General features: G+C 39.4%; 2 protein-coding genes across 2 annotated transcripts; one reads left to right on the top strand and one right to left on the bottom strand.

Moving 5' to 3' along the window:
- Positions 1 to 29,882: 29,882 nt before the first annotated feature.
- Positions 29,883 to 48,847, top strand: IGFBP3 (insulin like growth factor binding protein 3). The gene is made up of 4 exons (XM_041472219.1): positions 29,883 to 30,864; positions 35,276 to 35,502; positions 38,733 to 38,852; positions 45,911 to 48,847. The coding sequence occupies exons 1-4, from the start codon at positions 30,438 to 30,440 to the stop codon at positions 46,034 to 46,036; spliced, it is 900 nt and encodes a 299-aa protein (XP_041328153.1). The 5' UTR covers positions 29,883 to 30,437; the 3' UTR covers positions 46,037 to 48,847.
- Positions 48,848 to 56,640: 7,793 nt separating this feature from the next.
- Positions 56,641 to 62,799, bottom strand: IGFBP1 (insulin like growth factor binding protein 1). The gene is made up of 4 exons (XM_041472218.1): positions 62,246 to 62,799; positions 60,409 to 60,587; positions 58,675 to 58,803; positions 56,641 to 57,538 (listed from the first exon to the last, which is right to left on the bottom strand). Exons 1-4 carry the CDS (start codon positions 62,643 to 62,645, stop codon positions 57,407 to 57,409), a joined length of 840 nt encoding a protein of 279 aa, XP_041328152.1. The 5' UTR covers positions 62,646 to 62,799; the 3' UTR covers positions 56,641 to 57,406.
- Between the last annotated feature and the right edge of the window lie 9,290 nt (positions 62,800 to 72,089).

The following is a 72,089-nucleotide window of genomic DNA, read 5'->3' as shown; positions in this document are numbered from 1 at the left end:
GTTGTCACAGCTACATTATAGATAGGTTTCCTCCTTATTCTTTTTACTACCAAAACCATACTGACAACCTGTTGGTCTAATGCTTAAATATTCATCTGAGGGAACTCTTTACTTCATAGAGTAATGTTGCAAAGCACATCTGCTTTGGCTCTCAAGGGAAAGGCATGTCACCATGATCACAGTTATGTCCAATCCTACAGTACCTGCTTTTGCTGAAGAATCAAAATAAGCTGCTGTCCAACAGAACAGTCTTGTACAGATTGCAGTAAAAGAAAATAAAATATGAAATGATGCAGGGCTAAACTGACTCCCATGCAAAGTCATATGCCTAAAATTCAAGGACCCACAACATGAGACAGGTTAGAAAACTGATATATTAAAAACTCTCCAGATAATAATTTTAACGTTTGCCTTAGGATTTGGGACATTTAGGATTTTACTTCTTTCTGTTCTTCTTCATTATCCATACAGAATGTATAACTTACAAAAACAGAGGTCATGAGTATCACATAAAAGATAGATCTGGGATGTGGAAATTCTAAAAAGTCATGAACATGCTATGATCACAAACTTTGAATGTGATGGCTAATTAATTTCTCTGTTACTGAATTAATATAATGGTTCTAGCTGGAATAGTGTTAATCTTCTTCATAAGAGCCCATGTGGTGCTGTTTTGGCTTTGTGTCTAAACCAACATAACATACCAGTGTTTTGTCTATTGCTGAGCAGCCCTTGCACAGTGTCAAAGGATTTTTTTTTTCATGCTCTGCATGCACAAGTGAGTAGGGCAAGAGATAGTCAAGAAGCTGGGAGGGGATACAGCCAACAGCGGACAAAAAATGGCTAATGGCATATTCCATACCATTCAAAATGGTGAGGGCCTGGATGCTTAGCTGCTGACTGAAGTCAATGAGCTAATATGATTTCATACTGAACTTTATTTTGGAAAGCAATGTGTACCTTATAAAAGACCTTTTTCTAAAAGATAACACAGGACTCAAGCAAGTAAATCAAATCACTTTGGGTTATATATGACTATCACTTTGTGTTATATTTAACAAAACTTTTTAAGTTTACAGTAGGGAGAAGTTTTGAGAATCTGGCTACAAATTGGTAGATTTACTAGGAAGAACAGCTTATGGTTTTTAGTAGAATCAGAAGTACATGAACACCACTGCTAACCAGAGACAGACTTACAAGTAAGGAGAAAATGATTGTTAGGAATGGGCTACAGACCTACTAAAATAAATGAAAACCTCAGACAGGATGTTCAAAGGACAAATAGAATTGGACCACAAAGAGAATGATAAAATAAGAGGGCTCTAATTTGTTAGGAAAAAAATTAGTTAGTTTAACTAAGATTTACCTTGGAAGGAAAACACAAACACTAATGATGTACTCATCTGCTATACAAGAGAGGGACAAGATAAAAAAGACAGGCTGAGAAGAGAAGGATGATTAAAGGTGAAAAAGGCTAAATTGGTGATTAAAGGTGAAAAAGGCTAATAAATTTACATACTAAATTGATACTTTAGTTCTCAGTAGAAATTAAGATCATGAGGGTAATAACAGGGTATCTAATCAGGAATGAAAGGAGGAATGGTATTTCCATTACCATATTCAAAGTAACAGCAAAGTTTGGGCTGCAGACTGTGTGAAAGAAATGAAGAAGGAGTCAGAGGGCAAATGGGACCAGCTAAAACACTAGAAAAATTAAACATGAAAATGCAAGTTCAGTAGCAGACATTTTTAATGATTTTATCAGTTTGGAAATACATGGTGGAAAGATAGAGAACCTGGCCTTGGACTAGAGATAGCATATCTAATTACAGAAAGTTTTTTGGGGATGAATTGGTGAAGTGATCTAGGTGGCTGCATTCCCATCAGTTTGGTCACTCCAACAGGAGCCCTTAGCATGTGTTTTCAAAGTCAAAGAAAAAAAGCTGTGAAGGCCAATGGAAAGAGAGCTAAACTGTAATGGGGTTTTCTTTAACAGAGGTGCATACTAGGTTAGACTGACACAATTTACATTAATCAAGATAACTTTCTTGTAAGATAAATGTCATGTTTCCAAGAACAAAGATTACGGTAAACCATTCAGTACTTTACCACGCAGGAATTTACTGTTTAAGGAACTCAGGAAGGGTGTTAATATATTAACTGTAAGTTGGTAAATAAAACACTAAGCAGAAAGCTAAAATGTACAAATACTTAAAAGGAAGTCCCCAAGATGCAACTATCATCAGTAACATTTCTTACCCATCAGTCTTAGGGACTGATACTGCACAGTGTTGTCATTAGTGAGAGAACAAGGTGTGTGAGATTCTAGCTGACTGTTAAGATACTGCTTAAGATTAACTACACAGAAAGCCTGACCTCTGACACCTCTAAGATAGAGCCATAGCAATGGATTTGCATAGTACAAGTATTGCACTATTTGTGACAGGTATTTTACTGTTGACAAAAGCATTTCTTAAAAAGTAGATTTTTGTCAGCTAGAGGTGAAAGAGAAACAATATGAAACAGAATAAAATAGCCAACCAAAGGATGACAAGAAACTTGCCAGTGTGACACAGCAGTAGAAAGAGGAAAAAACAAGTCCTGCCTTCTACATTATGCAAGGCACCAGTATGAGCCAGGGTACAATATTTCACATAGTTCTAGTAATTTGTATTCACATCAATGTATCTTAAATTTAAATGGAAACAAAAAAGGGCTATTGGAATAATATGGATAATGAAGAATCCATGTTAAGGGAAGAATAGAAATCTGGAAAAGGACTATTTAAAATTAAAAAATGAATACATATATATGTAAATATGAGCGTAAAAGCTGGAATACTTGTAATCTTCTAATCACAAATGTTTTCTAAAAAAAACAGGGATGAAAAAAGAACTGTACTGGATCCAATAGGGGCTATAGAAACATGAAGAGCTCTGTATGACAGTAAAGGGTGAACTTAGACATAGAAATGAGTCAGCCAAGTCAGTATCTTCCTAGTAAGTTCCTGACACAATGGTACCATTACTTTCTTAAAAGCTCTGGTGCTCAGGGCACTTGGGCACCATGCCAAGATAATGGTTAAACTACATCTGGACCCATATTGGCTCACTATCAGTCAGTGCCAATACTTGCTGTGTACTTTCCTATTTCCAGAAGCGAGGTTAGGATAGTCAGAGAGAGCTTAGGTGCATCTATATGTGAGAGGGACATGCAAGAAATATAAAAGGGATCAACTTCGGTTGCAATGTCAATGCACAGTTGTGTTCAACAACTGTATAGACACAGACTGAAAGTGCTTTAATCTGAGGTGCTTCAATTCACCACTAGATTTGAAAACACTGTAAGCATATCAATTTCATATCCTTTTCTATTTATCTTCGCTTTCATGACCATCTTTGCATCCTGGTTATAACAATCCTTCCTTGGCCCTCCAGGAACATTTGGAACACAAAAGATGCACAGATTTTTTCTAGTCTGTCTCAGCTGTGTTCTCTCTGCCCACTTTGTGACCAGATAGTGCAAGAGGTCCTAGATTTTCCAGTTCCATCTTTCAGTGGAGGAAGAAATAGGCATGTTTGATCCTGTTCTTCATCCTGCCTTTGGGTTTGATAAATGTTGAAAGGATTCCTTCTGTGGCTGCTGCAGTGAAAAGTCACTGAAGACTTTTTTCTCATAGTACCTTGCTAAGTATTACAACTTGACTGTCTTTTGATTTACCTTTTTGCTATCCATTCTCCATGTTCTGTACAAATGTTTGTTCAAATTGTTTATTTTAAATGTTTAAGACTTGTAAGTCAAGCTCTTCAGGCATATATTAGGATTAAAGCAAGTGAAAAAGCAAAAGAGGAGCCTGGAAGATTTTGCCTTTAGTTTCAGAGCCTCTGGACACAACACCAAGACAATTGTTGCTTTTCTCTTTTTTTTAAATAAAAATAGTATTGTTTAATCACTTGTCAAGAGGAATGGACAGTTGCAAATACAGCATTAGTACTGGGATATTTCCAGATCAAACTGCAAAAGATGGTGCTGCCAACCTAAATATTCTGATATTTTCAAATAGAAGAGCAAAGGCAGAAAGCAGAAGCATCTAAGTCACCCTTGTGACTCTAGAGGGTAACAGGCAAAACAGTAGAAGCAACTTGCTTAAGAAGACAGGCTCCAGAAATGCAGAGCAAAGCCACCTCCATGCACTTTCCCTTCCCATCTTGGCAGCCAGCTGAAGGCCACACAAGGGGAGCAGGCGGTGTGGAGACCCTAATTTTAAGCTTGCACACTGTAAAGTTTTTCTCATCTGTGATTTCAATCACTGCTTCTGTGGGTTGGCATCGATATGCACAAGTTGTGCACATTTCCCTTTAACGGCAACTTTTTGTAAAGGCCAGGTAAAGAGGGGAAATTGACATTTATCTTCCTCTGAGTAGGCAAAGCTTTTTTTTTTTTTTTCTGATAGAAATTCCTCCCCTTTTCAAAGTATTTATGGTGTTCTAAGTATATTGGGGATATTATTACAGCATGAATGACATGCCTCACAATAACTTTTACCCCAGTCTCGAGGTAGACTTCCCATCAGACTAATGTAGTAATATTCAAACATAGTCTCTAAAAGTCTTGACATTTGCCATCACTTGTATCTTTCCACAGAGAATTGAAGCAGCTTTTCTCTTAAAACTGCAAAATCAATAAACTGGGTATGCAATTTTTTATGTAAAAATGGGAAGGAAAATGAAAAATCTCCTATCAGCTGAATATGGAGTTACAAATATGAAGTTACATTTCTTCTGTTAAAACACTTACCATTTACACTCAAACATTTCTATTGCCTACTGATTTTTTTTTTTGGAGAAGATATATAACATATGCCAACAACAAATTAGTATAAAACTATATTAATATGAATGAATGATCTTTGCTTACACAACTATGTAATCTAACACTATTTTTTATACACTGCTACTGAGGATCAAGTACACTATCACCAGGTCTTCAGTTTTTCTACTACAAATTATCTAAATCTTACCCCAAATTTTTTCTGCAGAATGACTTTAAGTGAACATATTATCCAACTAGTTTCAGTTGTCTTGAGAACCAATAGGCTGTTAGATTGATCTTTGTTAGATCAAAATAGATTTTTAACTATATAACTGAATTACCTTGATATTGTATTCAGCTGACTTTCTGGACTTACATATATTTCAGTTTCATCCAGCAAAGGAATAGAAATACAGTTTCACACCTTTTAGGTACCCTTATGCAAGTGTCCATCCTTATCTCAGTGTCATTCTCTTAATGATTTTAAGAGTATAAAAATGATTATTTTAATGATTAATTCTTCAGGATTAGGAGAAAGGGTTAATTGAAAGAAATATGTAATGCCAGAATTGGAATGACTGGAGGCAAAAGTATTAACAAATTTCAGAAATGTAGATTTCATTTAGGTAACTTCAGCAAATAAACTATTAGGAATTTAAAAATAAGGTTTCACAAAGTTATAATGCTAACCATGCTATATACCTAGTGAGCTGTTTCATTTATTTCCCTTGGAAAACAAAGATAGTGTTGTAAGCACTTATGACTAGTAAGTTTCATTTACATACATCCCTAAATTCTGAGTTATTGAATTGCAAAGGTTTTGGGGACTTGTAAGAACAGGAAATAGACTGTACAACCTACTGTTTCACAGATTAAGATGGGAGGGATATAATGCTTGGCATTCAATGTTTCTGGATAGGGAAAGTATGACTGTTACTCACAAAACACTGATTGTCAGGTTTAGCATTGTATGGACAGGTATTCACTGGATTCTCACCAGCATACGGGAGGCTAGGGAACAAAGGCAGAAAGTTCACATTCATGTTTGCAGAAAATTAATTTAAAAAGCATAGGATATCTGAAAGAGATTGATAAAAATTAACTAGGGACAGCTACACATTGTCTCTTGTTGCTTCACCCACCAAAAAGGCTATATATGGTCTACTTTCCATTTTAAACACAATAAACATTTGCAGAAGACAAAAGAAACACCTGTTCTTATCCTCCCAGTTTGACTCTAAATGTTTCCTAAGTTCATGTCCAAGTAACATATTTTTAAAAACCTTCTTAAGTTTATGTGTGGTTTACATTATCATTTGCAAAAAATATCACAACAGGCTATTTGCTTTATTTTGAAATTTCAAGACTTTTCTGTGGTTTCTCCACACCCTGTAAATTCTGTTTTCCTGTTCAGTGTTCCAAAGAAAACTGTTAGGAAGAAAGTTACCAATCACTAAGGTAAATTTCTATGCCAGCTCATTCCAATCATGTCAGCTGGTAGACCTATATCTAAAAATGGCAAATACTTGCTGATTGAAAATACAGTTTAACTAAAACATTCTTATTTGTGTAGATTAAGTTTAGGTGCGAAGTGGAAGTGTATACACCTGAAGAGAAACATATAAACTTATTCAGATTCCATTAACGTCCCTGTTCCCAGTTTTTCCTATCAGCTAGATTTCTGTAGCTCTCACCTTAGACTCTGCATTCTGAAAAAATGAAAGTTTTCAAGAAGAGTGAGCATGTGTATTTTCTGTCTTTTTTTCTCTTTCTGAGGAAGCAAAGGCAATGTGCCTCTTCATTTCATCTGTTAATATGGCACACATAAAATCAGGCACCTGTAATTTGAAGAGGCAACAGGAAACCCAGATGAAAATGTAGAGTGATCTTGGACTTCATGAGAGTGAAAGTTGCTACATTGCTATTTAAGAATTTGTAATCCACTTAGAGTGCAGGATCATCTTGCTCCTGAGGAAACTTACTCCATCAAGTGATTAAGTGGAGGGCTTAATTGCATATCTGGCATGTGATTATGACCCAAAATCAGTTTTTTTTACATACCTTTAGATTTGGACAATCCACAAGAAAAATTCACAAACTGCATATTTGCACCTTTACTTGCCTGAATATGTTCAAAATTCTGAATCTGAACATGAGATTCAGTTACCTACATAACTTAAATGCCCAACTTTCATATTTGTGAAGGACCAGGATGTAGGCACTTTTAAAAATGTGGCTTCTTTCTCAGGAGCTTAAATTTAAGTTTAAATATCCAACTTTGCAAATATTGCAATCTGATCTGTAGACATGTACACATATTCACACATGCTTATCAGGGAGAATGCTTTTGTTTAGGGTGTTCTTACTCTGCGGTGTTATATTATGTGAAAGTTACTTATTGGCTTGTCTAAACAAAGTTTGTGATAATTATACAGATCTTTTTCTGCTTTGAACAATCATGCTGCACTGAAGGCAGTATTGAAAGTGCAGCACAATAAAAATGAAAGGAGATTACTGTGTACAATCTTAACATAATACTTCAGTTTTACTGGTATAACTAAAATTCTTTAAGGTAATTCCAGTTCCTTAAGCATTTCAATTTCTGTTCTCTCTTCATTAGTGCAATATTATGGAGAGATGTCACCCATTTTGGCTCTTAGTTGTCACCTCCACTGTAAAGCTGAGCATGGTGAGCAGTTATTGTTGAAGAATAATCAAGGAACTGAATGTGGTAGCAGATGGCCAGCTCACTTCTGCTTCTTTGAAACGTCTCACTTAAGGCTGTAGGCACAGGATGCTATGGTGGTAGTGGAAGATGAGATTACTTCCAATAATTTCTCTCCAACTGCTTTTATAAGTGTTTTCAAGTAGTTCACTGATTCCTCAGTTCCTGGGGGAGGAACACATAAGTGTTCCTTAAAAAAATTTTTGCCAAAATAAGCCCGGTTAGTTCAAATAACCTGTATGTTATACATCTTTGCTCTGGCTCATGTTAACTAAGGTGAATTACTCTTAGTAAGTGTGGTTTCCCTACCAGATGTAAGAGTTAGTGTTTTCAGTAAAATGCAACTTACTACTGCATGTAGGAGCTATGTCCAGAAGGATATCTATTGAGAGCCAAAGTGTCAAAAAATGCCATTAGTTTAGTATTTAGAGATAAAAAGGCAAATGCTTACCACATTTACTGTTATAAATTAAATACTCTTGACAGAATTTGGGATCATATTTACTATATCTTTTTTCTCCGAGAAAAACACCTTTGAATCTATCCTCTCTAAATATGGCAGTTAAGTTAGTGGAGTCATTGCCATATGAAAGTAGTGCAAAATTAGAACACTGGTATGTAATCCCCCTTATTACTACAGGAATGTTTCAGCTACTGTTTAAAGACCTATTGGAGATCTAAAGCATTGCAATTTATTTTAAAAGTGCTTATAACAAGTGCCTTAGTATTATCTGCCAGTCTTCCAGTTGGATTGGAAATGTAACTAATCGAACTGAGTAAAGAGAATTCTTTTTTTGTGTGTTTTGATTGTAATCATTAAGTCTACAGTCTTCTGCCAGCTAAGGCATGGATAAAAATTAGATATTCTTGTTTCCCCTGTTCCATCCCTCAAAGAAATGTAAATATTCCTTCTTTTTCACTAAATTTAAATTCAACTCAAATTTCAAGTCAATTTCAAAGCCTTCACATAAAGAAGGCAGAATGTAAGTTGTATATAGAAATATATGCACTTATGCACCTTTCAATCAGATTATCTTGGTACATTCTCCTTTAATTTTTTTGGTGGTCTCCTTGAATACTCCTCTGCTTTGCATATCTCCTGGGCTGTAAGAGCTAGGATATATCAGTTATACTTTACCTGTTTTCACTTTTCCCCCTGACTTACTGTTATGAAATCAGTAAATTAGCTGCTGATTAGCAGCTAATTAGTTTTATTTAAAAAATTAGTTTTATTTAATATCTTGAAACGCATAAATCTCAGATGTGACTCAAAGGTGAATTAAACATCTTGCCTTCAAAATTATTAAAGGTGTTTTTATTTACTGTTTTCTGGAGTGACTGAATAGTGTTCTGGCTCATGAAAGTACAATCCATTGTTTCATTAACTGTAACAAATGAGAAGTGTTGCTTGCAGTTGACAGTCTTTAGTTTTGATGAAAGTGTAATGCAAGGGTTAAAGTTATGCTGGAATCAATTTACTCAGATTTAACAAAAGAAATAGGTAGGATATGCAGTACACCTTTAATGCATAGGCAGAAGAGTTCTGTGCAGGATTAGAAAGGAATTGTGTAACTACTTTGGTTCAGATGGTACTACAGTTAAGGAAGTGTGAAGGGAAAAAATTTTGACTGTCATAGAATAAAAGTTTAGATGAAGCAAAAAGGAATGCTGCTGACCATTACTAGACATGAAAAATAAAACAGGATTTTGTTTTCATAGACTATAAAGGTCAAGAGCTCATATGGAAAACATTTCTTGTTTTCAGAAGAAATCTGTCTCTAGTGTTGACTAGGAAGTTCACAGAGCTCACACAGAATCACAGAATGGTTGAAGTTGGAATGGACTTCTGGAGGTCATCTGGTCCAAGCAGGACCACCTAGAGCTGGTTGCCCAGGACCAAGTCCATGTGGCTTTTAAATATATCTAGGAACAGAGACTCCAAATTCTCCCTGAGCTGCCTGTGGCCATGCTCACAGTCAAAAAGTACTTCCTGATGTTCAGAGGGAACTTCTTGTGTTCCACTTTGTGCTCATTGCCTATGGTCCTGTCAGTGGGCACAACTGAGCCTGGTTCCTGTAAGCCTGGCTCTGACATCTTTGCACTCTCCCTTTCGGTATTTATATATATTAATAAAATTGTCTCTGAGCCTTCTTTTCTCCAGGCTGAATAGTCTCATCTCTTTCATCCTTTTCTTCATAGGAGAGATTCTTCAGTCCCTTAATCATATCTATGGTCCTTTACTGGAATCTCTGCATTCTGGAGTCCAGAACTGAACACAGTAATCCAGATGTAGTCTTACCAGTGCTCAGTAAAGGGGAAGGAGCACCTCCCTCAACATGCTGGCATTTCTTGGCCTAACGCAGATGAGGATACCATTAGCCTTCTTTGCCACAAGGGTACACCATTGGCTCATGTCCAATATAGTGTCCATCAGGACCCCTAAGTCCTTTTATGCCAATTCCTTTCCATCTGGGTGGCCCCCAGCACATACTGCTGTGAGGGGTTTTTTCTGCCAGATGCAGGACTTTGCACTTCCTATTGTTGAATTTCATGAGGTCAGCCCATCTCTCCAGCCTGTCAAGGTCCCTGCACATAGCAGCAAAACCCTCTGGTCTATCAGCTATTCCTCCCATTTTTGTGTCACCAGCAAACTTGCTGAGACTGTGCTCTGCCCCATCATACAGATCATTAATAAAGATGTTAAACAGGACTAGATCTGGTATAGATGTCTGAGGTACACTGTTAGTTACTGGCCTGCAACTCAGGCTCATGACACTAATTACCATGCTCAGGGCACAGCCATTCAGCTGGTTTCCAATCTACCTCACCATCTCCCTATCCAACCCCTACTTAACATGTGTTGTATAAGGATCTTATGGGAGACATTCAGCCAGAAGTCTTGCTGAATCCAGGTAAGAAACATCCACTGCTTTCCCCTCGCCTACAAGACCACTCATTTTAATGTAGAAGGTTGTCAGGTTGACCAAGCACAACTTTTCTTTGGTGAAGCCATACTGACTATTCCTGACAACTGTCTTGTCCTTCATGGGCCTGGAAACCGTTTCCAGGATTAGCTGTTCAATAACCGTTCCAAGGACAAAAGTAAGAGTGGCCTGCAGTTTCCTGGGTCTTCTTGCTTGCTCTTGAAGATAGGAGTGATATTTGCTGTTTTCCTTAGTGCTCAGAGTTACCACAATCAATCAAAGATTATTGAGTGGTCTCACAATGACAGCCAGCTCCCTCAGTGCTTGTAGGTGCATCCAATCATAATCCATGGGATTTTGTATGTCTTATTCTATTATCTGATGTGATACTCTTTCATTAAAAGTACATTTTCTTGCTCCACTCTTCTTTGTTCTCTGGGGCCTGGGATCACTGAAGATCGATCTTCTTAATAAAGATGGAGACGAAGAACACATGGAGTACCTGTGTAATCAGGACCTCTGTCCCATTCATCAATGTGCCTACATTTTCCCAAATCTTCATTTTGTCATCTATGTGCTTACACAATCCCTTCCCACTGCCTATGACATCCCTGGCCAGATTCAATCTCACTTTGGCTTTGACTTTCCTGGCCACATTTTTTATATGCTTAGACAACATCTCTGTATTATTCCCAGGCTACCTGCCCCTGCTTTCACCTTCTGAGGTTTTCCATAATATTTTTCTGTTTTGTTTTGTCAGGAGCATGTTGTTCATTGCTAGGATGGACTGCCATTGAACTTGGACAAGGAGACTCTTGACTATAAAGCAGCCTTCTTGGTCCCCTTCTCTCCCCAAGCCCTTATCCTGTAGGACTGTAGCAAGTAGATCCCTAAAGAGGCCAAATTCTGCTCTCTTGAAATCCAGCATTGGGATCTTGATTTTTTCCCAGTTTCCTTTTCTCAGGGTCTGATCTCCAATGTCTCATGGTCACTGCATTCAACACTCCTGTCAACCTTCACATCCACAAGGAACCTCACCTTTTCCATTAGTATGTCTGCCCATAGCAGATACCCACTACAATGACATTAATGCCAGTCTGTTTTTAAATCCTTACTCAGACGCTTTCACTTTGTTCAGCATCCATCTCCAGGAAAAGCTCTATGCTCTCCAGATGCTCTCTCACATGAAGGGAAATCTCCCCTTCCTCATCTTCCTGACCTCCAGGAAGTTTGCATTCTTCCACTGCAATAACTCAACTTCAGTCATGGGAGCCATCCTACCACATCTCCATGATCCCAAGAATATTAAGGTCCTGCTGCTGCACAGAGATCTAGAATTAATTTTGTTTATTACCCTTGCTATGTATATGTGCATAGATGCTTTAGAGAGGCACTCCAGCATGAGCAACATGAGGTGATTTCCCAGAAAGAATTTTAGGAACTTCCCCAAAATGGTGCCTTTTAGATACTTCCTTGCTTCTATGAAAGTGCTAGTGGCGGCCTTCTTTCTGCCCTGTTTTCCTGATTCTGTGATCTCTTTCTGTCACATCACTCCAAGTCCTTGCATATCTATCCAGTCCCTTCCATCACTTCCACTAGGGCTTCTGGTAATTTTCTTCCTTCACATCATTGCTCGTTTAAAGCCCTCCTTATCAGGCCAGCAAGCTGGGTGGCAAGGATGCCCAGAAAACAGCTTGAGAGCTGGCTGCTGGGCTGTGGCCACAGCTCTCATCACAGAGAGCAGCAGGCACAACTTTCCCAAGGATTTTTCCTGGTAAAGGCGGTGAGAAAGCTCAGAGAAGGGAATGAAAATAATTCTTATCTCTATTCACTGTGCCTGTTGTTTGGCACATGTGGAATGTGTTATGGAGATTGTTTACCAAGAGTGACATGTTAATTGGACACCGGTGATGGTGGTTTGGATTGACTGGCCAATTAGGTCAAAGTTGTGTAATGACTGTCAGAAAGGGTCACAGGGTTTTCTTGAGTATCTCTTTAGTATAGTATCTCTTTAATATAATATAGTATTAGTGTAATATAGTATAGCTTAATAAAGCAATTGTTCACCCTTCTGAAATCATTGGAGTCAGAGCACATTATTCCCTGGCTGGGGGTTATCTTACTATGATACTGGGCAGTTCTTTGTAGCTTTGAAATTGTTCTTTGACTGAAGAGTAAGAATATTGTTCACATGAAAGGGATGTGCATGGACTTCAAACAAAAGAAAACAATTTCTGCAAATACTGCAAAGGCTGTTACTTAAGCGTGCACATGTTAAAATATGAGACAGAATGTGAACATTTGTCAAATACAATCTATTAAAATAAAACAATGATATATCTAACTTCTGAAATATAAATATTAATATTTTTTGTGTCTTGCAAGTCTTTAATGTGTTTCAGTTTTTTTAATAAATATATTTCTATTATGAAATCTATTTGTTATTTTTCAGATCTTGTTCAGTTTCTTTCTCCACACCATAGCAGACAAGTATCCATGGTTATTATTTTATTGTTGCTACCTTGTTGTCAGCAGAAGCATTACAAAAAGTTTGAGAAGATGAAGGCCATCTGCATTCTGGTCCTGCCAGTGAGAAGTACAGTCAGGTCAGGGAGGCAGCAACATAAAAATTAGATGGGGACATTGTGCTAATCAAATAATGAAGTGAACTGCGCATCTACATAAAGCAGACGTCAGGCTCCATCTCAGTATCTCAGAGGAAGTTTGGGAACTCCAGTTACATTTAATAGTTGATGTAACTATTTCATTGAAATAATTTTTACATTATCTTTCACAAAGTGCTTTTGTAGCTAATGGCAAATAGAGCTCTGTGAGGACATTCCTCACCCATGCGTGTTAATTGTATTAAGCTCTAGCATAATTAAGAAATCTCCAGCACCTACCTTCAGAGCAATTTTTCAAAGGCAGAAATTAAATAATTAATAATTAAATTAATTAGAATATAATAATTAAAATTATTATATTCATTAAATAATAATTAAACTGTACAACAATTTTTCTAGATCCTGCATTAATGTCGTTCTCAGAAACCTGATTAAGAGTCCCAGACAAGTTTCCAGAACCCACTGTGCACAGTGTAATTGATCTCTTACAAGGATTTTGTTACTAGTTTTATTACTCCTATCCTGAAGAAAGACTGACTGCCTTCATGGGATAAATTTCAGGCTAGAAATACATTGACTCTCTGGACACAGAGGTTCCAGACTGTGAGATGGACTCAGACCTTCAGCTTTCTGTGGCCAGTCAAGTATATGTGACCATCATGCAATTCATTCCATGTACAGGTAAGTACTAACATATAGGACAGGTATTAATACTTTTAGGACTGCCAATCATTGTGTAGCAGTGCCTTGAAGAATAAAGTCCTCTTCAAACCTGCCCACAAAACTCAGCTTGTTTTTTAATCACCATTCAGATAGTTTAGTGGCCATAATTAAAGAAATAAAAGGTGCACATTGTTTAGTAGCCATAGAGAAATAAAAGGCGCATGTTTGATCCAGCCTGCAGGTGAACTCATGCTGCATCTGCACAGCACACTGGCCACAGAACCTTGTGCAGAAAGGCAGTATGTGGCCTTGCTCCTCTCTATCCTAGGGCACATTATAAATCATAGTACCTCCATTCAGAGCAAAAGACTTCCAGTAGTGTAAATGGAAGAATAACCTAAAAAACACATCCTGAAAAATCGCGTGGCTTGGCATGAAGATTGCACCACAGCTCAAAGTCTGGAAAGATGCAGCATGTTTCCTGAAGAAAGTTGCCCTTTCTGTGTCAGAACTCCGAATCAGAGTGACATAAGTTGTGCATGTAGGAAGCCATGCACTGTGTGCTCTTCTCTGGGCCTACTTAATGATTGGTCACTTCGGCGGAAGGGACTCCAGGTTTATGGGCAAACTGGAACAGTGGGAAGGGGCAAGGCAGGACCACAAGGGACGCCAGCGAGCACGGTGGGTGTTGGCCGCGGGCCGCTGGAGCCGCCGCCCTCTGTGCCCTCTGCCCAGGCCGGATGGTGACCGGACACTCCCCCGCTTCCCCGGCAACCTCCAGCATCCGGCCAGCAGAAGGAGAAGGAGAAGGAGAAGGAGAACGAGAAGGAGAAGGAGAAGGAGAAGGAGAAGGAGAAGGAGGAGAAGGGCGCGCTTGCCGCGGGCTGCCATTGCTTTCCGCCGCCCACCCGCAGCCGGGCAAGGGCACAGTGCCAGCGCTGCCCGTATCGGCGCAGCACAGCTCGGCACGACTGGTCCGGACAGGCACCCTCCCTGCCTGCGGTGCTGCTTCACTCATCTGCAGCCCTGCTGCGGCCTCCCCAAATGGGCCCTCTCCCTTGCACTCTCACTGCTGGGAGAGAAAGCACCTGGCACCTGGCAATACGGCTGCTTTTCTTTTCCTGAGAGTGATTTTCCCTCTTTAGGGAGAATGGATCTCTGAAAACTCCTACGTGGTACCAAAAGTGGAAAAGGTGCATGAATCCTCTGTTATCAGATAGTTACGGAGTCTTTCTTTGGGAGATGACTGGAAGAATAGCGTTTTGACAAATTAAATAAAACTCCTAAACCATGAAAATTTTCAAGTGAGTCCTCATTCTTCCACTGTCTCCACTTTCATATCATATTTCTCAATGTTACCAAAACATGTAATTCCCTATTTTAATCTCAATTTGAAGTTATTATATCAGGCACCCTACAAACTAAAGCTTGTATTGCAAAGAAATGAAACATCCTGATATACTCTCTTCCTAATTAATGTGTAGGAAACTCAGGCTCAAATTTTGGACACCAGGATGCAGCTGGGTACAAAATGTCTGCTCTGGTGTCTTCCTCTGAGACCAACTGCAGCTGAGGCTGCAGTGACAATATAGCACTCCTGACATTTCATGGTATCATTAGTGCGGTGGAGAAGATCTTCAAAAAAACCCCAAAAACCTCAAAGCAAATGCATTTGTATGTTTCTACATCTATGTGTAAAGATAAAGTCTCAGACAACTGAGGTCAGTGCAGGTCTCATAGCTTCTGTGAGTCCTGAGAGCTTGAGAGTATCTTTACTGGTGAGGACCAAAGGTCTGTCTGTGTGGTTTCTAAGACTAGCAATCGAGTTGATTCCCAGGAAAGAGTGAGAACAGAACAACCATATATGACACATTTCTGACTGTTCTAATCTCTGTCTGTTTTTAGCTCAGGGGATTTTCTCTAGCTCATGTGGTTTTGCTGTTCAGCAGCTCTCAGTAGACCTAACTTCCAAGGGTTTGTCCGATCTGTCCTCGAACTCGTGTAACCCTTTTGCATGCAGAAAAGTCTGTGTTTATACTATTAGACTAAACAGAGCCAGTTCACAAGTCCAAGCCTTGTCCTGGAGTTCTTGATACTGTCAAATTGTTAGTAAGGGCTGTGGCACAAGTTGATAGTTTCTCTGCCCAAAGACTACGTAGTCCAAAACATCAGCACACAGAACACTCACTGGTTTCCCTCCTCTCTGGGGTAGCAAGGCAAGTGGGACCACTGGGACCACTCCTGAAACTGTAATTTCAATGAGGCTCTGTGGTTACGTGGTGATCTGAAGGAGATATATTCAGCAGTTTGCATGTGGCTACTCTGCTGGAGGTTATAGGAAAGTTTAGCACTGCAGACGTAAATCTTGTCACACTAGTTAATCCCAGGGCCAGAGAATGGTTTCACTTTCTAGCACTAGTATAGCTAGAGACTGACAGCATCTTTTGGGCCACAAAAGTGCTTAGAAACTCTCTTGCCCTAGAGTCAGGAGCAGGATATTTTGTCTTGAAAGAGCACACGTATTACAAGCATCCCAGTTTTCACTATGTCCCAGAGACCACTTCTCTTGATTCTTTAAGGTAAGTAAGAATAATTTCTTAATCTTAGTAACAAGCCCTTCCTGTTAGGTAATGAAATGAAATTGTCAGGGGCTCTAGTGCAAGGAAGGAGTGAGGTATCCTGCTCAGCTTTGTTAGTGTTTCTCCTTGCTTCTACTTAGCTTCTCAGCCTCCAAGCCCCTTAACTTTACTCTTTCAGTCCTCTGTGTGGGTCCCCAAATAGGGTTGTCAATCACTCAGCTTTTTTGTTGCATTTTTTTATTGTTTTATTAACCGAATGTTAATAAAATACATAGGCCTACTTCATACCTTGGAGAGATTGAGACTATTGGTGGAGACTCTTACATTTACAAAAGAACAGAACCATCACAGCACTTGTGCTTGGGTGGTGCAGGAGGTATCCTGTAGAAACCCGATGGGATCCCGATGGCACAGGGCAAGTATCACATATGGTAGCATCTCTGCTTTACTAAATGGCTTTTTCTTTAACATGAGATCACATCAAGAATGAGAAAAAACCTCACTGTATGCATGCAGTGTTTGTTCAATGTTACAATATGCCAACAAAGATGCCTGTCAGTTTTTTGCTACATAGATGTTTCTTAACTAAAATCTGAACCTTGTTGAGCAGCAGCTCATACCCCATCTGGCTTCATGCTGCCATCAATTACTGTAGCTTTATGCCTGTCAGTGAAAGACTGTGCAAACAGAAATCAGACTATGACACTGTGCTAATGTAAGAAGACAGTATTTTTGTTTAATAAAAAAATTTCACACATTGTGGCCAATACACTTTTGTTAAAGAGAAACCCTGCTCTCATCACAGCCATGCTGACAGAAGGCAGCTTTTGTCAAATCAGGTTAAGTCTTTGAGAGATCTTGTGTAATTACACTAGCAAAAAAGATTCTGTTCTGGGTTGAGGCATTTTAAAAAATACATACATACATACATACATACATATATATATATATATATATACACCTACCTACCTATATTTATATATATAAACTGAAGGTGGAGTTTAACATTGCAGTCCCCCTGGGAACAAAACCTCTTTATGAAGTTCCTACCCCAGCACCTACAGCACAGTTTGCTTCCCCTCACAGCTGTGCTGTTGAAAGTGATGGCAGCCCACTATGTAAATAGTACATCTGCTTTGACTGAAGCTGAGTGCCTAGATAGTCCAATGCCCCCAGTCTAGTCGAGCAAGATAATTTCACTAAATCATTTTGTAGTGTGAATGAACAATTGCATCTGTGCTCCTGACCTACTGACAAACTGCTCTGCTCATATAGAAACAATGCCATGCTAAGAAATAGGTAAATTTTCATATAAGGAAGAAAACCATTGTACAACTGTACAAAAAATTTACCTTCTGATTAAGAGCTTGGAGGACTATTAAAATAGTGTACCACAGGCAACCTCTTTAATTTTTCTTCCTTCTGCAATTTGTAGAAAACCCATGGCAAAGATTGTCTCTTTTCTTATGTTTATATATGCACCCAACAAAACCAACCTTCCTGGTTCAATTTCAGAACTCACTGTTATTGTTACGGGAATAATTATGATGCCACTATTACAATATCGTGTACCTGGGATGATAAGATTGGGCTGAGCAAATTGCTCTCCTTTTAAATCTCTCTCTTGTTTACAAGGAAGTTATGACAGACTCTTGTTAAAATAGTCTTACATTTGAGATTGTGCAATTTGTAAATAAAAGATCCAAGGGTCCAAATTTTGGTGCAAGTATGAAAACAAAATGGTGCATAAATTCTGTCTGTGGAGTCAATTGTCTCTTTCTAATGATGTTGGTGGGCAGGAGCTCTGGAGCTTGTGGCAGCAGCAACAATAAAGCATAAAGAAGGTAGTTCTGCAAATGCCATTTTATTTATCCTATTTTAAAGAATCTATGGACAAGAAACACTGACAGTATCATCTTAATTACATTGATCACAAATAAGCTGGTCTAAACAGCAAGTGCTGACTTTTCACAGCTTTTTTTCTTTTTTTTTATTGTGTAGTAGTTTCAAACACAATGTAGGTAATGGAGGTTACTAACCAATTTCATCTGCACATTGAATTAGAGGTTCATGTGTTTTTTTCTTAACAAAATATTGTTATTGTCTCCAGAAATGTCACATGCAGTCATGTCCAAATTCCAATAGCCATCGTCAAATCCAAAATATATGAAACAAGTGGCCTTAATATTAAAGAATTTCTAAAGAATTCAATATTTTGCCAGCTATTTATAGGCTTAAGCAGCAGAGAGATTGTTTAAAATTGGACCTTAGTGGACCAACTCAGGGTGAGATTTGTTTAAATTTATGTAATGTGGCCATAAAATTGTCCACTCATCTCTATTTATGCCATATTCTTCTGTTGATACCCAGTCTAAAATAAATAACTTGCATGAATTACAGACCTGTGCCAATTTGATCAGAAGTCTTTCTAAATATCATTCTGTATTTAGAAACATTGTCATGTGCTCAGAACTATCCACTTTCTTTGACTAAGAGAAAAGGGAAAGGCATAGCTTAGCACTAACCTAGCAAAGCCTGATCCCCCATCAAACAAATGTTTAAGTACTGATGCATTGTGGCAGGGAGGGGGCTGATTTCATAAAAGGAGTTAATGGGCTCTAGGAAAAATAGAATACAATTTTCAAGACATGAAAATTAGTCACTCTTGAGTAGCTGATTATTTGGTAGAAGGTTAATTGGATTTGTGGGCTAGTGGTCTTTTGGCTGGCTGGTGATTTTTATTTATGAGGCCCATGAAACTAAACCTCTTATTCTTTTGGAGTTTTTGCATGCACTCCTGAAAAGAAGCAAAAAATACAATTTTTAAACTATCTGTCCTTCCACTCACTGTACCCAGTTTCCATACAGCCTCGTTTTCTGTAGTTTAGGCTGCTTGGTTTGCTTCTGAGCACATGCACAACTCTACTCCAGCAATGCCCAACCCATTCATTTGTGTTAAGCTCCCAGAGAAATCCCTCCACCCACACAGCTAAGCATCTGACCAGCCATGCATGTGGCCCTTGTTTTGGGCGGTGGCTCCCTATTACTCCAACAGTTTTGTGGAATGAGGATATTTAACTGCTCCTGGTGTGCACCCTGATGGAGGGTAACTGCTGCACTCAGCAGCTTTACCTGCATTTCTTTCAGCGTTAACAGTATTTTCCATTGCAAGTAATGCAAGGATTATTTGATTTCTAATGCTTCAGCTTGTTGTTGGTCTTTTATAACAATGGAATTAAATAATACTAAAAGTTTAATCCAGCTCCCATTTGTCTGGAGTACTATAAGCCTCTTTATTCTGTACTGAACAATTGCAGAGTATAAACAGTATTTATAGTACCTAATCTTTGCTATTTAAAGTAGTATGTTATTATAAGGGCTGTAATACAATATATTAAGGAAGGCACAATTACTGTAGCAATCAGTATTATAGTATATCATAATTGAGTGAAACGTATTGCACCATATGGAAATATTAATCCCTCCAGAAGACATAAAATATTGCCTTCATCTTACCACTACTAGCATATTTTTGATGCATGGTTGAATATCATGGTGCTGTTGCTTTTGAAAGTGAAAAATTCACAGTTTAACAAATTATTTCCAAATGTAGATTTCTTGTAAGAATGTTGTGTTACTGTATCGTCTATAATTGGCACATCTTGTAGATCCCACAACATAGGACAACAGATGATTTAGTTCAAATGATTCTCTATTGTTTTTAATATTTTTAACATCCAAAGGAGGGAGCTGAGTGGTATTTAAATGTTTAATAATTTCCAGATTTCTAAGCTGCTAGTCTGTTCTGTTGTCTGGAAAAAAATCTAATGGCTATTATTAATCTTTTTCAGTCAAAGATGATTTTGGACCTCTGGTTAGATTATTAAAGCAAAACTGCTCCATTTTGTTGAGGCATACTTTCACTTTTTGCTTACCTCTAACAGACAATAATGGAAAAAATAATTTTAATAGCATTCCATTGAGTTCCTTCTTTGGGTCAAACATGTGGATGTGGGACTTGCTATGTGACCCACATTTTCTGATAGAAAGTTTAATATGTGTGTCTATACTTGCATACATTTATCAATATGAGTTATTCTGTTATATATCATCATTATTGTATTATATATAATAATATACTATTCCAATAATAATAAATATTTTTTGTCTCAAGTCCTTAGATTTATAGAGAGGTAACCTGGCTTAGAAAACCTTAGAACCTAGTCTCTCTCCAAAGTGACTTTTAATTAACTTCTATCTAAGCAAATTCTCAGTGTACATTATTATAAGGCATTTCAGTCCTTAAGCAGATTTAATTTTAAAAAGTCAGTTGTAAAGAAGAAACATTAAAGTCATGCACCTCATTCAGATGAGATGATTTTGTGCAATACTAAGAATCAGGAGGAGCAATGAAGATTTACAGGAGAGTATATGCTGAATGAAACTGGTAGTGTTAGTGGAAGTCTTAAGCTATGTTGGAATATGTTATTAACAGCAAGACTGCAGTAGGCTTTTTCTTGAACTTATTATCATCATTTGAAACACCTTGTCTGTCAATAAACAATTAACATTTGTTTTAATTCTAAAATGCTGCAATTGTATATGTGGTCCATAGAAGACAATTTTCATGCTGTACTTTCCTTTGAGAGTCATTTATGAACTAGAAGCAATTTAAGGAAATTAATTAAGTTGGTTAAAATGAAGAGTTGCATTTTAAATGGGAACATGAAGTGAGACAGCCTTTATCTTTAGCTTCTGTCTAGAATAATAAAAATTCTTGCTAGGAAATTTGATTGTAGATGAGGCCGGAAAGCTCAGGAAGCATCTGCTTGAAATCACTTTTCTAGCAGGCTGAAACAGTTGTACACTGTAAAAAATGCACTTAGGAGGGACACAGCTGCAGAACTAGGACTATTACCTTTGTCAGTACAACCCTTTCCATGTCCTACTGTGATAATAAAACTACATATGAGTATTTAAAAGTATATATATGTGCATGTATACATATATATATCAGTAAAAACTGCTGCAATCGTCATACTTCTGACCAATCTGGCTGAATTCAACCAAGATTTTTAGTGCAGAAATCAGCTTAAGTGTAGACTAGGATACAGAAGCCAATAAAGACAGGGATAGACTCATCTTTCTGCAAGCGTGGGAAATTTTTCTTGTTTTTTGGGGTGAGGAACTGTTGTGCAATGCAAGAAGTTACATCAGATTCTGTCAGTTTTCATCCATAACTTAGAAGTTTTCTAAGTTAGGCTTCAGAAATTTTCCTTCGTAATTGAATTCTGGTTTCAAACCCAGCATCCCATACATAACAAGTTCTTGAACAGGTCACACTTTAAATACCAACATATAATAATAATGCCTAATTTCCTTCACATTTTCTAGATAGTAGGGGGAGAGATGTATTCATTCCTTTAATCTCCTAGTGAAGAGTTATGTGTCAAGATTTACTGCCAAGTGAGGTATGATATGCAAGATTTCATTCTCTTTCCCCTCCTGCCAACTTTTCAAAATGGAAAATAAAATAAATTCTTATCAATGCTACGAAAGGACAATCAAACCAGTGGGAGTACAAGGTGGGACTGTCATAGACTACCTTCCTAAACATAACTCCCCATGAGAGATTATTTTGTTTAACTGAAAGCTAGTAGTGTTTCTTGTAGAGGTTCTCCACAATTACTCCAGTTCAGATATCATAGAATGATAGAATCATTTAGGTTGGAAAAGACCCTTAAGATCATTGACTCCAACCATAAACCTAATACTGCAAAGTCCACTACTAAACCATGTCTCTAAGTGCTACATCTACACATTTTTTAAAAGTTTCCATGGTGACTCAACCACTTCCTTCAACAGCCTGTTCCAGTACTTGAGAACCCTTTTGGTGAAGAAATTTTTCCTAATATCGAATTTAAATCTCCCCTAGCACAACTTGTGGCCTTGTCCTCTCATCCTAAATTTTGAGGTGAACCTCAAATGCCCACATTTTCAAATTACTTTAAATATAATGTTCAATAGTAAATAGATCACAGTCCTTTTCCTCTAGTAAACAACATAAAATTTCCAGGGATGATGTTGTTACTCCATGTGCCTATAACAATCTACATGATCAAGTAGTTTTTTGAAGGGATATCAGATCAGTAAGTTGAAGCAGTGAGTACAGAATCTCCTGTTTCTGTACTGGGTGCACTTCAAAACTCTGTTTTGTACTAGTCTGCTAAACCTAATGTCAAAGGGATACTCATTTGTTCAGGCTCAAATGCTTCCAGGTCATCAGGATTATTGTCAATGACTTCAGCAGCAAGAAAGGAATTTGATTTAGTTCCCTTGTTTCCTGGTCACGCCCCTATGTATAACAAGGAGATGTACATATCTTTCCAGCATCATTTGTGATATTTATCCTTCTGAGAAACTACTTTACACAGAATAAGCAGAATGTTTGTTTATATGCTGTGATTTGACTTTCAAGATTCTCCTAAGAACTGACTGAGTTTGTGACTCAGAGCCAAAACCAAGATAAACAACACTCTTGTGAATTGCAGAGATAGGCTTTGTGCAATGATAACTGTGTTGAAATTTGCAACCAGCCTTATCTAAGATCTGTTTTAAAAGTCACACTAAACTTCTAACTAACCCTCAGGGAGATGGAATTTTAAAAAACAGAAAAACAAGAAGAAGCATTAGACAGCAGGTGATATTAAACATGTGTTAGCAAATACGTCATATGTGTTTCTGTTCTCTTTCAAGGTATGAGTTTTTTGAAACAAAGTATTTTTATGACATTTTACTGTGAAATTCTTCCTTTCAGTCTATAGCAAATCTTAGGATATTTTTCTGCAGTTTCCACATCCAGAGGCGAAATTCATGCCCAAAACTATGCTCCAGCTAGAGACCCTCACTAATAGTTTCTAAAATTACAGAGATTCCCATTATACTTGATGGATTTAGGATCAGATTGCTCACAGTGGTACTACTGCATTGTGCCAATCTTCTGTCATCAAGAGATATTGCACGGTTATGAAATAATTTGAATTTTCTGGCAAGTATTGTTACCTATGATTTGATTTTTTTATTCCTGTTCTGCTTTGGGAATAGTTAGAAATGCCCACAGAAGATGTTTTTGAAAAACAACAAACCATCAATCAAACAAAACCTGCTTGTGAGACAAGCAATTAATAAACACTTACCCGTAAGAATTTCTCTTATATTTTAAAGTGTCTACACTAATCCTAATAAATGCAGGAAACTTCATCTTCTACAGGAAGCTACAGTTTTTGTACTCTGATTTTGCTCCTTTATAATTCTGTGCATGGTCCTGCACCACTCTTCCTGCATGCCATTGTAAAGAATATAGACTGAAAACCTAACAGGTTGGTTGGGCACATACTGTGCAATATACACAGTGAAGTGCATAAAGCTTCTGAATATACAAATTAGTATATTTTGATGAAATTATGCCCTGCACATCTAAGAGAACAATACTATTTCTGAAGTCTTCTTAAAAATATGGGCCTACATTGTGGAAGAAAAAGAAGACAATTTAGAATTAATATTTGAGCCATTTTAAAAGGGGTTTGATAATCAGAAATTATGTATTACTTGTTCTCTGTCAGCATATCCATGATGGACATCAATATTATTTAATTAATTAGTAGAGGTACTAAAAATTATGAATGGCTTATAAAATGGAAAGTATGACTACTACTGTCTTCCTAGAGATTAGAATCCTAGTTGAAGAAATGCAATAAGAAAGTAAATTGATGCAAAGTGGGGACTGATGGCAAATAATGTGACTGGGTTTCCTGGTATTAACGGTATATCTCAGTTACTTGTAAAAATTATGTGTAATAATTGGTTATTTAAAGATTGTAACCTATAACATTCTTAGGCATTAGCAGCCAGAGGGTTGAGATGCATAACAGTAGGCATTCAGATGGACCTGAGACCTGCCCACTGTAATCAACAGAAGGATGGACCTTAACACCCGTGAGACCAAAAAGGCATTGGGTATTCAATGCTGCCCAATGCTGGACTAAGTGTATAGTCTGACATCCAAGATAAAACAAAACAAAAAAATAGAGTTGAAAAGAGAAGGTATGACAAATATTGACAATTTGCCATCAATAATTCATCAGCTGGGGCAATATATAGGATGTTAGAGATACCATTCTCACCTGGAAATGGTTGAGATATGTGATTTGAACTTGTGTAATTAATAAAATGGATTTCAAACTATCTATAATTTTTTTGCACACAGATTGTCCCAGAACACTTCATGCTTTTTGTAGGAGGAAACTTCTCAACACAACTCACAGCATATGCTTTTAGCTCTAACAGCAGTCTGTGATAGACGATTTTACAACTTGGTATTTTTCTTGCTTGACTTAAATAATGCGAAGTTTTTAAGAGTGTTTTTTGTCTTATTCTGCCACCTGGTAACAAAGCATCTAGATTTACAGGTATTAAAATTACTGCCTTTTTTCTGTAATATATAGGTGACATTTTATAAATATAATGAGACACTCTTCTGCTGTAACTTAGTGTCATCAAGCTGTGAGACTGAATAGAGAAAAGAATCAACTTGTGCTAAATTAATTTATCACATATTTTTTACACTTTTTGTCTTCTGACCTTCATTGTATGTAAATGTTATGTTCATGTCTTGCTAATTTTTAGAATGACCTAAAACATAAACTATTTATTCAAAATGGAATATGCATAAAGGTCAGTTCTCCATTCACTCCATTCATAGTCTTAGCAGTATTCTTCTTCAAGTAATCTAAAGTCTTTTCACTTCAACACCTCACTGAGATTTTAAGGTAGGATATGATTTTTTATTAAGGTTGCTTTTGGGGTTTTTTTTTTGTTGTTGTTTTGTTTTTGTTTTGTTTTGTTTTGTGTTTGGTTTTGTTTTTTACTTGTGGATAGAAGTTCAACAGTGTCAGTAAGTCTATCTCCAGCAGACTGTACACTTTGAAGCAGCAGCATTTCTCCTTTAATCTCTTATGACATCTACATTTTGGAACGTGCACAATACCCAGATTGCTGACTGCAGTGTAAGTGTGGAGAACATCTGGTCAAGCAGCAATCTCTTCTCTTTTTATGAAGAAGTCCTACAAGCCAGATATTTTCCTTCATTTCCTCCTCCCTCTAATCCCCCTGTTCTCTTTAAATTCTATAAGATTTTTATTGCCAGTTCACTATATAATATCTAACTAGTACATAAAAGATATGAACATATCTCTGGGTAAGAGCTTTGTAAAAGGAAACTATCAGCTATCTACCCTTCCTCTATTTATGTTTAACAAGATGTCTTAGAACAGGGAAGTGTTTGGTAACTGTTTCTGTAATACCATAAATATATATTCTGTCATTGTGTATATCTCTATAACAAAGAAATGTCTCAATTCAGTTGACTTCCCATCACAGCATTCGCTATTTCTCCTTTGGTTTCCCACTTTTATCTATCTTCAAATTCAGTTTGTTCCATCACACTCAATTCAGGTTGCCATATTCAGACAAGCAGCGTAGTACCCTGCAGGCTACCCTGGTAGCATTTGTGAGGAATCCATTAGAATTTGTTCTTTGTAAGCCTGCACACCTGGCATAAGAGTCTAAAGAGCTGGAAAACACCTGAAATGTTCATGTCCAGCCCCAAACCAGAAGGAGGTCTGCAGGAAATTTTCATTAAACTATGTTTTTATAGACAGTTGACAAATTATGCTGAGATTTTACTCCTTGCCTTTGAGAAAGCAGTGATTTGCAAAGTGCCTTTTCAACTAAGTATTATATCAACTGACTTCATTGTAAATCTCACTATACTTCCTCTGAAGAACACGAACATACTTAGGGAATTCTACTATCTCTTTACTTCAGAAGTTTATTGTACATAAAATTTCAAGGTTGGCAAAAAGAAGAGCAGAGATATAAAGATTAAGAGATGCTTTGTAAATGAGGATTTAGCCCTCAACCCAAGATGAGCCATGTATCTCTAGATTTCTCTGAAGGCTTTTTCATTTGGTTGGTTTTGGTTTGTTTTTGTTTTTCTTTGGGTTTTTTGAATTTTTTTTATTTGTTATTATGATTTTTTTATTTGTTGTTATGATTTTTGTTTTCGTGGTTGGTTTGGTTTTTTGTTTTGCTTCTTGCTTTTTTGGTTTGTTTTTTGTTTGTTTTTCTGAAAAAGGAAAACGGTTGTAAAGTAACAAAAGTTTTAAAATGGCATTATAAGGGAAGTTCACATTCTTGACAGCTACATTTTGGGTGCTATAACCACATGTACTACAAGGAATTACACCGAAGAGTTGGGATTGCTCCATAAAGTGACCATGAAGCTGAAAGTAGAGCTACTTCAACCACAATTCTATTTTCCATAATTTGTCCCTGTAACAAACACAGACACCACAAAAACATACAAAAAGTTATGAATTCAGCTAAGGCACTAGAGAAGAGAGCTGAATATGAAGAAGGTGTGAGGATGAAGTGGAGCGGGAAATAAAATACATTCTTTTTGTGCTTTCATAATATGGGAGGACATGGGATTTGTTGAAGCAGTGCCTCTCAGTTGTTTCTCTTCTGCTTTCTATTGTTTAGAATTGACTGTAGAGATTCAGTACATTACTCAGTCTCTCCGTCTTCTCCCAGTAAAACAGAATAAACAGGAAAAAATGAAAAGCCTCTAGAATAAACAGTACATGTAAATGTGAATATTCAGATTTGGTACAGCTTTATAAACATTGTTACTTTACATATTTAGAGCTTGGTCTTGTTCAAGTAAAACAGTTCCATCAATAATATCAAAGTTTGGGATGTAAGTGTAATTCAGCTGTTAGCTATAGGTGCATATTGGGGTTTTTAGCTATAGGCGCACATTGAGGTTTTTAGTTTTGTCTTTTTTCTTTATAAATTTCTAATCAGTCTTTCCAGATACATTGGTATCCATCCTGTGATTTCCAAGTACAGCTCTGAACCAAATTCTGTCATTCATATAACTGTATTCTCATGCAGTGCCCATTGGTTAAGACAGTGCAAACCGCTATGTTTTTAGCAGAAGCTGTTAGACTGACTTGACCTCTGACATATCACTGGCTTTCTCCTTCCAAAGGTGATCCAGCTACATCTTTGTTGGTGTTGATTTTTCATTTGCAGTTCTTTTGGTCAAAGCACCTTGATGCTGCATTAATCTTGATTAATGCTATTCAAAAATATATACTAAGTTCAACAATTGTGCATTTTATAAAGGGCATTTTCTTCTATTTTGTGACATTGAAGATATTTCCTTGGATTAGCAGGACCTCAAAATGGTGCACCACAACTTGTGTAACATCATAAAAGAAATAAGAGAAAGGAAAAAAAGTCTTTCTGATTGTGAGGATAAAAATTCAGCTTGATGAAAATGCTCTTGCGACAGTCTGAAATACAAGTTACCCTGATATTAGTGTGTGAGAGGTGTACAGCTCTGGTGAAAGAAAAGCTTGTTCTCTTTCATTCCTCCCATCCCCTTTGACCCATTTTACTTATGTTCCCTCAGCACTTCCTATGCATTTTTGTTTCAGTTTTGAAAGCAACATGCCAGGAAAGCTCACCCCAACTGAAAAGATACCTGTACACATACAGTGTGAATGAAGAAGGCCTCCTCTTCCTGCTAGACCTAATCTGATACATGCTGTCAAACAACCCCAAGGAGTTTTGGACTTCATCACTTACAAACAGTTATTAAAACCAAAATTTATAAAAAAGTAACAGCAACTTTTCCTGCAGTAGTCTGGGGAAAATCCAAACCAAACCAAACCAAACCAATCCAATCCAAAAAACCAATCTGAAACAAAACCTAAAAGAAACCGACAAACAAACAAACAAACAAACAAAAAACAAACAAACAAAAAAAAACAAAACAAAAAAAACCACCAGAAAATCCACCGTGAAACCAAACATGCAGGATATTGGGCTTGATCAATTCCCCCTTTGCAGATGGGCTTGTGCAGACAGGGAATCTCTAATTCAATCCTGGACAACCTGCGACCTCTTTTGGTCAATAAACAAAATGATTACAAGGACAAGAGAATACTGAAAAGCCTTGGTAATCACCTATTGGAGAGTTAAGCAAGATTGATCTCTCTTCTAAAGCACCTTTAATTTCCCAAGGAAAAGTGTCTACTCTTACACCATATTATTCACAAATACTCTGCTGAGTACAATGTTCCTTTCAAGACATTAAATTTGCAAGGTATAAGTACTGAATTATGAATAGAGAAAACTGAAAAGGTGATTCTAATAATCTAAAAAACATGTCTTGTAAAAAGTGCAGCTTTCAAGATTAACAGTATTGTGGCCAGTACCTTGAGCAATAACATATATACTTCTCTCTTCCACTTGAATTTTGATACATTTGAACAGCTGATGTGTTACTGAAAGATGAGCTTCAGGGTTACTGAAGAAGGGGTTGAAAGTAGAACAGTAGTCTAGCTCATAATTCTTACAGCAGAACATATTTGTATAAGCCAGTGTCTGTGAGCATTGCTGTTTTTATATTTCATGAGGCAAGCTTCTGTGACTGAAACACCATATATTTGTCTATATATACACCTCACCATCCTCTTCCTCATGAGAGTGCAGTAGAGCTTCAGAAAGAATGGTCACAAAATTTGGCACTGCCAATTCAGATTTTCTCAATCAAAATTAAGCCAGGTTAACAGGGGGAGCAAAATAGGCCTAGCGAAATGGAAAGAGAATTTGCAGTGGCCTGAAGACAAATACATGCATTGTGCAAAAATCATGTAGAATTTCGAAGTTGGGAGTTTGGGGGGATGGATTGTTTGTCTTTTTTATCCTAGATTTGTGAGGACATTGCAACAGAAACCATTTTCTTATATATGGAAAGAAAAGTTTCCAGAGTACAGAGAACACTTTAAAAAAAAAGTTAAGGTGGGTACATCCAGGAAGATGGGGCAAGATATGGACCGAGTCCTGGGCCAGAGAGCAACATCTCAAACGTGGCTGGGGTGCCTGAGTGTGTGGTCATGCACATACATTTCCCCCCAGTTTTCCTTGGAAACGCAGCTGTCATGTGAGCTATAAGCCGATTTCAAGATACGCCCCGAACCTGCGAGCGGGCAGGCACGAGCACATGGGCACCTTTGCCAGGGCCGGGGCTCTTAGCCCCAAAGTCGACAGGATTGTAGCTAGGAGTCCAAAAAAGGACACTTTCTTGGTGCTAAGGAAACACACACGGTCACGGGGAAGCGCACACGCACAGAGAGATCACTTTTTCTTGAAACTAGAGACACACGACGTGGCCCTCTCGCCAGAGCGCTACCCCTCACAGCTGATTTCTAAGAAGTGCCCATAAACCCCCGGCAGCGCGGCGTCCCTCGTTTACTCCCCCCGCACTGCACCGCCCTCACAGCCCTGCGTGACCGAGCCTTGGATCCGCCGAGGGCCGGCTCTTCCTGCCGCCCCGCGCGTTATTCATGGCGCGGGGCGGGCCGGCGACAGCGGCACTATATAGGGCGTACGGACGGCACGGGGGACAGCTGGGTGCGGAGTAGCGGGGAGCAGAGCAGGGCAGGGCGGCTGGCAGGCGGCACGGAGAATAAAACGAAGGGAACCTCGCTTTTTTCTTTCCCCCCATCTCTATTTTCCCCTTCTCGGTACTATCTCCTTTTCTGAAATGTTTTTGGACTAAATTTTCTTCTGACAGTCGGTCTTGTGTTTTTTTTTTTTTTTTTTTTTTTTTTTTTTTTTTTTTTTTTTTTTTTGAGTGTTGTGTGCGGCAAAAAAGGAAAAAAGTTACTGTCGAGCCAAGTAATTCAGGCGCTCTGCAGGGAGGAGTGGTGAGAAGAGAAGGAAAAAGTTGCTTTTGTTGCTAACGAGCTTTTGCTGCCTTGAAGTGACTACGGGCAAGCGACTGCACAGAGGGCCGGCGTGCGAGTGCCGGCAGCGCGGCTTCCCGCCTCCTCACGCCGGCAGGCTTGCGAGCGGTCGGCGGCTCCGCTCCCCGCGGCCCCCTCGGAGGCGGCTGGAGCTGCGCCGCTCCGCTCCCTTTGCCCGCAGCAGCGTGTGAGCGTCCGCGCGGGGTTCTGCCGTCCTGGGTCCGCACGGGATGCGCGGGGGCGGCTCCCGGCGGCCTCCTCCGCCGGTTGCCATGGTGCCACGGCCCGGCGTGCTATGGGCAGTGGCGGCGGCGGCACTGGCGCTGCTGGTCCGGCGGGCGGCGGCGGCGCTGGCGGGGCCGGTGGTCCGCTGTGAGCCTTGCGACGAGCGGGCGCTGCAGCAGTGCAAGCCCCTGCAGCCCGACTGTGCCGAACGGGTGCGGGAGCCGGGCTGCGGCTGCTGCCTCACCTGCGCCCTGCGCCTGGGGCAACCCTGCGGCATCTACACGGAGCGCTGCGGCGCGGGTCTCAGCTGCCAGCCGCGGAGGGAAGAGGCGCGGCCGCTGCAGGCGCTGCTCGAGGGCCGCGGGCTCTGCACCAACGCTACGGCGGGCAGCAAGCTGCGGGCCTTCCTGCTGCCGGGACCGCACGCTGCAGGTAAGGCGCTGCGGCCGGGGTGGGGAAGCGAAGGGGTGGCTTTCCTGCGCGCCGCTCTCCCTCTTAGCCGCTTTCTTGCTGGGTTGTTTTTTTCTTTTGTTTTTGCGTTTTTGTTTGGTTTTGTTTTTTTTTTTTTTTGTTTTGTGTGTGTCGCTTTCTTTTGTTTTAAGTTACAAAGGGAGCAGCATGAGCGGGGAGGCGTGGGCGAGCTCGCGGCAGAGCTCTGTCTCCGGAAACGGTCCTCGCTCGCTGCCCTGCTGCTGCCGGCCCGTAGGCGGGGGGCTCTGCTGCTAGCCACGTAGCCGAGCTTGGGATCGTTTTGAAGGAGGCGTGCTTTGGCCGAAGGAAAGGACAATTTACCTCTTCTACCTTATGTACCGATTTTCTTCAACACCGATGCTGAGAAGTAGCTCCTCGCAAGAGAGACAGAGCTGCTTTTTTTTTTTTTTAATTAAAAAAAGAAAAAAAGAGAGAGTGGGGGAGGGATTGTATGTGGCTTCTGCGGTGCATGGGACTGGCAGGCTACAGAGCCTGGATGGAGGGAGAGAGAGGGTGTAATCTTTGTCCAGCTGTACCTGGAAACAGAGTGAGCAAAAAACTCAAGAGAGTGGGGTTTAACTGCTGCACTGCAGCATGGGTAAGTCAGGGAAGTTTAAGCACAGAGGGGAAAAGACAGAAAAACAAAAGACAAATTTAAATATCCATTTGGCCTGGAAAAGTGGTTTTTCAGAACAAACTGTTTGAACCACAGGGTTTAAGAGCACGTTGTTTTTTTTGTCTGTACTGCAAATAAGTCCTTCTTCAAACTAAGATTTCCTGTACCTCTTCCATGTCTTGTGAGATGTTCACAGGACAGGTTATGTTTGAAAAGGAAGGGATGGTGGAAAAAAGTTCTGTTAGCATGCACATTTTAAAACTTAAGACAGGGAAACTTGGGATTCAGATTGAGAGAGCACAGTCCCTCTGTGCAAGCATTTAATTAAACCCTTTGCTAACCAACAGCGAATATGTTAACATTTATTTAATACAAAAGTGTGTCAAAAGGCTTTCCATTGTTTGCATTTAAAAAAAAACAGAAGATTTTCTGCCAGGTTGTAGGGACTCTGACTAGCCATTCCTTAGCTGAGAAAGTGGCACCAATTATCTGCCTGTTAGAATAATAGGAGATGCCTTATTATAAATATTTATGTGCTGCTTCCAAGCTGTGACAATTTGAATGAGAGTTTGGAGGTATTAACTGAAATTTTTAATCTTCTTGGAACATCTAGTAGCTTCCTTCATCATATGAGCTTGGCTCATTCTGTTCATCCTTAGAGTAACACTGGAAACAAAAAGTGTCTCCTCGGTACTTAGGAGTTGGTGGCATTTAATCTAGGGATAGTGCTTTCAACTTAGCTGAAAATCTTTCCATTTTCAGCTGAATTCTTATTTTTGTGTTCTTGGCTGAGGGAGAACTCCAATTTTGAAATCAGTAGGAACTGTTTATTCCTTAAAAAGTGCATAGTAGGACCCTTACAGTTCACTTTCAAGGACTGAAGCTTGCAAACCTGGTGTGCAAGAAGGAAGAAGTACCCAGAACCTATATGACATGTGGTGCCCACTTCCTCATGAGGACCACTCCACTCCCTGCTTTCAAGCCAGCACTCCCTGGTGTACCTCTCTGAACAGGATCACATAATTTCCTTTACTTGCAGCTAGGTCCTGCATCACGTGCTATTCTGCTGGTCCTTCCTAGTTCATGGAAATTGTTAGAAGTTTGTATAGGGTAGAGTATATTACAGTGGCATTATAACACAAACTGTAGTAGGCCACTGACTTTCCAGTTTTTTTTTTTGTTTTTTTTTTTGAACACAAAAGTGTTAAATAGTAGTGTGCATTTGCAACCCTTTTAATCTCTTAAAAATAAAAAGAGAATGGGTAACTCCCATGGCAGTTCTGTTTCTCTTATGAGGATGTAAAGCTAGCATGGCACCATGTTTTGTGAAACTGAGTTAATAAAATATGCTTTACAGTTTAAAATGTGGCAATATGACCATTTTAATCTGAAGTGTAAGAAGTACTGTTGAACTATGGTGGCCTTTCTGAACTGAAATGACCAGACATGGTCATGGATACTCAATGCATGTTAAGGATATTTTCTACTTATTTTTTGGTTGAAGAAAAAAATTAATGAATTGGACTGATTGCAGAAGACCTAGATTCAGGTTTATAACATTTTAGTGGCTCATTTCTTGCAAATTTCATTGAGAATGTGGGGCGAAAATACTACTGTTTCAGAATAGGACACTAAACCACCAAAATTATGTTCAAATACTACTGAGAGTCTGAGTTAAACCCACAAAACCCAGGAAATTTGGACTTAGGACTTAAACTTCCTTAATCCATTTGCACTGTGATTTGGATTTTCCTGGTCAATTATGTCCATTGCCAGCAGTGGCTGTGCTAAAACCACTAGTACCAAAATATTAACTCAGAACCCTCTTCCTCTTATGTTCCTTCTCCCATTCCTGTGTATTGGCAGTGCCACTGTACTCCCTGTGTAGAAATATTTAGCATTAACAGCCTATGTGAACATGGACTTTTAGTACTGACTCTCTCACCTTTTGTGAGGTTTTTTTTAGTGAGTCATCAAGTATAATTTTAGTATAATTTATAATATTATTGGATGTTATTATTGTGCATCCCCGATAGGATTTCCTTAAAAATTTTTTTTGTTTTTTTTTTTTGGTTTTTTTTGGTTTTTTTTGTACATTGCTATTTTGTAAAAAGGAAAATTAAACACATAGCCTAATCTAATGGCTTGTTGATTGAGGAGAGACTTCATTGTGCTCTACAGCTTCCTTACATGAGGAAGCAGAAGGGCAAGCACTAATCTCTTCCTGCTTGGGACCACTGATAGGATCTGAGGGAAGGGCATGAAGCTGTGTCAGGGGAGGTAAAGGTTCTTTCATCAAATAGGATTTCCTTAAAAAAAAAAAAAAAAGAAAAAAGGTGGTCAGCAGCTATGACAGCTAGCAACTAGTGGGGAGCAGCTATTACTTAGCTGTTAGGAATACCTTAACTGGAAAAATTCTCTGGAGGAAATGCAAGTAGTTACAGTTGCACTGCAGGAGTCTCCTAACAGAGAGAAATGCAGCATAAGCAAATACCTTAGAAGGTACAGGAACACTGTATGGAGTACGTTAAAAAAAGTGCTTCTCTGTTTTTTTGGATGGTATTTTAAAGAAAAAATATTTTTGAAGCTCAAGATGAAAACAGTGTTTGTCCTTGGAACCACTACAGACTGAATGGCGGTTTTTGTCCATTACCTTTAAGATGTGTTTTATACACCAAGATTTTTTTTTTTTTTAATAGCAGAGAAATGAAAATGTGCTATTCTTTTTCTACTCTGTTCTGTGTGTTGAATAAAGTAAGGAAAAAAAAAAGGCTAAATAGAACCAGGAAACTCAGAGGAATAGAGTTGATAGTATTAACGTCTTAAAAAAAAATAAAAATACGGCCCTGGGACAGGCAGAGCCACACTGCAGCCCGTAATTGCCCGAAGCGGGCAGTAGCGGAGGGGAGGGATCCGCGCCCGGCGCCGCTGCGGTGCAAGCCTGCCCCCTGCCGCCGGTGGGCGACACTGCAGCGGGCAGTCAGGGGCCAGTGGCCAGAGCGGCCGTGGTGCCTGGGACAGTGGCCGTGGCTGGGTTCCCGGTCTTGGGAACAGCCTGCACAGGCGGTGCAGCTGCGCACTTTGCGAGGCCGCGCTGAGCATGGGAATGCTTCAGCTACAAAACGCGTCTCGTGGCAACAAAGGTGCTGACACATGCGGAATGCTACATAGTTTTTTTTTTTTGTTGTTGTTTTTTTGTTTTGTTTGTTTGTTTGTTTTTGTTGGGTTTTTTTTGGGTTTTTTTTGTTTTTTTTTTTTGGTTTTTTTTGGTTTTTTTTGTACATTGCTATTTTGTAAAAAGGAAAATTAAACACATAGCCTAATCTAATGGCTTGTTGATTGAGGAGAGACTTCATTGTGCTCTACAGCTTCCTTACATGAGGAAGCAGAAGGGCAAGCACTAATCTCTTCCTGCTTGGGACCACTGATAGGATCTGAGGGAAGGGCATGAAGCTGTGTCAGGGGAGGTAAAGGTTCTTTCATCAAGAAAAGGTTCTTCACTCAGAGGGTGGGTGGGCTCTGCAGGAAAGTGGTCTCACCAGCAAGACTGACAGCATTCAAGAAACATTTGGACAATACTGTCAGGCACACGGTTTGATTCTTGGTGCTGTCCTTTGCAGGGCTAGGAGTTGGACTTGAGGAGCCTTGTGGGTTTCTTCCAACTCAGGATATTCTGTGATTCTGTATTTCTATGCCCTTGCAGATACAGCTTGCAGCCAAGTAACATTGTTTCTTCTGCATTTGTTCTTTTTGAAGGAAATTTCAGTGATTCAGAAGAAGACAAGAGTACCAGCAGCATAGAAAATCAGGCCATTCCAAACTCTCACAGGGTGACAGATTCCAAGTCACATCCACCACACATCAAAATAGATATCATCAGAAAAGTGCAAGCCAAAGATACACAACGCTATAAAGTAGAATATGATTCGCAGAGTACAGATACATTGAATTTCTCTTCTGAATCCAAACAAGAGACTGAATATGTAAGTATATTTTGTAAATAGGAGGGCATTTGCCAGCCTGTGAGTGTGTGCCTGTCTATATATACATATGCATGTTGTGCATGTGAAAAGATAAATAATTACACTAAATAGCTAAAGAATAGTAATTGTTGCAGCCTTTAGGACATTCTGGCATTTTTGGTGGTAAATCTATTGACTCTGCAAATGCATACACAATCAGCAGACCAAAAAGATTGTGCTCAGGAAGCACATAGGACTAATGTAATAATGTTTACATCAGTACAAGCATGACTTCCACTAAAACTTCTTAGAGGCCTAAAGTTCTTGTTCCTCCCTGCAATTGTCACACATTTGTGTGAGTGGACATGGAGTGTCATCATTCAACTTGGTTGCAAACAGTGTAATTGAATTGCAATAATGGAAAAAAGATGTTTCATGTTGAGTGTAGTGGCTGTGTTCATACACTGCCTGGTGCAAATCAAGGGAGATAAACTTAGGCTGAGCTGAGAATTAGGGTCTTGACTAGCCAGTAACTATATGACATGCTGAGCATCACCTCTACTTGCAGTTGCTGTAGGTGCTACTGCCTAAACACAAAGTCTTGTGGTCACATAACCTGCCATTGCTTCCTACTGACTGTGCCAAGTGAATTTGCGGGGCAGTCAGAGTTAATCTGAGGGCAAGAATAATTCTCTTCCTGGAGATTCAGCTGATAATCCGTGCCTTAGGCCAGATGGCTTGAAAAATGCATCTGGATATAGTTTGCCATTTTATCAAAACATGCATGGTAAAAACAGATGTGGTTTCTCATCCTCAAAAGAAGGTTTTGAAACTTGTATGAGGTGAAAATCTCTGCCTGAAGACAGTGTGGCTTCCAAGAGCAGTTTCATTTTTAGTTTGTCACTGATGTCCAGCCATCTAGTTATATTACTTAAGTATCTGCCTTCCAGTGTGTCGTCCTCCCAAAAATGTGAAGTATAAGTGCCATCACTGAAAGAATGAAGGTTGGTCACTTGGGGAAATAGATTCTTAACTAGGATGAGTAGTGATAGTTGGGTCCATGAGCAAAGGTATATGTCCTGGTTTGGGGCAAATTTGGGAGGTAACCCCCAAAGGGGCTCCTCTACAAAAGCAGATTCAATTGGCACCTCCCCACAACCGGTTCGGGAGAAAATATCTCCTTAGAGAAAAGTGGAAAGAAACTTGTTTGTTAAACAATAGAACCCGAACAATATTAAACAATAAAACCTCTTGCTGCTCCAAAAAAGAGATGACAAACTCAGAACAGTCCCCTCCCCAGGTTGCAGCTCGGCTCCCTCAGTCTCTTATCAGTCCCTCTGGTGCTGGAAATGCCGCGGCCCAGGCCCGGCCAAGGGGCCTCAGGTGGAGCTGCCGGTGCTCTTCTGGGTGTTCAGTCCAGAGCAGGTTTGAACGGGTACAAGAAAAAGAAAAACCACAGTCCAGGGAACTTCTTTGCCTCAGCTAGCTAAAACTAACTAAAAGCAAAGGAGCACTCTGACCTGCTGTCTGTCCATCCACAGATAACACAGTCTAGGAGCAGGAATGTGGAGGAGTGAGTGCAGTCTGAAAACAAACTGCGAACTTCTTCCCTCCCCTCTTCACTCTCTGGAAGAGAGTCTTAAAGGTGTAAAACTTATTATTCAGTATAAACAGAACAAGATGATAAAATCATCATATAGTCAACCCAGGACAGTATATCAGTTTACCAAGGCTGCTGGTGTCTTTAAGAACTTGAAATAAGTCCATCAGGGACAGGTGCCTTTGTCAGCAAATGCTCTTCTAGCTGTTTCTGCATGTTAGCTTTTGATACTGGTCTGGCTGACTTTGGAAGCTTGCTTCAAAATAAAAATTTTAAAAACCTGTTGATCTTTTTGTAGACCTAATTTGGGATCAAATCTTTAAATATCTGTCACTTGCAGTCATATATCTGAGCAGTAAGAGAAGCCATTTAAAGCCCATGCTTAGAACTTTTGAGACCAGTTCAGAAAAAAAAAAAAAACATGAAGGCAACAAGGAAGGTCTTTACTGGCCAAAAAGCTCCATTTTAATCTCCAGTAGTACTGTGGAGATTGTATGCTTTCAGACACTCAGATTAAAAGGTCCTTTACATGAACAAACTATTAATACTGCCACTTGAAAGTATGAATGTCATTACTTCACTAATTAAAAACAGCACCAAATGAGTCTTTGTGTCAATGTAGCAACTTAAATATTGTTAAATCATGAAACCATGCAAAGAAATTTTTTCATGTCTCTGCTGAAGAAGTTGACGGGTCGTGCAAGTCAGTGATATACTCAGATAGGACTGTAGCTAAGCACAGTTTATAGGCTGTGACTCTTGAATCCTGATCCCACTGCTGACAGTGACTGCCTTCTTGGCCTCTGGCAAAATGTGAAGCTCTCTGCTCTTGATTTTCTGACTTCAAAGTGGGGCTCATCATGCTTTACTCTCCCTACCCTGAAGGGCTGCTGTGAGATAAAATTAGTTGATGTTTGAGACATGCTCTTAGAAATGCTTCTGGAAGCTCTTTTTGGCTCATTGTCCTAGAGCTAATCCTCCTTACCTTGTTGTCAGCCTTTTTCAGATGAAGAAAGAGAGGGGAAAAAGTGATGTACTTATCTAATGAGACTGCTGTATGCAACTGGTCCTCTGTATGACAGCATCTATTTGATTCAGTTGAAATTGGGAAATGTTGTCCAAGTTGAGGTATTTTATATATACATTTTGCCAAACCACTTATTTTCAATTGAATCAATTTAATTTAAGCTTTCAAATCTGGTAGAATCACAAAAAATCAAATGTCATTGGGGAAGGCCTATCCTGTAGTGTATTTCCAGTGGCCTACTTTCTTCTTTTCTCACATGGTGCAAGGCCAGCTTTTCCAAACTTAAGTTGTTCTATGTGATTGATTTACATACCGGTTAAGCCTTCCCAAAGGTATTTGTGACTGTGATTTCAACTGGAAATGCCAATATGTGCCTCAGCATAACATAAGGCCTTCAATCTTTAGAAATTAGTTTATCTTGAATAGAGCAGAAAGTCAGAATTTTTTTTGTGAATGATCTGCTTTTGACATATTCAGCCATCTCTTTGTTTTAATGGATTTTTTTGGATTTGTGCTTTTTTTTGTGCTTTCTTTTGCCCTTCAAAGATTTATTAACTCTTGAGTGAAAGATGGAATTTAGGAGTGAAGTTTCATCTGTGTTTTCTAAAACATGCTTGTTAACAGGGTCCATGTCGCAGAGAAATGGAAGACACTTTAAACCACCTAAAGATCCTGAATGTCTTGAGTCCCAGGGGCTTTCATATTCCAAATTGTGACAAGAAGGGATTCTACAAGAAAAAGCAAGTAAGTACAGAGTTTTTACCATCTTAATTACTGCATTTCACCTTTTCTGCATCTTTGTTGAAGGATCTTGCCAGCAAGGTGCATTATATATAATTTTGCAGAGGAACTAGGTAATTTCCAGTTTTAGGACTTGATCTGATAGTGCTGAACCTTGTAAAGTGGGGATAGTATTTTTCTTATTTGTTGATCATGACAACAGATTCATTTGAGAAACTGCATACCTAATCACACATGGGTTGACTGGTGTCCTAGATACTAATGCCCTTTGGTTTAAAAAAAGCACTGCCTCTACAATAACCCACAGAGCTAATGTTGCAGTCACCATATGACTGCAATAGATCAATGCTTTGAATTGTAAATAGCTGCTTGAGAGTTCCTAGAAGACCTACACTGGATCATATTACATAAAGCAACTTGAGAAAGGTATGTATCTGTCCTTTATGTGCTACACAGATCGCTTGCAAAATCCAAGTCATGTTATCATGAAAATGATACTTCTAGTAGTTACTCTGCAGCAAGGATGGCTTCTCAGCCCTTTCTGGTTCTGGGGTTGTGACCTCTCTTGACAAATGCCAACCAAAACTGTGGGTTTTTATGCTTTAGTTGTGTTGGATTGAGCTACAGCAGCATTCTCCATTCAGTGCTGCCACTGAAGGTCGTTCAGAACTTGGGAAAGTGCAAGATGTGTCAGGTTCTTTGTTTAGTGTGCACATCCTATTTAATTTCAGTGTTTAGTTAGTGGCCTGCATCAAAATATATATTTCTTGGTATAATTCCAAAATTTCTGTAATTCAAAGGTTTCTTTAAGACTTTTCTCAAGGACAGATTTTTTTTGTGGACCATCATGTCTTTCCCTTCAGGTTTACACAAATCTCTCTATCTCTGGTAACCAAAGGAGTGGTTGACTCTCTGTTGCTAGCTAATGCAGCTCATTGGTTGGAAGTGAGAGATCAACCTCTGACTAGGCAACCTTATTTTGGGAATGGTATCTCCATTTTTTGGCTTTCAGCTTTCTTAGAAACAGTCTTTCCCTTTCTAGTATTCCACGGAGCTCTGCAATAAGCTGTCAGTGTCAGGTGGGGCATTTATAACAGGGATGAGATTTCCAGCCTTCCTTTTTGCCATCAGTCCAGCATTGACAGTGCTGTTTGACCTTTCGTACATGCTGCTGAGCTTTTTTATGCTTCCCTGCTTTTCCTGAGCAGGTGGTGGCAACTCCCAAGCAGGGGAAGTTTCTTTTTGTTGCCTGGAGCTTTGAGAAGCCTGCATCAGCTGTGTTCTGCTGTGTGTAAACTAGCAGAGAGCAATGCTCACATCTCAAATTGCTTGTTTTCAGAAAATGCATTGGGCTTCTATGCAGAGTCAGACTAGGACTGTGTTTTGTGCCTGTGTCATAAAAGTATTTTCTTAGCTGCTTTAGAACAGCAAATGATTTGACTGTATTCAAGGCACTCAAGTGTGCCATAGCCCTTTTCGTTCTCTATATATTATAGAAGACTGAAGACTGATATTTACTTTGTTCAGTAGATCTTCCTTTCATCTTTTTTCAGACTCTAAGGTTTTTGCTTTGTCTGGAAAAATGTGGTGGTTTGCAAGTAATCTCTGGCATTGTGTATAGTGAATCAGATCCTCAGTAAGCATGAATTGAAGTAGCTTACTTGAAAGGAGGATTGTACTTTAAAGTACAGTCATAGTTCTATCACCAAGGGAAAAAAAAAGGAAATACAAAGAAAAAAAATAGGAAAGACAGATAAAAATCTTACCTAGTATTTGTTCCTAGAAGCTGATTTGAGAATAATGTGTTTTTACAAAGCACTCGATAGGCACTTTTGTCCTCTGTGTATTGTCTGTGCTGAAATTTTTAAAATTTCTTTAGGAAAGGCTCCTGCACTATGTGCAATAGTCAGCATACATAGAGAATGAAGGGATACTTTCATGCCTAGCCAGCCTTGTCAAGCACTGTGCCAATTTACATAGGTCCAGTAGTTTCAATGGTAGTTTGAGATGATTCAGGGTCTTGCAGGAGATGCCCACAAAGGGAGCTCACATGAGTAAACATTCTACATGATATTCACTTGGGTTGCTGATTCTGTAAATGAACCTTGGTCAATTCTGGGAACAAGCCCTCAGAGATGGGACTCTACAGAGGCAGCCTGCTTCTCTCACCAACAAAAGACAAACCAAAAATAATAGTTGCCCTCATAGAATTAACTCCTAGGAAAAAACCGTCAGTTGAGAAGTGTGTGAGTCCTGTCCAGATCAAATTAACTGGTCCTCAAGGAATTGTGACAGTTGTGTTTGGGGTTTTTTTTGAAGCATCGAAATGTAGGTCTGATATTTTAGATCCTTTAAGCAGGTATCCAATCTCATTAACAAAATTCTATGTTGTTTTATTACTTCCCTTCATGCCATTATTAGCCATGTTCAATCTGTAATTAAATTATATTCTATTGTCATGAAATTCAGAATAGTAAGGTTAGTAAGTAGACAGTAAATCCATTAAAAAATTACTGCAAGCTAGGCATTTTGAATTCTAGAAACAGTTGCCAAAACCACTGTCTAGGATGGGAATGTAGTAGGTTTGGGATCATAGGAACCTGATAAATTATGATCATGCTGGCACCATTAAAACTCATTCAGGAGGCATTCTCATATTCTGCCGTCCTGGCCATCTGGTCTTCCAGCCAAGCTGAAAGCACTTACTTTTCATGACATTTGTGGATATCTAGAAATTGACTTTTCAAGAACAACTGTAGCTATGATATTTTATGAAAAATCCTTTGCTAGGATTTTTCCCTCTTGGGAAGTTGAGGAGCCTCAGGAGAGAAATGTAAACAATAGCTACTTCTTGTTGTGGAATGCAATAGGTGCATCTGTGATTGGTCTGTGTGGATTGTTTTCACTTGATGACCAATTACAGCCACCTGTGTCGAGGCTGTGAGCAGTCACAAGATTTTGTTATTCATTCTATTTTTGTTCTTTTTAGCCTTTTGATGAGTTTTTTTTCTTTATTCTTTTTGTATAGTTTTAATGTATTATTTTAATATAATATATAATATAATAAATTAACTTTCTGAAACATTCAGTCGAGATTCACGTCTCCACACATGGGGCACCAGACACAACAAACGACCATGAAGAATAACTTGCATCTGTGAAACACTTCTAAGAACATAAATTTATGTGTCAGGGTATAATACGAAAGATAGTTCATACATTTTGTTTATATATAAACTTTAAAATCAGACTTGTTAAAATTTATAATTCTTTGTCTTAATCACACATGTAAGGTTGTATTATTCAATTGTGCTATATAGGTATATTTATGCATAATTAGTTGATACAGGCACATTCCTACCCCAAGAATGGGAAAAAGGTTTTGATGAAATTAGAATTATTATATGGGGCAATTACTAGAATTGCCCCATGTTTGTATACTGGAACCAGATACTCACCTAAATGTGAGCTGGCATCATTCCACTGAAAACAGAACTGCACTTGCCAGGAGCCAAAATGGCCTGAGGTGTATGTCAGTGTTGTCTGCAGTCTGTTCCTGAAGACCATGGTTGTAGCTCCATGGAGCCCTCTGGACTGACCAGGAATTCAGTGGGATACCATATGCTTTACTGTGCCCCACAAATGCCTCTGCTGTATTTCTTTGTGAAAGGGAGAGGAGCAGGTGGCATGGAAGATGGCAGCTGGTGTTCCTATCAGAAGTAATTAGTCTCCGCTGCTTGGGTAGTTTTCCAACTTTTTATACTTATGAAGTCATACAGAATAGCTGGGCAGAGCCTAAAAATATATGTGGAATACTAAATTCATAAGAGCGAATATTTAGATATATGTGTTTTTCCATATGACCTGTTCACCACTTCTGTAGAGTGTTGGTTCTTTCAGGATAAATGCATCACTTTTTAATCAGAAGTGCTTTACTGTTGACAGCATGGCTGAGTGGGTAGAAAAAAACACTTGGAAAAGAGAGGTTGTTTTCTCATAGAGTGTTATTTCAGCTGTAGGATGATCTAAGGGTTTTGCTTTTCAAATGGATTGTCTAGAGGAAGTAAAAAAAATAGTAGTAGGGAAGGTGTTTCTGCAGATTAACTTCATGTAGTAATTACTTCTGAAAATTGTGCAACTGTTAATAGCAAAGCCTCCAACAACATGAGAACTTTAATTGATCATTTGTTTTGAGAGTGATGCAAGCCTACAAATCAGTGAGAGTTGTGTAATATACTTCATACAGTACTTCTAAAAGGGGAGTCTGTGTTACTATTATTAGCAGAAATGTAGTTTCATTGCCAGAGCACCAGCCTGGCAGCCGGAAGCCCTATGCTCTTTGGGCTCCATCTGTGCCTACTTTGTTGGGAAAACAACTCTAGAAGTGCTGGTTCAGTTTCCTTTTTGTAAAATTAAATTGTGCAAATGTTGCTATTAATTCCTCTGTTTTGAGCATGAAGAATTTAAGTTATTAAATGTTAATAACACTTAAGCTGGATTCCAGTCCATGACCATTCACCACCAAAATTGAAGAAAAATTTCCCTTGACATCAATGGACATTGAGCAGTCATCCATGGAAATCCTGGAGAATACATGTAAATTCTAGGCAGGCTTTTGAGACAATAAATATAAGCTTGAGGACTTATGTTTAAAGATTTAGTAACAGATAAGAACTGAAGTGCAGGTAACTATTGCGGCAGTTTCCAGCCGGGCTATGCCCGATGGGCTGCTGTGGCCAGGATAGCTCAGATAGGCTCAGCACAGCGTCCGAACTCCCAAGCAGCTCCCAGCTGCGGGCAACCTAAGCAAGCTTTAGTGATTTCAGCTCTCAGTGATTATCAGCTCTTTGTGATTTCAGCTCTTTAGCTTGCTGGTGCTGCAGCAGCAGACGCAGGGAGAGAGAGGAGAAAAAGCTGTATAAGGTTCCGCAGGATTCTTTATTGGTGTCCCCCACAAAGGTTCTCAGTGACAGCTCTTCTGCCAAACCAGGCAGAATTAGGGGTTTATATACCCTACAGGGGTTTTGGAAATTGTCCAATAGTAAGGGTCAAGGGAAAGTGACCTATAGGCTTACAGGGAGATAAGCAGGGTCCGAAAGTCGGAAGAGAGGGGCTTCTAAGGCCCGAGTCATCGTGACTTGGCATTTCCTAGCTCAGGCTTCTGACCGCCAAGGAGCCATTGCAGGCCCTGGGCCTGCTACAGGTAACCATTTAGTTCAGTAAATTATTAATGTAGGTGTCCTCTCAGTAGGTTTGAACTTCTTTACCCTCTTCTAAAACTAAGCTGATATGTATGTTAAGCTGGACCTTGTCATCCTGCTGCTGTCCATTTTCATAGGGCTAATGCAGAAGGACTGCAGATCTGTAGAAAAGAAGACATTGAATTATTTCTGCACTGGGCTTTTTACTCAATAATATATCAGAAGGGTGGTTTAATTTGCAGTTATGCTGAACAACATTACTTAATTTACATTAAAATAAAATAAACAAGATAGTGACTTGTTTGAAAAAATTTTCACTTAATGTGTGACCTGCTTCCATCTCTCTTTTGCAAGGTCTTAGCGAAGACTGTCTACCCTACTCCATGCTGCCACAAATTAGTTGTCTCATAGGCCAGTGTGCTGGTGCAGGCTGTCCCAAAGTGTTCTGTATTCCAGAACTCTCCAGTTCTGTCCAAGATAGCACCATCGCCTGAGATACTAAACTAGACATGGCAAGGACCAGTCACTATAGAGCAGCATGTGAAACCCAACACTTGCTGCATGTTTTCTTGTGTACCTACACATGGAAAAGGCACTTATGTGAGCCACTGCCATAGCCTCCTGAGATACTGGGCCATGCCTATGAGCCTCAGGAGAACAAAAAGTAGAGGGATAGTGGTGAAGTTTACCAGGTTGTATCAGCCTGAACTTCTGAAAACTTCAATTACTCTGAATATGATCTCAGAGGCAACAGTTGCTCTGCTTGAATAATAGACTTGACAGTGTTGAGGGACATAAGTAGCACCAGTCCAGCCAATCTTCCTTCATACTGGCAATGCAACAGACAAAACCACAGGAAATGGGGTGTTCTTGTGTCACTGCCTCTATTATGAGTATGCCCTGAGTAAACAGCCACCTTTGTTTGCATTTGAAGCAAATTCTGTATCACCAAATCTCAAAACGAGCTGACAGGAGGCTGTATCTTCACAGTGAGGCAGACCATTGCAAACCTACTGAGATTCTTGATATATCTTACGAATGGGTAAAACCCTTGCAAGATCTTAGAGGTTCATGGTAATGTAACTGTGTCCAGGGTCATATATTGAATGCAGCCTGCAGCATGTTATCTCCTTTAGTCTAGTTTTTGCCATTCTTGGTTCCTTGGGAGGAGCATTACTTACTTAGTATGTAGTAGACTTTATAATGCATATTTACTGCATTACTCCTTCTAAAGAGGTTCAGTGTTATTGCCTGTGATAGTTTCAGGTTGGTCAGCATTGCTGGCGAATTCCAGCAGTTAGCTTAAAGCTAACATGTTATAGACTAGTAGATACACAAAATACAAGTCCACCTAGCAGGTTTTGCAATAACTACACTGTAGAAGGATTGTGTATCTGTTAATAAGTGTAGCTACACTTTTGAATTTCTTCCAGTAAACAGATGCAAACCAAGTGTGTTTCTTGCTGCAATGGCTGTCTTTGCCAGACCTGTGCTTTAGAGTAGAACGTATCTGCTAATTTTTTTTTTCTAAAGATGGGTCCCAGTCACTAGCCCATACTGTTGTGTTGTATTGTATTCAAAGGGGTCAGCTGTGCTGCCAAATATGATAGCAATCCTTAAGCCTATTTTCTGGTAGTACTCAGTGTTCTCAGTTCTTTATTATAGAGTACTTAGACCCAGGGGAGAGAAGGAAGTTTTTATTGAAATACTTTGTAGTAGTAACAAATATTCTGTTTGATTCTGTCAGATATGGTCAGGATATGGAAATGCATGTATCAAAGGAGCAGGAATCCCTGCTGTCTAATACTACAAGTTGAAAAAACAAAATTCATGCTAACTGGGTCTTTTGTTATGTTTCAGTGTCGCCCATCCAAAGGCCGAAAAAGAGGTTATTGCTGGTGCGTGGATAAATATGGACAGCCACTTCCTGGGTATGATGGGAAGGGAAAAGGAGATGTCCACTGCTATAACTTGGAAAGCAAATGAGGGCTGGGTGCCAGCTCTTCTGGCATCTGTGCATGGCCACTGGACCTCACAGAGACCTTGGAGAGGCTGGACAAACACTGTGGGACTGCAGTGTGTGTGGAGTAACAAGCTCTGCCTCCTGCAGCAGATGGGGAGTTGCAGCCTCTGTGGATGCTGCTGCAGTTTCACCCTGCCACCAACACACATTGAGCTTCCTATGGGATGTGTAGGGAGCTCTGAATTCCCATGTAAACCTGCACTATTGATACCCAGAGAGAGAAAAACAAAAGGCACTTCAGAATGGAATCAGGGAATCTCCACTGACTTTTTAAAGAATGGCCTGTGACCAATTTGATCCTAAAAGATACTGGCTTTTTTGTTTTAAAGAATTTATAGACGTTAAGCTTGTAAAAGTATTAAAAATAAAAACAAAACAAAGAAACCCACAAGGATGTAAAGGTAAAGCTTTTTTTACAGGTCTGATGGGAAACTTGTCGTCACGGGTAAAAAATTTTTTGTAATAATCTCAAAGAACTTTTTAAAGAAATGTATTTCTAAGATAAATACATGGCTATTTTTTCTGTAAAATATATTATGAATATTCTGTTAGTCTGTATTTAATATAATTGTTTTTTAATAAACTTTATTTAAATATAACGTGAATACCAAATATTACACAGCAATTCTAGTGTACACATCTGTATGCAAAAAGAAAGTAAGGTTATGGAATGATTTACAAATACATTTAAGTCTCTATGCATACACACTGACCTGTTCTAGGTAAGAGAAATAAATTTTTGGAGGAAAAGAACTGTTTCCAGAAGGGATTGAGTTTTATAACTTGATATAACTACAAATGCCAAGATAATATTTTTTTAAATTATTTTATTGATAATTCTGATGTACCTGTCACTAAATTATGCCACTGAAAAGGATAACAGTTGCACTGAAGCTCTTGGTAAAGCTTTCTTCTGTCTGTATGTTGCTTCAGTTTGTGCAACAGGGCTTACATTTCCTCCATTTACTGCTCACACTAATACAGAATATTCATGGACAAAAAATTGCCATTACAGTACTACTCTTTGTATTTGCTTATTTATTTTGAAAAGGTGTATCTATTCTGTGTTGTCTTGGTACATTCTACCAAAGCACTTACTCTGTATGAGGAACTCCTGTTGAAAACAATGTCAACAAGATGGGGGGATTGAGACCCATGTGTTTCATTTATGCAACACACAATTGTTGCTTGCTTTGACTATGGTAGAAATCATTCTCCTGCATTTAAGGATAGAAAAACAGCCATTGGGTTTAAATAGTTAAATTCACTTTCTGCCATGGTGTTATATTTAATTGGAAGAGAAGTGATTTTGTTTTGTTGTTGTACGTGATGCTTTCACATAAGGAAGGCTTTGGCAACATTTTATTTTTTGAGGCTGGTTGTTTAATGTACTTTGTGAAAAATTCAGTATGACAATGAAATCTGCATAAGGAAAGGTGACCTATGAAATGTATCATCTCTCTGGAAAAGAATGCCATATTTTGTAGATGTATTTATTTATATATTTTATATAAATATTTTTTATATTTATATAAATATATATTCTTATATCTCTCACTATAAATGTTTGGTGTCACTGTAGAAAAAAGAAGCCATCAACACTGTAATTTCTTGTTGCGTTGGGAACTCCATGAAGACTATTGACATTGGGTTTTCACCTGCTGGGACTAGGCATTGTGTTGATGAAGGAGTGGCTGTGGTGCTGAGGAACCCATTCCTCTCCCACTGCATGAATTACAACCATCCTTGTTCCTGCCAGCAAAGGCAAATGTCTAGAAACTCTGACATGGAAGCATTTGGACATGCAGCTTGCCAGGATTGCGGCATCCCAACACTATAACTCAGATGTTTAAAGCCTTCCCCTGAAATATATTAGCTGAACAGCACTATGAGTGTTCTCCACATCTTTCCAATTTCTGTCTAATGAAATGAGTTCATATCATCATTAAAACTGAAATTTTATAATCTCATGGTAAGAAAAAAATTGTACATGAAGTGATGCTTACTCCAGGCTAATACAGGTTTCCTGACACAAGGTTACAGAAAGCTTTGTGAGGTGAAAATTTATTGCAATATATTTATTGCCAAAGCAGATCTAATGCCTGGAAAGATTTGTTGGCAAAATAATAAATGCTGGGCTTTTATTTATTTATTTATTTAGAGTTGTAAATAATTTCACAGAGAGAAGAAAGTTGTATATACACCAATATTTGGGCATATAATCATAAATAAGAAAATAAGGGTTTGATTCATTGAAGTGAGTTATTATTTTGCCTCTATTTTATTTAATAACTATCTGGTCAGCCTTCTGAAAACAAAAATCAGTTTCTTGTCAAAAGTGATAGATGCTTTGCAAGTCACATTTTGCAAGTATGTAAGGTGTTTTAACAGCTTTATGATTCAGGTATTTTTTCAAGTATTTTAATTTTTTATGTTTTATCCTACAATTAAAAACAAATAAATAAAGGAGAAGCTGGCTAGTAGAGGTCATTAAGTCATATACTATGAAAAAACCCCAAACAAACTACATCTCAAGGAGCTAAACCTGATTTAAGCATGCAATTTGTCACATGGCTATTTAAGAAATGGTGTTCAGCTCCTTTATTATTATACTAACAGTCTTTAGTTATGCAACAGAGAAAACATACAGCCATAAGGGGAAAGAAAAAAGATGTGTGTAAATCAGTTTTATTTTCCTCCCAACAGACATCTTTAAAAGAGGAATTGTGTTTAAAAATAGCTCCCAAAATAAAGTCTCCTATCATTTAAAGCTGCATCCTTTTCAGAAGTTGCCTTTTAAATATTTTTTACAAGCACAATTGCTTGCACTAGTATTGGATACTTGCCATTGTCAATCTGATGTCCCTGTCAGTTGACACTGGTATGAAATGCAAAATAACATTATTATCTGTCTCAAAAGACATAACCTTTTAAAATGAAAGAATCAGTGGTGGCTATTTCCTTTTTTCTTTTTTTTTCTTCTTCTTTTTTTTTCCGCATTCTTATTTCTGTGAAGACAAAGGTCCAATTCAATAGACAAGAGTACTTGTCATTCAAAGATTTTTCTCATGGCTAAGGGCTGCAGTTCAAACAAATATATGTATTTGTGGTCTCCACACCCAAGCAGCAGAATTTGGGCAGGACAAAGTAAATATATGGGTCAGTATCAGTTTAGAAGAAGATGAGTTACCTCCAGGTACAGGTTAGAAATGATTCCTGATAAGAGCTGCACTGAGTGGAGAACTTTGGATTTGGTGACAGAAATTAAACCAATGCATTAGAAAAATCCCTTATATCTTGGAGCCTTCACTGTCTTCAGCTTCAGTATTTTATTAAGTGAAAGTCAGCTTTTTTCTAGTTTTTAATAAGCTCTTTCAAAAAACGAAGGTGGTTGAGTTAATAATAAGAAGCCTCAGGAAAAAAGAAATACAACATTATTTGCAGCTCAAATATTTGCATGGCAAGGCATTATAAAAGATCAAAATATGTATTGCAAAACTTGCTGATTTCTTCTTGAGCATGTTTTGTCTCTAGATAGTACATGGGTACCAAATGTAGTCCAGATGAATGCTGTAAGTATTTATTTTAGCATGTGTGATAAATAGCTGCATAAATCCCTATAATTGACCAGAATACAAGTTAAAATGCTTGCAAACAGCTCTATTATCTTACAAACTCTGAGAAAGTTCCCCTTTTTAATACATCTACTGTGCTGTAGTTTTTGGAGCCCAGAATAAACTTTTCCACCTCTTTGACATGCCTGCCTTTCAGGGCATAGTGTTAGCTATTTGTGCGTGAGGGAAGGAGGCTTCATTGAATACCAAAACTGAAGAATCATGATGGGGACAGAGGGAGAGGTCCACAGCCAATGGGATACCAGTGAGGAGTGGCGAGGGGAGGGGTACCCCAGGGGGTACCGGGGTAGGTACAAAGGTAGGTGAGGGATAGGTACCGGGGTAGGTGAGGGAAAGACCATGTGATGGGGGAAAGGGGAAAAAAACCATGTGATATAACATAAGCTATACAGTGCAATATAAAACTATTCTGTGTAAATTCCCAATCACTCAGTGCGAGAGAACAACTAAAACTAGTGCACCACAACACAAAACCATGTAATTAATTCATTTTTAGTACAGTCTGAAATTTTTTCACTAAATTCCATAGAAACCCTACACAGCATAATTCCTTATTGAACTGAGCCCTAAATTTAAGTAGTGTTTTTTCAAACTATTTGAGAAATCATCTTTGTATATCTCTAGTCACTCTAAAACAGTGTAAGCAAGGATGGATCCACAGAGATTTCACATATTAGCAATAGGAATTTTATTTAAACTGTGAGAAGTACTAAGCAATTTTCCTGGAGGCAAAAGCATATTACTATACAAAATGAAATGTTTATATATGTAGCTGTTTTCTCTGTGGTCCTGCTGTGCCTTTAGAAATCCTTCAATTCTATTAATTTCTACCAAAAGAATATGCTTGCTTCCTCATTACAAAGGACTCCTTTTTCTTTCCCAGCTCCCACTTTTTTGGTTTTTTTTTCTGAGACATCCAAAAATAAGATCCAAAAAGGATATCAGAGAATTCCAAGGACAAGATTTCTGTCATCAGTATCAGTAATGGCTTCATCTGCAGGCATGCAAAATAGGTTCAAGGCCTTTAGAAGAGAAGTCTTTTGGTATGTCCCATGGACCTGGGTATCTTGGAGTCTCCATCCTTGGAGATACTCAAAAGCTATCTGGACACAGTCCCAGGCAACCATTCCCTAGTGGTCCTGCTAGAGCAGTGGGGGGTGCACCAGGTCACTTCCAGAGATCCCTTCCAACCTCAACTGTCCTTTAAGCCTATGGGCCTATGAGCCTATCAGTAGCAGTTTAGTGTCCCAAGTTCCAGCATGTGAGATTGTCTACATTATGCAATGTATTTATTGAGAAGATGTTACAACATTTTTTGCTCAAAAGAAAATTTTCTGGTAAAATGGCAAGTAGTACAAATTTGTTGTTCATCAGAACAAGCTTTAGTCTTAAAACTCTGCATTTTACTTACTTCTTCCAGTTCAGATTATGCAGAAGAAGAAGCATATTTAACAGCCTTAGAGAAAATCCGATTGAAAAAAACTTTCTTTTTGCTTTTACCCTGTACATATGTTAAAAATGCAAATGACTTCAAGGCACAATGTTGCTGCTGAAAAAAAAATGGAGACCAGGTATTAGCACAAGCAGAGGGTAATGCAGCAAATCTCAGTTTATCGTTGCAGAATTCATGTCCTGCTGCTGTATGCATCCTGGCTTTCTACTTCTGCTGACCTATCCAAATTCCTTAAGAGCCTTTCTCTGTCAAGGCTAATTTTACCCCACTGCTCTCCCCATGGGTGGGGATGGAACAAAAGGTAGCAAAATTCTCTTTGCAGAACAAAGATGAGGTTTCATGAGGAAAAATTGCCTAATCTGAAAAGCTCTAAAGAAAATTCCACTGAGAATGACTGCTTCCCATAGCCATTTGTGCCAATACCTTCCAAAAGTGGAAGGACTTGCTTACAAGAGCCAGGTTGAGAGTGCATTTCCCTCACTCTTTGCAACTGGAGAGCAGAGGCTATTTTTGCCTGCTTATGCCATATCGAGAATATTCAAGGTGAATATTCAAGGTTTCCTATGTCTGCTATGTATCATGTAATTTGCACTCAGTAAAAAAGACCTAACTGAGCTTGTAAAGTTGATTATTGTTTTATCACAGGGGTGCTGCATGCAACCTTCAGCCTTCAGATTTTGTCATACATTTCTACAGCTGCCATTACCAAACTACCAGTAATATGTTGCTGATCTCCTTTTTCTGTTCCCTTGCTGGGGCTAAATGGTAATACTTTAGCTACCAAAGCAGCAATAAACAGAAACTGCAGGCAAAGAAAAAATATGAAAGATGGTGACTATTATAGCCACTATTTGCTCTAGGCCTCCACAGACATCCCACACTAAGATGCTGTTCCAAAGAACCTCAGCATCTCCACATCAGCCTGGTGAACCACAAAGCACTCAGTGGAAGAGAGAAAAAAATCACCTGTCACCATTTGCATGATTATGCAATTAAAAGCTTCAGTATAGGCCCAAATAGGCTGCTTTTTGTTAGCTTATGTCTAGGTTGGAGGAGACTGAGAGCAAGAGGAAGACTGCCTATGCTGTACTCAGCATAGCAGAACTGTAGCACAAAAGTTCTGTTAGAAGAGCTGTGTCTGTTGGTCAGGCACTCCCCCTGATGGAAAATGTGGCTAGTAAGGAAGCAGCAAGGAGTCAAGCATGTGCAAAGCCCTTGCTTTCCCTTGTGTACCCTTGTCTCTGCTAGGCTGCCCATGCTGCCACTCAGACTTGATAATCCAAGAGGGAGTCTGAAAAGATGAGCAGAAACTTTTTCAAAATAAAACAGCCATGATCTGGAATGGACTAAATTGAAATTTATTCATTTAACTTTACCGCAACATCCAAGAGCACCCTTGCTCCCACATCTTTCTCAGGGGACGCTACCCCTCTCCGTGCGCCCTCACAGCAGCTTCCTTGCATGAACTTTACTCTATGGGGTCGGTCGTAAGTCAAGGGAGGAGAAGAGGGAAAATAAAGCCTTTGTTGGTAGAGCTATCATCAGAGCTATTTTCATTACTAAGAGTGAAAATGCTGGTATGTTTGGGCTCCTGCTCCACTGCTGTTTTTTTGGTACTTACTGGTAATACAGAACAAAGTGGCTGTATTCCCAACAGATCCTCTCCTTCTTTGTTCTCTCCCACCTTTAACTTAAAAATGGCTAGGTAATATAGGGTGGTATGTCAGTAAGAGAAGCCTTCCACTCACACCAACTCTGCTACTGTTACTCAATATATACCACCTACCTGAATCTCAGAGTCAAATAAACACAATTAGGTGTTTGCTAAGATGCTCATACCCCACTTTCCTGTGCAGTCTGGATACCTGCCCAATTTTCAATGCAATGTACAGCAACAACTGGTCCATAAATGTAAAATGTGTTGGCAAACAGAAAACATGAGACCTGTCTTCAGTGCAGCCTGGGGAGACTGTTTAGGCTAGTGGTTTATCAGAGGAGTGATAGCTGAGGAAAAGTAGACCAACTTCAAAAGTGTTGTCTAAAGATACATATAGAACTTGACCATTCAATTTGCAGCATGATCAGAGAGTCTAGCTTGGACTGAGCAGTTTGGATCTTTTTTTTCCAAACATATTTTTTATTACTTTATTTTTGGTGTATTATTGTTATTATTAAAAGTCATTATTATTATGGGTTGAGCAGGGGTTAGACATCGGTGTTGTTCTGCAATAGTAAAGCAATGATGTGTGTAGAAACATAATTCTGAGAAGTCAGTGCTGCTAAACTACTGGTAAAGAACAAGCATCTTCTGACTTTGCAGAAAAAAAACTGCTCTGTTTTAGCATTTTTTTAGGGTTCCCTTGTAATATCTATGGGAGTGCTATGGGAGCTGAGTTCTTTCCAGAAAGGCAGTAAATCCTGTGACAAGTCTCTGCCATGTGCCATTCCTTTTCATCCCACTTTTCTTCTCCCTGAGGAAAGAAAATATGATGCATTTTTAGTTTACCTTTTCATTTTTTTCTGCATTTAAGACTCACATTAGCAAGTGCAAGATTAAAGGAATATGTTTGTTTGTAAAGTAAAAGGCTAAATTTTCATGCACTTAATATCTTAATATGCATTTTGGACTGGGTCTGCAGGAAGTTGTTCCCTAAGTTTTTCTTTTCCAAAGCATGTGTTCTTATGGTAGAGAAGTGACAGAGATGCTGATGAGCTTTCAGTGTTAGGGTTGGCTACCCTTCACCACTATTTCTCTACTCCTTTCTCTCCCCTCACTTTCTGCCAGCTCTAGCTGATACAAATGTGTCTCTGCTGTACACCAAAGCAATGAACAGAACTGGCTCAGTATAAGCAGAGCCCAATACCAGGTGATTTTTGGTTGTCTTTGAACAGCTTTAGGGGAAACAATGGGTGTAAAGTGAAGTGCAGAGGGGGCAGTGACCTCATTTCTGTACTATGAACATTTTGCAGCTGGCAGTAGGCCATGGGCAGGAGTAGGCATGGCTGGAAAAAACCCTGCTGCAGCAAACTTGATGGTTTTGTCAGGAAGAAACACAAACTGGGTAGGTAGGGTTCTCAGATGACACGAACCAAACATCACAGATGCTCATCTAAGACCTTCCCACCAGCTAATTTCTTTTTAGGTGAGTAGGAGAGATGCAAGTGAATATGAAGGGAGGGAAATGAAATAACAAGGATCAGTACGTCTCCTTTACACATCCAGCTACACACCTGAGCTGGTTGAGTATCCTGTGGCACCTTCCTTGTTTGTCCACTCATTCCCACCAGGCTTGTCTTGCCAGCACGGGAGGAACCATTGCAGCAGGCACACACTGAAGCCAGCACTGCCAGCTGACACCTGGAAAAGGAGAAGAGAAAAAAGAAGAGAAGAGAAGAGAAGAGAAGAGAAGAGAAGAGAAGAGAAGAGAAGAGAAGAGAAGAGAAGAACAAGAAAAATAAAACACAATCAAAAACAAACACACAACCACCAAAACAACAAACCAAAATGCTCCACAAAAAAAAACCAAAAAAAAACCGAAAAAAAAAAAAAAACCTAAAAAAAAAACCCCAAAAAAAACCAAATAAAAAACAAAGAAAAACTGAAGACCTTTGATTTTTCACCCTGATGTTTGAGGCTGATCATAAAAATTAGGACAAAGCAAGGTGTGTGTCATCTATGGTGTAAGTGTAGTCTAAAGCTCCTGGCAGCATTTTTATAGGGAAGATAAAATTTGCCTGCTTTGCCTCCCTGCATTAGTCCTAATCCCAGTGTATGGAAGAGTCTGGTCCTAGTCTGACAGATCATCCCAAAGCAGCTGAACAGATGTCTGTCCTGGTGAGTCCTGGTGAGATGTCATAGGAGGCCAGATTGCAGATAAGGAGGCATTCTTCCTCTGCCACTTTCAGTGGTAAGGGGCTAAACATTTTAAAGAAATTGGCCTATCATTCCTGAATGTTGTGCAAAGTAACTTCTGCTTCTGGTATTTAACAATTAGAGGAAAGAGTATCTCCTAAACCCCTGTCCCCACTGAAAACTTCAATTTCTTACAGCTAGGATGGGAGCTTTCCACCCTGCAAAACATTGGAAGTAGTTGTCCACTGGATTGCTATTCTGCAAATAGTCTGTTACTACACAAACTATTAATGTTTCCCCTATATATATAATTATCCCAATAAAAAGAATCAATTTCTGCTCTTTAGAGATAAACCTTTACACAATATTTGTGGGGTAAGAGCAGTGAGAGTACTCTTAAGAGTGTGCTGTAGCTGTGAGACTACAGCATTTCCCCTCCTTTCTTCACCATTTTCCCTTGGCAATGCCACGACAATTGTTCCGTGCTGAGTAGACTCCCTGAAAAGGACTCCAAAACTTGCTGCTTCTTCATTATTTTGATACAGAGACTGCCAAGCATTTGGACATAGTGAATGTGGTGTTGTAACACAGTTTTAGCCAGGTCTCACAGTAGCTTATTACAGGGATGTTAGACATTAGTTACTTACAATACCAATAATACAGACTGATTTTTTTGCTGTGCTTTCCTTGGGAAGATCTCAAAAGACTTCACAAAGGAGGTCAGCAATATATCCACACTTTTAAAACTAGAGCACTTTAATAGACCCCCATTGGATTGGCAGACATTGGCATGCAGATACAACACAGTCAGCAAGCGTAATGTATGAAGCCACAGAAATGTGACAGAGAGAGCAGAGATCCCCACGCTTTCAATTTGCAGCTTCAACAAGCAGCTTCCCTCTCCCATTTAAAACTCAAGAGTTTGTGCCAACAAATGGCAGGAGAATTTTAGGCTTTCACTTCTGCCAGACTCTTAGAAAATGTTATCACTATCCTCCCTGGCTGTTTTCATAGGAAGGGTTGGTGCAGACTGTTTTCACCTGTGGGACTTGCTTACTCCCACACCCGTTTCTCCATGGACAAAATCAACTTGAAGCCAGAATGACAGTCACTTGCATTCTCTTCTTCCCTGCAATCATTAAGTCAAAGGAACATGTAGGGGAGGGAAATGGACTATATCCCAAGACAGGAGCACCCTCTTCTCTGCTTTTAGAAAAAAGTGTAAGGCCGTTTTTTTCCCAGCCTAATTTTTATAACCTCTGACTTTCTGTGCAGGAAATGGCTCCTTCTATTCTTGATGTTATCTTGTAAAAGTACTAATACTGCTGCCTTGGGCATTTGAGTGGAGAAAGGTATCCAGATTTCCTGTCCAGGAAATCTTTTAATAACTTCCCTTGGAGGCTGCTGTTTTGCCCAAGACAGAGGCTTGCACAGTGCAGCTGGGACTGGAGAGGACACGACTAGGGCAACAGGGCAGGGAGACCAAAAGAAGGAAACTCATCGAACGTAAAAGTATATATGGCATTCAGGAGGCAGATTTGCAAGGCTTTTGCCTGTTTTCCTGCTGAGGTCAGACTGCTGAGGGGAAACAAGCAGAAAACAAGAGACAAGGGCAGAGCAGAAGACTTTTAATAGCTCATTTTAAATATCATCAACATTGTGAACGACTTACACTTGTCAAAGGTGTTGCAGAATATCGTATTGTGTTTTGCCATTTATCCAGTGTATATGTTTAAAAAATATACAAATACTGTCCCATCAGGAGCTCTGGTATATAATACTTCTTTTTTAAGAAACAGACTGGCATTGAAACAGAGGTGTAAAAGTAACATAATATGTTCACAAAACATGTTTTAAATAAGTTTCTAAGCATGCTTTCTACTGAAATCTATTTTTAAAAATTCAGTTTTACATCTATAAATACGTAGTACAAAAATGCAAGTTTACAAGCCATTTTTTCCAATAGCTACGCCATTTGGAGGCTTAAGTTACAGCATTCCTCCAAAATGATGATATATTTAAGCGCAATAATATTAAGTATTTAAATATAAAGTTATGAAGTGTTTGAGAATATAAATTAGTAACGACACATAGAGACAAAAATGCATGCAGTGCGAAATAAATAATTCATCAGCTTTACATATGAGTGTATATATAATATTATACAAACAATACATACAAGATTATAGGATTTGATCTTGCAGTAGCTCACATTTGTCACTTAAACATGTAGGCAATCTCAGTGCAGTAAAAATGTTACTTTATGGGGTTACTCATACACTCAAAATCAGGTGCACAAGACTACCTTAGTGAAATGGCTCCTGACTGGAATAGTTCCTGACTATAACAGGTCCCACAGAAAGCTTGTTGTGAAAAACATTGGAGTTTAGTTTTATTCTTGTGAGGTGAGATACTGTTGACATTCTGGGTCTCCTTTAATTGCTGGAGATCCAGGAATTCTTCTGCCATTTTTTGGATAGACACACCAGCATTCAGCAGATTCTCCATCCAGCAAAGTTTCACACTAGAATATTATTAGAAAAAAAACCAAAACAATCACAACAAGTAACTGTAAGATCTGTAAGATTACCTGTGAGATACTGCCAATAGAGGTGTTGGACACAATTAGGATCAGAAGGTGAGAACCTGCCATGCACAGGCTTGTTTTGAATGCCGTGGTCTGCAGGGACTCTAAACAACACACTCGGTTAGGGAACCAAGACCTAAGCCCAGCTATCACAAGAGCAACCTCAGATTTAACACTGTCCAGTCCTTGGTAAACAGCAGTAGAAAAAAGCAATATCTTCCAGTGCCAGTGTGAGAAATGGAAGGATGGCAGAATATACAATCTCATAGGCTGAGAGCAGTGATTGAATTTTCTGTGTCTTCACACAAGGAGACAAATAAGTTGGTATGTTTTGGGTTTTTTTCTTGAGGAGGGGCTTAAACAGGTTTCTGTTTGTGCTTGATTAGATCCCAGGTCACAGTATTCATGAGTCACATGATGCCATGTCCAAAAGCAAGGAGTCTTGGTGACACAGAATTATGCAGACCTACTAAATTTGTGCGCATGACCTGTGGTTACAGGGTGTGGCTTGAAGTTCGGAGCTTTAGTTAGTTTTGCAGATTACTCTTGCTGTGACTTGCAATAGATTTTTTTGAGGGCATAATGGAAATTAGCAAATAATCTAATCCACAGGCAGCACAAATCAGTATTTTTATCAAGCTTTCAGAAGGTCAATTTTGCTCTAAAGAGTTTTTTTGTTTTTTTTCTCACTGCCTATGAGCTGAGAGCCCTCTTTTTACATAGTGATTATTATATATATTCAATGGGTTTTGGCAGGTAGGGATATTATGAATTAATGTCAACTGTATGAATGCTCACAAGTCAGGCACATGGGAGCAGATAGGGCTAAAATATTTTGGAAAAGGCTTTGAGTGCACCTGTTTTGTGAAGGGAAAAGACTTCTGCCTCTATTGCTGACAGCCACCAGCATGCAGCTCACCTTGAAGAGAAGAACAAACCATCTGCTCCAAGTATCCCTGTTTTCACAACCTGCTGGAAACTTGTGAGTTTGGGAGCAGAGGGTTGTGAAAGGGTTGGCTGTATCAGGCTAGTCGCAGCACTGCTGTGAGCAGAGAGGGGGAAAAGGCACGTACCTGCTTGCTGTGGTAAAATCCATTCTTGCTGCAGTTGGGCAAGTAAAATTTGTAAATCTCCCCTCTGCTTCTCTGCTGAGCCTTCACCAATTTATACAGGGCTCTGTAGAGCTCCTTCTGACAAGGACCCTGCAAGAATACCATGGTATGAATACCAAAGTCACAAGTAAATCAGCTACATAAAAGGTCATCAGAACATAGACAGTAAAAAGCTGAAAATACTTATTAGGCATAAACTCTACACCAGACTGTTTTGCATGTAGTTTTTCTTATTTCAGGAGCACAGCCAGAAAACTCTGGTGTTGCATTCAGACCTTTGTTTTTATTCTTTGAGGTTTTTTCTGTTCTCATAAACATGGAGATTTTAGTCCTTAAATTGGCACTCAAGAAAATTTAACCTGTACTAAGTAAACACATTACTGCTTAGAGGATACAATCTCTCCTCTTATAGGGAGGTGGAAGTTAGAAGACTGGTACATGACATTGGTCACATTTTCCAGGTTGCCATGGCCTTGTGCTCTGTTGATATATGGAGGATAAGTGCAAGACATATATAGATGGTGCAAGAACAAATATCTGAATGTTTGTTATCTTTTGTACAGGACAGAACCGTTGCCAAAGCAACATGGAGCCATTCTATAGCTCTGGGACCAAACCCCAAAGTTCTTGGAACTGGGAATGAAGAACTGTTTGCAATATTCACTGTTTTCACAATTTGCTGGCTCTCTTTTTTCAAAGTTACAATTTCTGTACATCAATAGTACCTAACACATTTGAATCAGTACAGGAAAGGAAAAGTAACGGAACAAATATTTCTATTTTTGAGTGAAAATGTAGCCTCTGCTTTTGCAAAACCTCCCCATGTTAGCCCCTCATATAAGCTGTCATAGTCCAGCCTGTGGATTTATCTGTGGCTCAGGGTGAGAAAAGCAGAAGCCCTGAAAATCAGAACTGCAGCTAACAGCACATGTACATAACAGTTCAAACTAAATCTGTGATTAAGTCCTTCTCTGGATATGGAATGAGGCTTCCCTAAGGTAGGGTGGTGATTAGTATATTTTTTCTTTTTCTCTTCCATTTTGTCAGCGACTATTACGAACCTAAGCTGTGCTGCCCGACTAACCCAGCTCCACAATGCAGGGGTGCTGCTGCCGCCTGGGACCAGTCTAACCGTGGTTCTCTGGTGCCCTCTGGTGCCCTCAAACACAAACCTGCTTGCAAAGGCCGTACATTCCCATTACCCACTAGAATTTTGCAGTGTCAAGCCCCACTTTAATTTTAGAGGTTTTTTTCTTTCAACATGAATATACTTAATAGCGTTTCCTTGTGATCAGAGAGAATCACATTTTGTTTTGCATTGATGTTTCATCAATAACTACATAGAAGGACTCCTTGTTATTTTGCTGTGTGTTGGACCAGTGAAAAATGCCTTTTCTTAAGTAAAACTAAAAAGGAGTCCAAGAATTTAATACAGATTCCTGTAAATTAAGGGGGCAGGTTATAATCTGATCGTAAATATGGTGAAACATTCAGCCTCCGCATGAAGTCTGTTTAGGACATACCTGATGCATGCCTGTTATTATGGCTCCAGTCTGTTCCTCAAGCATCTGATGAGAACATTCCAAAAGCTGGTTTGCCAGCTACCCAAAATAATGATATTTCAATATTGCTGCTAGAAATTTTTTGCGAGGCTCTACTGAAATGGTGTCTGAAAATTTTACAAAGAAAACCCACCTGCTCTTTCCATTTCTTGAGTTCCGATATTCTCTTTGCTTTCATATTTTCATATGCAGTGATGGAATTCCAGGGAATGGATTTATCCTGGCCTATGGAAAACATCAACTGGTAGTTCAGCAGCTGATCCTGTGTTATTTCAGTGCTTTCCAGAGGCATATCATCAGGTTCTACAGAATCTGGAAGTGAATGATATTAAGGTAAACATCTTCAGTGAAATTTGGCATTTATTTCTCAAAGTTTAAAAAGGTGAAGAGAAAGATCAACCAAAATAAAAGTAATATCTCAGACATCCATTAGAGTAGATACTGTAAGAATAAATTACATGTGCAGCATGGCAAATTATACTTTGATAATAAATTCATAGAAGGGCTTAGCAACTATCTCTAACAAGTTGGTTATTTTATGATCCTTCAAAATTACTTGAATCACAAAGATGAAGATGCAGCCTGTCTGTTAGAAGTGGAAAAAAACCTTCTTGACTACAGTTGGTTGTAGAAACTTGACTAAATGAGAAAAGATTGAAGGTAAACTTGTAATGAATTTAGATGTTTGTCAGTGTGATGTATTTCTGGTTTTATTCATGAGAGGAAATGGTCAGGACCTCATCCCATGGTATCCTGTACTTTGCTCTTGCCTCATAAATAAGAAGGAGTAGCAATTCACAGGGGCCAGAAGTAGCTCCTGCTGCTCTGAAGTTGACCAAATAGCAAAGAATTGGCAGAAAATAGTTTGTTTCTGCCTGATCTTTACCTTCATACCAGTGCCTAAATCAGCAGGTGTGAACTCTTCCAGTGAAAGAAAGAGAAGCTCTTTGCAATTGCAGGTGATTCATCATAGGATAAAATTTTTATGTGTCTAAATTACTTGCTGGATCAAGGCTGTAAACAGGCAATGGACTGACAATGTTCAAGAAAAAATGAAGGTGAGAAACTGAGGAGGGAAAGAAAGGAAGAAAGAAAGGAAGGAAGGAATGTAGCAAGCAAACTAGAAAAATCAAATCAAGTTTAATGCACGTAGCTTAAATACTCAGTTTGGTCATTGCTCTCTGCGTACCCCACACCCTCAACTACAGGAGAAACTCCACTTACTTATACTAATGGCTATTGTTATTTTGAGTCAACGATGATTATTTTTGCAATGGTACCGAGCTACCTTAATCACCACTTCATAGACAAAGCAGTAGTGATGATGAAAATAATAACAATCATCATCATTGTAATAATAATCATAATAAAATGAAAAAGAATAACACTGAAGAAGTTCCTGCCCATCATATAGTCTAAGACGCTTAAGATGCCTTTTTGCCTCAAGATAATCTGGCTAGTACTACACTGCTCCAGGTAGATTTTATTCCCAGGCACAAAGCCTTTTCATTCTCTATCATGACTTTTAGAGATGGACATAACCAAAGCCTATAAAACATTTGTCCTACTCCAGCTACTGTCTGCTACTAAAGAAAAACTGTCTGCAGCCTCCCAGATACTTCACTGTAGTTATTCTGCATTGTTCCATGACTATGCTTTACGGTTTTCTTGCTTTCAGACTGTAGCGTACTAGCTTGCTGCGAACATTTTAGGCCCGGCACCAGGATGCATCTCACCTCGAACAGGTCAGAGCACGTTTCCCTGGAAAGTGCATTCCAGCCTCCCTATATTTCAGACGCCTCCCTAACTTCGCTCATTGTTCCCAGCTTCTGGCTCCCACAGCCCGCGTCGCGCCTGCCAATCCCTCGGGCAGCACTCGGCGAGGGCTGTGCCGCAGCGCCCGGCGCGCAGCTCCCCGCCCGGCCCGTGAGGCGGCGCGGAGCGGGAGCGGGGACGCGATTGCGCGGTACCTGCCGGCTCTTCTGTGCGCATCCCTCCGACCTCGCTGACGGGCATGCACGTCCCGTGCCCCTGGATGAGGGCTGAAAGGGGTCGGGACTCCCCGGCAGGGATATGGCAGCGGAGCCCCAGGCGGCAGCGGGCGGTGTAGACCCCACAGGGCTGCCCCAGCCCCAGGGCGCAGATCTGACAGCAGCCGCAGCCGGGCTGCCGGGCAGCCTCTGGGCAGTCGGGCGGGACGGGCGGGCACAGAGCGAGCCTCTCCGGGGTGCAGGGGGCGCAGAGCACGGGCTGCGAGCCGCGGGCGAGGCGGGTGGCCGGCAGCGCCGGCAGCGCCGGCAGCAGCAGCAGCGTCGGGAGCAGCAGCGCCCGGAGCCAGCCGCGGCACGGTGCGCATCGCGAGCCACTCATGCCGCTGAGCAGGGGCCCGGGCAGGGCAGCTTGGCGGCCTGGAGAGCAGGAGGCACCTCACATACATTCGCCTTGCCCGGGCCATTTATACAGTGTTTTGCCTGAGTATTAATCTTTAACCCCGAGTTAACTATTATCTGAACATAGGGGCCGAAGAAGCGTCTTTTCACTGGCAGTTCAAGTCCCTGGCCGCTGTTCCCCTCCCCTTTCACTTTCCTCCTTTATCTATTTTCTTTCCTCCAGACATGCAGGAATGCTTTTATTCCCTCACTCCCACCTCTTTGCCCCAACACAGTTAACGAGGAAAAATGTGGTGGGGGCTGGAGACAGAATTGGTAGAAGGGAATGGATGAGTGGGGGCTATCCCCTCCCTTTTTGCTTGTCACAAATGTCTCCTGTTCTTGACTTTTCATACAAATGTAAATGTTCAAAAAACAAGGGGGGAGGGGTGGGGGGAGGAGGGAAATCCCATTGAAACTGAAGCAACTGAATTCATATTTCCACAGCAACAAATGCAACAAACCCTTGTTTAATTTTCATCATGTGGTTGCAGGTTAGGAGTACATTGACATACCGAAGAGGAGGCCTCAAGGGTAATAAAGCCATCAGGATCTTGTAACTACTGCACACATGCACGTAGGAGTCCTTGCATTAACCTCCGGGGGTGGCTGTGCAGCTGAAGCAGGATCTCGTGTTCCTGGGCTCAGTTTTGCTCCTGGGGTGAGAGAAGGAGCAGTCCCCAAAACATGCACTTCAGGGGAAACCAGTATTTTGTCAAACAGTTAAAAAATAAATGAGATACCTGCTTTTAACGCTCTCCATCTCCTCATGTATCACCTAGGGGAGGTGTAGGTGGGAAATCTTTCCTTTTCTGCTTTGCCTGCAACAGTTGTCACTCTAGTAAAAGTACTCTAACTTCACTGTGCTGAACAGATTATTTTATCCTGGTATTCACAGTATGTACCAAGCTTGAAATAGCACATTCCACTGCAAAGTCATGTAATGCAGCATGATTTTTCGTTTAGTTGATTTTTTTTTTTATTTTTTTACATTTATTTATCTTCTTTTGTAAACACATAATTTATGTGAAAGAAAGTGAAGCAGAACTGCAGAGCATGTTTAATGTCATTATTCACTCTGTTCTCCAATATTCATGCCAAAGGTTTTATTTATAATATAGTGATTTCCTACCCCTCTATATTCATAAGTCAGTTCTCAAAAGCATTCTCACTGATTACAGACTTGAAACATTTTCACTTAACTACTTTTTTTAAAAATTCAAATACTTTTGGGCATGTCTATCTCGATACACCCAAGTTGAAACTCATTAGTATTTTGAAGTACTTTAAAGAAACCTAATTTTACAGATTTAAAAATAATTCTGTGGACTTTGCATGTTTGACTGGGAGTAAATTTTGGCTAAAAATGTAGGGCACAACAACTGCAATTAGACTTTTTAAACTATTTTCCCACTTTCATTTCTACTTTTTCTTGTGCATCTGTCTTGAAAAACTACGACTCCCTTACCATTCAAAATGAACTGAAAAATATACAGGAATGTGTCTGTTTCCTCTCTCAAAGAGAAAAAGGAAACAATGCAACACAAAGTCTCTTTCATGAAGAAACATGAAAAAAAAATATTAATGGGAAGTTGTAAAATGATAAAGACCCAAAGAACTCCTATGCCTTTGTATATGTATATGTGTGTATTCATCCACTTAGCTATGGATTTTGCTGTTTAGACAGCTTTTTATGAACTGAATTGAGGATCACTGACTGCTTAACATAAGCTACTGGTCTCTGAAATTACTGTACTCCAGCCTGCTGCTGTCCTGCCTGCAGTTTTTCTGTTTAAAAAAACCGAGGTGAACTGAGAGTAAACAGCTTTTAGTAAGTGAAATGATTTTTAAAAAGGATTTTTTAACTCATCACCATCATTTTGAAGTAACAAGATAGACACAATGCAAGAAGAGAATGATTTTCTAAAGTACAGGTCTACATAAAAAAACTACAATTTCAAAAAAATCTCATTCTTCCCATGCACCATCATGTTTTCAGGTCTTTGGCACATTTTTCTTTGCTGTCAGGCACCTGGCAGTATCTGAACTGCTCAGGCAATTCCTAAGAACTTTCAGCCTTTTACAAGTCAGTTTTTTTTCAGTGTACCCAGTAAGAGAAACAAAAGATAAACAACACTCCTCCCCACAAAGTGAAAAGTGTTTTTGAAAGTGTTTTTTGTCTGTTCCCTTCATGGCTCCAGGTGCACTTGAAATCGTGGCCCAGCCCTTTTTTTCACTTGCGATCTTTTGTGAAATCAAATTGAGGAAACCTAAAAATCTGCCAAAGCAGAATTTGAGAGATGTTCTTCTGTACAAAAGGTACACCCATAAAAATCAGTCCCTTCATAATTCATTTATGTAAATGTAATGAACATATGTTAGAACTGATTATGATGACTTAGGGCAGTATCAATCAACCAGACAATGCTTTCATATAGGCCATGGGACATCAATGAAGTGAAAGTAGTGTATATGTTTATGTAGACTCTGTCTGATGTAATACTACAACTCATCTACCAATCTCCATCTCTGACCCTGACATTTCTTTAAAGAACACAAACAGATAAGAGCCAGGAGGTTAAAAACATTATTGATGTAAAGTTCTGTTTACTGAAGACTTTTGATGGTAATTTTTAGGTTTTCCAACAGTGGACTACTAACTTGAACCACTTGTCAAAGACACCCATGAATCTCAGGCAAGGATTAGTTTTTCTGCAAGATTTTCCCATTGGTTTCTCAATAATTCTTAGTCAATTACTTCACTTTGAATGATAAATAAAGTTTGGGATTTTTAAATTCTTTTTCTTTAAAGTCATATGAAGTGACTCACAGAATGTAAAGTTCTATATACATCTGGGTACAAATAATTTTTATCCAAATAATTTCCTACTGAGACTGCTTATCTGGATAGGTTTTAAAAAAACCCAAATAAACAGTGGAATATCCTCATTACCTTTTTTTAGGTAAAAAACTAATTCTAATTTTTAAGCTTAATATCTGTAGTGGTTTTGGTTTGCTAATTGGAGATTTCTTGGCTAATGTAATAATTAGTGTGGGTTCAGTCCTGGTCAATTACTAGTGCACTCATTAGAATGCACTTACTTATTTCTTGCTGTGAGATAGGATTAGGAGAGAGGCAAAGCAGGCTCAAAACTTTAAAAGGGTACAAAGAAAAATTTATTAATAGCAACTAAGAGTAATAAGAATCAGAACACACCCTTCAGAACACTTCTCCTCCCCCAACAACCTTTTCTTTCCCACTGATAATGTACAGAAACAAAACCTAAAATTTCCAGTCAGTTTACCCCCTCTAGAATAGTATTTCTTCAGTTCACTCAGGGAGAGAAGTCCTCTTGTTAATGTCATGGAGAGTTCTCCACAAGAAAACAGTTTTTTCATGGCTTTTAATTTCCACGAATAACAACTGCCCAGGGAAATCTGCAATCGTGAAATCCCTCCTATTTTCACAGCATCTCCCACAGCTGTGTTTATGGGCCATGTCAACTTATGGGGTACAGTTTTAAAGATGAGTTGTTTAAAAGCAAAGGTTCTCATTATCTATCTCTGAAATCATCTCTAGGAACAGAGATCTTCTCTTCCTGGGGGCACAGGAACTTCATCACTCTTCTCTCCTCTGCTAAAACTTCTAGTACGATTAGAGCTACTTTAACACCTGCTTACTTTAGCATAGAGACCTTTGATCGATATCTACAATTTGAACACTTTCATCCCCCCATACCTTCATGCGTTACAGGGAAAAGAATCCTACTCCATAGCTTTATAAGAGGACTTCAGCCTAAAACTAAAGGCTCATCCCTCCTATCTGGGACTTGACTTCTTCTTCACTGACCTCGATGTTTTCATGTTGTTTATTTACGTGTCTGCACTTCTGACCTTTTCTCTCACCCGAGGGAGGACTGAAGCAGTGAGACTCAACAGATTGTAGCGCTGAAAGAGTCAACATCGCGACTTCATCACTCTTCTCTCCTCTGCTAAAACTTCTAGTACGATTAGAGCTACTTTAACACCTGCTTACTTTAGCATAGAGACCTTTGATCGATATCTACAATTTGAACACTTTCATCCCCCCATACCTTCATGCGTTACAGGGAAAAGAATCCTACTCCATAGCTTTATAAGAGGACTTCAGCCTAAAACTAAAGGCTCATCCCTCCTATCTGGGACTTGACTTCTTCTTCACTGACCTCGATGTTTTCATGTTGTTTATTTACGTGTCTGCACTTCTGACCTTTTCTCTCACCCGAGGGAGGACTGAAGCAGTGAGACTCAACAGATTGTAGCGCTGAAAGAGTCAACATCGCGGCTGGGGCCTGGGGATGGTCACGTGGCCTCGGCCGGCCTCGGCACTTTGTGGCGGGGAGAGCGTCTCGGATCTCAGCAGCCAGCACGGGGATCTCAGCAGCCAGCACGGGGATCTCAGCAGCCAGCACGCCGGGGCCGAGGGCTTCTCCTCTGCCCTGCCCGGCAGCCGATGGGGCTGTCCCGGGGGCGAGGGCCGCCTGGCCCGGCCTGGCCGAGACAGGGGCCCGGCCGGCTGTGTTACCTCTTTGCCAGCCTGAAGGGAAAAGAAAGAGTTCCTGGGTTTCTTTCGTCCTTAACACGTGTTTTTCACAGAAGCGTGTATAGCTTTCCAATGGTTTAAGAGATTATCAATTCCCAGAACCAACTACTGATTGGTTTCCTGTCAGACACAGAAGAGACTGCTGACCGTCTCTACATCACTTCTGTGATGCAAAACTAACACAGTATCCAAAACCATTATGATGCATACACACACATACCACACACAAGTGGCATCAAGCATATGAAGAGAAACAGCTATGATGCAAATGTAAAACCCCTAGTTTCTTCTCTGAGTTTATTTGATATAAAAGAATGCTTTATTGCAGCTGTGTGGGTTATCAGGAATTCCAATCAATTGATTGTGCTTAGGTTCTTGATGGATAATTTGATTCAAACATTTTTTTGATTGTTGTCATTTTGTTGCAATGACATATTAACCATTTGGTATTATTTACCTATTTTGATTGGTTAAATAAAACTTTTAGATTTAAATTCTGGATGCAGAGAAGGACATGTTCCAAGTTTGTGTTGCACTAACTTTTGGAAGCAGACTGACTTTTGCTATTTTGCCCCAGCAATTAATTTGGCTAAAATGTGGGAAATAGCTTACAAATACCTAAAACTAAATGTGCAGAAACTATAGTGAGAGGCTGTCTCATGGTGAGTCTAGCTAGGGAAGGCTTCTATGGACTTTCTGCATTAAATCACGGGTCATGAAAAAAAGAGAAAAATGTAGTTTCTTTCCTTGGTGGCACCCAAAGTGTCTGGGCGCTGAGTAAAACACCTTGTTTGCAATGTTGTGCATACATAGATAGACCAGCCAGAAAACTATTTTCTACAAAAAATCTCTTCTGGCAAGAGAGGTTAAAGTCCTGTAATCCTACCACGGGCCAGCTGCTTTCTCAATGTGCCTAGCTGGAAAAATAGTACAGAAACATTTTGACTTACTGTGGTATGACAAAGCTGAAAGCATGTTACAGCATATGAGTTCCTGTGTGGACAGTTAATATTAAAAAACCCCTTCTGCTTCACTGCTTCTGGTATAGTCAGCATTACTGAACCCAGGTAGGGGTATTTCTGTGACCAGCCATGGAAATAAAGGCTTTTCAGTGCCTACTACACTGAGCTATAGCTCAGAAGGGACTTTCAAAAAGGTAAATTACCCCCTTAGCACTGGCTCCAGGCATCTAAACCAGGATAAGCTGTTTAAATATCTTTGTATTTTTCAGCCACTGTGTCTCTCCAGGCCCAAAACAGAAAAGAACACCACTAATCATATGGTATGCCCTTTACTGCAGTCCCTGAAGGCTGTAGGTGCTGAGAGAGTGAGACCCCAGCCCTCACCACCATTAGGTTTACTTGCTGAAGTTGTTGCTACCTTATGCCAATGAAGGAAAAGGCAAATTCCCCAGAGATACACTCTTAAAGCAATTTAAACATAATAGCCCTTTCAAATATATAGTCAAGCATCTCATGTGAAGTTTGAAGAACACAAGACTACCACTTACTTTAATGTCTAGGTCTGTCACACAGGTTAAATGCCAGGATTCACATGAACTCCCCTTTCTCCCTGAACTAATACATAGCTTTCCAGGCACAAACATTTCTACATGTAGTGGAGAGAAAAGTAGACATGATGGAGAAAAAGGAAGATCCAGACCCAGACCAGGGCCATCATAGTCACAGCCAGTTGCATAGTCACAGCCAGTTGCCTGGAGGACAACAGACAGCAATAATTAATGTGTATTGTTTTCTACCTTGTCAAGTGCAACAGTGGATATTCTCTTTGACAGTAGATAGACTGGATATTGAAAGAAACTTCCTGCTAACCCAAGACTGGAGGAGCCCCTGATGTTTCAAATTCCTGATCTTTTCTTCTGAGGTTTTATGGAGAATTTTAACCTCTGTGAATGTGTTTGGCTCATAGTACTTTAATGTTAAGTGCCATTCTTTGATCTTTTCATTTTTAAAAAATGCTAATAATAATAGGAATAGTCATAGGACCCAGACCAGAGTAAGTCAAGAGGTCCCTTTTCTCTGGTCAATTGTCCCTTGAAGTAGGAGGCCAAAACTGGTGACAAACATGCCAGAACTGTGCTTACTAAAGGAACAGGGCCAGGACTGAAGGCAAAGCAGAAGACAGCAGCCTGGCATTCCTAGCAAGATAGCAAGCAAAGTGATAAATGCTGTTAAAACAGGACACATTTCTATCAATTAAAATTGTTTTTGACATTTTGGCTATTCAGTTCTAGTTCTGACAAAAATAAAACTGCTCAGCTGCTTTTGTCAGGAAATCTGTCCTTGCCTTTTGCCTGTTGTCCTGAGGCATTTCTGATTTCAGCATTATTATTATTATTATTACATTGTTGACAGTAATACCACAAGTACTTTTTTCAGTTTCAGAGCCTCTACTGTTTCCTCAGATGTCATGAGACAGGACTCTGGGACTTCAGTCAGTTCTAGAGAGCCTGAGGCTTGTACAGAGAGCTGAAATCAGGAAGGCCACTCCTGGGAATCAGGTTTGCCTAAGCTTTAGTGTCTGATAGTGCTGGGTTTCACATTGGCCAAATGCCAGGCATGCACTAATGTCACTCACTCACCCTCCCATGCCACAGCTGGGCAGAGGAGATCAAAAATTAAAGAAGGGCTCATGAGTTGAGATAAGGATCAGGAGAAAACAAGGGCAAAGCAGGCTCAACTTAGAGGTATAATGTGAATTTATTACTAATGAAATTAGAGAAGAATAATAAGAAGTAAAATAAGTCCTTAAAACCACCTTTTCTTCCCCCTGCCCCTCCCTCCTTCCCACTGACAACACAGGAATACAGGGGGTGAGGTTTTAGTTAGTTTGTCCCCTGAGATCTTCCTCTGCTCAGGGAGAGGGGTCCTTCTCCTGTGTGACTGTGGAGTCCCTCTCACAGGAGACAGTTCTCCATGAACTTCTCCAACGTGGGTCCACTTTCATGAGAAGCAGCCTATTACACCTGCTGCAACATGAGTCCCTCCCACAGACAAACAGTCCTCCCAAAACTGCTGTGGCACGGGTTCCTTACTTTTAATGTAATCTTCTACATATTAATGTATAATACATTTCCCCTGTAAGCTGACATTTTTCTCAGAGATAACTGTCTTGTGAAGAAACCTGTTTTACAGACTTACTAAGAATATGCAAAAAAATAGTATAAACTAATATTTTAAAATATCAAGACTTATTTTCCTTTAACTCACTGATTTTGCATTCTGAGAAACTATACTAGACGACAGACCTTTGTGGTGTCATGAATCTGCTATAGTGTTTTTGCTTCTCTTATTCATCTCTTCTCCAAATGTGATCATCATAGACTTTTCATTTTGCTGGTTTTACACAAGGAATTTGCTCTGTGATTTGTTTTCTTTTATCAATTTTTTTATCATCTCCCAGCTGTGGCTAAAAAAATCTTCTACTGAATATACTAGCAAAGGTCAGGATGCACTGTTGATTTGCATGCTTGCAGCATAACTTTGTGGTATAATTGCCAATCCTACAGTCTCAGTGAACTTTTTCTCAGCTACCCAGAGGTATTCAGGATGCCATACTTCTTTCTCCACTATTCCAGTTCCACCCCTTCTTTCTTCTTTTTAGCACAGTTACAATTATAACACATATCAACAGTTTATTTACAACATATGTTTTGTAAATATAGTTTTTGATTGCAATTGCAAGCCTTCCATCTTATTGCAGTGTCTTCTCATGGCTTCTTGCTGTTGCTGAGCTATGGTTTGTGCAGGTTTTGTGGGTTTGTGTGGTGTTTTTTCTTCTAGAGGAGTAACAAATGCTAAAGCATCCATGACCTTTGTATGAATACTCTTCACACAACACCAATTTGATTTAAGTGCATGCCATACGATGCAATGAATTGCTTGTGCTCTCTTTGTTGGCTACTTTGAAACCCATTTTACCTGGACATCTTGTAAGTGCTTTTTTTGGATCCAGTTCCTCTCCAAGTAAATTTGTCAGCAATCCTGTGCATACTTTCTTTCCTGTATTTGAATTTGCATTAGCTTTCCATAATATAAAATTGAATTATTCAATTGCTATGAAGAGAATCTTCATTTTTGTCTCTTAGAGGTGTGAGATATTTCTTTTCCCCTATCATTGCTGGCACCGCCTCTTTAGGAGAAGATGTAAGCTTTAGGAAGATTATGGTATCTGCTCGTAGGAGAAGGTCACTACAAAGGACAGACCTGCAATGACATGAAGAGGTGAAAGCAGAAGACAGTTACTGTAGGACATGTAGAGCTAGGAAAGGCCAAAAGTATGAAGTGGAGGACAACAAAAGGGATCAATATGGCAGCAACAGTAAGAAGCAGAAAAAAAAAAGGATATTTTTCCCATTTCTTCTTTCCATTTCTGCTATAAAAATCACGTAAAACAGGGAAAAAAAAGCCCCGCAAAGAAATCCACAAAGAAATAAAAAAACACAGAGGCCAGGACAGTGTGTGGTAGAACAATGATGCAAGTTCAAACTTATTTTTTAATAAACACTTAGGCAAAGTGGAACTACTTTGACAGGTAACACTTAAAAGCACTGACTTCACAGTAAGGCTAGAAACAATGCTTACTGCCTTGTGAGCCAGGACATTTGGTTTCAGCTCCTATCTCACATGAGAAGGGGATTTGAAATGCAATCTGTACTTCCAGAGTTTTGTGCTGTGGGCTGCTGGAATTGCAATCAGATAGACAGAACTCCTATCTCACTTCTGTCTGTTGCACATCTCGATGCACATGTACCATTTCATGATGGAGGGGTGCGGCTGCTGT

The sequence above is a fragment of the Pyrgilauda ruficollis genome, unplaced genomic scaffold (assembly GCF_017590135.1).
Source record: "Pyrgilauda ruficollis isolate IOZ18807 unplaced genomic scaffold, ASM1759013v1 scaffold285, whole genome shotgun sequence".
Lineage (NCBI taxonomy): Eukaryota > Metazoa > Chordata > Aves > Passeriformes > Passeridae > Pyrgilauda > Pyrgilauda ruficollis.
Note: the sequence above shows the minus strand (reverse complement) of the source record. Positions and strands in the feature narration are given on the sequence as shown.

Bases quoted from the DNA above. Each gene is read 5' to 3' on its own strand.
- IGFBP3 (XM_041472219.1), top strand. From the start codon at position 30,438: ATGCGCGGGGGCGGCTCCCGGCGGCCTCCTCCGCCGGTTGCCATGGTG. The intron at 30,865-35,275 runs GTAAGGCGCTGC...TTCTTTTTGAAG, and splicing joins GCCGGGACCGCACGCTGCAG to GAAATTTCAGTGATTCAGAA. The intron at 38,853-45,910 runs GTAAGTACAGAG...GTTATGTTTCAG, and splicing joins GATTCTACAAGAAAAAGCAA to TGTCGCCCATCCAAAGGCCG.
- IGFBP1 (XM_041472218.1), bottom strand. From the start codon at position 62,645: ATGAGTGGCTCGCGATGCGCACCGTGCCGCGGCTGGCTCCGGGCGCTG. The intron at 60,588-62,245 runs GTACCGCGCAAT...ATTCACTTCCAG, and splicing joins GCGCACAGAAGAGCCGGCAG to ATTCTGTAGAACCTGATGAT. The intron at 58,804-60,408 runs GTGGGTTTTCTT...GTATTCTTGCAG, and splicing joins TCAAGAAATGGAAAGAGCAG to GGTCCTTGTCAGAAGGAGCT.